Source organism: Orcinus orca, chromosome 7 (genome assembly GCF_937001465.1).
Source record: "Orcinus orca chromosome 7, mOrcOrc1.1, whole genome shotgun sequence".
NCBI classification, from domain to species: Eukaryota; Metazoa; Chordata; class Mammalia; order Artiodactyla; family Delphinidae; genus Orcinus; species Orcinus orca.
In genome coordinates, this window is record NC_064565.1 from 94,302,839 (window position 1) to 94,374,927 (window position 72,089).

At 38.9% G+C, this 72,089-nt stretch overlaps 1 protein-coding gene across 3 annotated transcripts; it reads right to left on the reverse strand.

Moving 5' to 3' along the window:
* Nucleotides 1–10,833: 10,833 nt before the first annotated feature.
* Nucleotides 10,834–55,194, reverse strand: LANCL1 (LanC like glutathione S-transferase 1). 3 transcript variants are annotated; one of them, XM_004262766.4, is made up of 10 exons: nt 55,140–55,194; nt 54,731–54,827; nt 51,206–51,323; nt 30,068–30,275; nt 21,172–21,307; nt 20,477–20,623; nt 17,763–17,945; nt 15,675–15,851; nt 14,535–14,607; nt 10,834–13,925 (listed from the first exon to the last, which is right to left on the reverse strand). In XM_004262766.4, the coding sequence occupies exons 2-10, from the start codon at nt 54,809–54,811 to the stop codon at nt 13,849–13,851; spliced, it is 1,200 nt and encodes a 399-aa protein (XP_004262814.1). In that variant the 5' UTR covers nt 54,812–54,827; nt 55,140–55,194; the 3' UTR covers nt 10,834–13,848. The 3 variants fall into 3 exon arrangements, with proteins under 3 accessions (XP_004262814.1, XP_033284164.1, XP_049568065.1); XM_033428273.2 differs by lacking the exon at nt 55,140–55,194 and adding an exon at nt 55,062–55,138; XM_049712108.1 differs by lacking the exon at nt 55,140–55,194 and having other exon boundaries at nt 54,731–55,131.
* Nucleotides 55,195–72,089: the final 16,895 nt, after the last annotated feature.

Sequence of the window (72,089 nt, forward strand, 5' to 3'; positions counted from 1 at the left end):
TGTTAGGTGACTAATCAATATCATCAACTCCATTTTACAGAAGTGGGGGTTATTTTTCTAATAATTTAATTGAAATGTTTATTGAGCACCTGTGCTAGGTACAGAAGCTTATCCAGGTTTGTTGGAACTGGATCTTCTATGATTTGGGGGACCTACTTTACAAAAAGGCAATTATAAATACAAACTTAGGTGCAAAAGTGAATATTTATTTAGAGTGAGAAAAGAAATCATAACAAGTTACTGAAGCTTAGAGATTTAAGCCCCTTTCTTCTGAGCTCTCTATAGGCAATTTACCAGAATTGCTTACATAGAAATGCTTCTGAATGAAACCTGGCTTTCCCCCTGACCTAGGTCGGACATTCAGCAGCTCCCAGCAACTCTTAGTGCTCAATGGGGCCTGTGCCAATGAGCAACTCTGAAGTTTAATCTTCATGAAGCTTCAAAGTAGGTCTGCCTCTAGTTCTTTAGGGAATCAAGAAACGAAGGGTAGAGTTCCCAGCCTCAAGATAATTGCAGTGGGTTGTAGCCATCAGACCTTCCAAGAAAAGAGCTATCTAGTGTTATTGACATAACTGGATCAGTTCCACAGGCCAGCGAGAGGATGCAAATGATGGCAGTCATTTATTTAAAAATTTGATTTTGAAATAAGTTTAGACTCATAGGAAAATTGTAAAAATAGTATGCAGAGCCCCCCATATAGTCTTCATCTGCCTCACCTTAATATTGAACCTTACAATATACAATTATTGACCCCGGAAATTAACGCTCTTACAATACTATTAACTAAAGTACAGACTTCCCATAAAATTTACCTGTTTTTCACCAGATTTTCACCACTAGTCTATTTCTGTTTTAGGATGCAGTTCAGGATCCCACACATTTAGTTGTCCTGTCCCTTTAGTCTCTTCCTATTTGTGACAGTCCTTCAGTCTCTCCTTTACTTTCATGACCTTGACACTTTTGAAGAGTACTGCTCAGGTATTTTGTAGAATGTTCTCAATGTGTGTTGTCTGATGTTTTCTCATAATAAGATTGAGGTTATATATATTTATTTTTGGCAAGAATACTACAAAAGTGATGTGCTCCTGGGTCATCCTCCAATACAGGCATACCTCATTTTATTGTGCTTTCGCTTTATTGTGATTTGCAGAGAGCGAATTTTTTACAAATTGAAGGTTTGTGGCAACCCTGCATCAAGCAAGTCTATTGGTGCCATTTTTCCAACAGCATTTGCTCACTTCTATTGGTAATCCTCACAGTATTTCACACTTTTAAGTTTTACTATTATCATTGTTATGGTGATCTGTGGTCAGTGAACTTGGATGTTACTACTATGACTTGCTGAAGGCTCAGATGGCGGTTAGCATTTTTCAGCAATACAGTGTTTTTTAATTAAGGTACGTACATTGTTTTTTTAGACCCAATGCTACTGCACTTAATAGACTCGAGTATGGTGTAAACATAACTTTTACATGTACCGGAAAACCAAAACAGTCGTGCGATTTGCTTTTTTGTGATATTCACCTTATTGCAGTGGCCTGGAACCAAACCCAGAATATCTCCGAGTTATACCTGTACTATTATTTTCTTGCTAAATTGTTTCAGCATGTGGCCCTTAGGAGCTGCGGCTCCTGTGTCATGTCAACGTTCCTCAACCTTTTTTCAAGCATTTCTTTGCTTCGTGGCACCAAAAGACGTTCCAGGCTCCTCTTGTATTTCCCCTCCCCCGACCCTGGAATCAATCACTTCCACAAGAAGCCCAGTATCAGGTTTTTTTGATTAGTATGTTCTTCTTTTTGTTCTTAAAGTCCTGGGTCTTGGATAGGCTGTTTCCTAAAGCAGCGCACATACATGCATTATCAATCACTAAGAGTGGGCCTATGTATTCCTTTTCTAAGCTGTGATAGTGAAAGAACCTGGAATGTGACTTCTGACCACACTATCTAAAGCCAGGTGCGCTAGCCTCCACAGGGACTTCCTCACAAGACTCTTAAGGCAGTTACTAAAAATAATAGTCACCCTTTACATTTTCCTTCCCTCATCTCCCATGTCCAGCTGGCTGCCACCCATCATTCTCACAAGTCCATCCCTTCTGCTCAACCTTACTGCTGCTTCTTGGGTCCTAGTCCTTCCCTGGGGCTTCCCTGGGAGCCTCCTAATGATCTTACTGCCTCCAGCCTTTCCTTTCTACCACTCATCTTCCAAGTGGAGCATAAAGCATCTTTCCATTGGCAAATCCAGCCTTTTCTTTCACTGTACTGAAGATAAAAGAGGATGGTTTTTCTGAAACTTTCACTGGTGATATGGCCCCCTAATACTGATGGCAGTGGTTTTCAAACTTTAGTATAAATCAGAATCAGCTGGAGGGCTTGTTAAACTACAGATTGATAGGTTGCACCCCCTAGATTTCGGAGTTAGTCGGCCTGTGATGGGGTCTGACAATGTGCACTTCCAGCAGATTCCCAGGTGATGCTGGTGATGCCGGTTCAGATAACCACTGGCCGACAAGGTAATATCCAAGCTGCGTAACAAGAAACCCAAGACCCTTTCACAGTTACATCCTTGGACTTACCTCCCACCTTACCCTTTCCTTAAACATGCCATTCCTTTTCACATCTTTGCATGGCCCCTGAAGATCCGAATCCCCCTGCCTGGTCTGCCCATGCTTCCTTGTCTTCCATAATTCTCCACATTTTGCAACAACTATCCTGGCTTCCCTTTCTGCAGTTGTCCTTATTCCTCCAGCCTCAGAAGGACTGTCTCTCTTCTGCAGTCTGATGGTACTTGATAATATTTACTGTGAGAATTACAACTTAGTGTTGGATTTGGTTGTTTACTCATTTTTTTTTTTTTTTTTTGTGGTACGCGGGCCTCTCACTGCTATGGCCTCTCCCGTTGCGGAGCACAGGCTCCAGACGGGCAGGCTCAGCGGCCATGGCTCATGGGCCCAGCCACTCCATGGCATGTGGGATCTTCCTGGACCGGGGCACGAACCCGTGTCCCCTGCATCGGCAGGCGGACTCTCACACTGCGCCACCAGGGAAGCCCTGTTTACTCATTTGATTCTCCCAGTAGTTTATGAGTTCTCTAAAGGCAGGACAGTGCCAAAGTCAGCTCTTACTCTCTAGCACTCAGCTCTCACAGCATTAGCATAGACTAGGCACTGAATAAATGTTGTTGAATGAAACACAACCTTTTCAAGGATGGTATTATGCTGTTTACAATAAAGAAGATGATAAAGAGTTTATAAGAACACTTCAAGATTTATTACTGCTACATTACAGGAGAAAAGGGTATTGTAAATAAGAGAGTACCCTAAGATATAGAATTAGCTAAATGACTTAGGCTCTCATCAGTTCTTTAAAACAGGTAATGAGAATCAGTCTAGGCTGGGCTACATGGCACGGAGTGAAACAGAGATTTGGCAATTCTTCTGTGATCAGGATGGGTAATTTAGCCTTCATATCTGACCAGGCTGTTAATTAGCTAAGAAATTGCCAATCCCGCTTTGCGTCCTGTTTTTGCTTAGTCCTCTTAACTGCATCATAACCCATCTACTTAACTATAGAAACAGAGTTCTTAGCCAACCCTTGGTGGTCGTTAAATAGATTTGGTGGTCTAAAAACATGGATGGAAAACAATCACGTATTAATTTTCACTAAGTTCTAGCTGAAATTAAGCATTTCCCTCAGTTGTTAATGTAGGCAACAAACACAGTTGTGCTTGCACTACCTGAGGCTTTATCATTGATAGAAATCACCCATATTTTTATATTACATGATAGCAGTTATTTCTATTCATCAGTGCTTTAATATTACATTAGTTTTTAGATGAATCACCAGATTTTGCTATTAGATGTCCTAATAAAGAAGCACATGTACTACACCCTATTTAAAATGACTTTGTTATCTATATGTCAATGTAGTTGATTTCCTTTGTAATCCTACATATCAAAATATTATTTACATATTTAAAACAAAAACCTTGTGTATTTTATTTTATATATTTAAAATGTTATTCTGAGAAGGAATCCATAGCTTTCAAGAGACTGTGCAAGGTGTCCATGACACCGGAAAGGTTAATGCCCCCGTTGTAGAAGGTAAGGTTAGGATTGAATTCTGTTGACATTTACTTTGCAGCATCAATTTGGTAGGAGAATTTTTAAAAAGCAGCAAAAAAAATTCAGGTACACTCTGGATGCTCACGTTTCCATTCAAGGACTTCATAAAAGAACGGTTAATGAGTTGTAGCGGAACGTTTTCTTCTATTAGTGTGTACAAACTGCAAGTGAAACATTCTTTGATTTCTTGGGCCACATGCTCACAGTGCAGTAACAGATTAATTTCTAATATGTCTCATCTCATTATAGACCTGTGTAATCGTCTCTTTCAATTTAAATTGAGCTTCAGGGAAGATTAAATGCTTAGGTATTTATTCCAGTTTGTATAAATTTTCTGGACCCATACAAATTAAACTTCCTCTGTCTAAATGACCCTCATCATTCTAATTTAACTAGATAGAGCTTATTTCCTTTTGACAGAGCTTGTCATGTTGAATCTTATCCATGGAGATGAACGGCATGTCAAATAGGTAATAAGTATTCCAGATGTTGCCTTGTCACTTTCCAGCAAAGTTATTAACAAGAGTCAGTTGCTTCCTGCCTTTCTTTATCCTCTAATATTGCTGAGAATATAAACTTCCTTTCTCCCCATTAAGATATGGTAATTTAAAAGTATAGTAACTGGGCTTCTGCAGAGGAAGTTGATTTTTATAAAATTACCTATCTGTTGTGCATGGTACATCAGGGACTCTTAGGGCAATTTGAGGCTTGGTGGGACTGTGGGTGGGAGAGAGTAAAGGGGGTTATGAAGAAAATCGTGACAGAGCTCTGAGTTTGACTGTGTGTGTGTGTGTGTATGCGTATTGGAGGGGACTGAGCATCAAGAAATCCATTTCATTTACTTTTGGCTGAGAATAAGCCAATAAAATAGGAATAGCTACCATAACATCCAGTGGATTAGAATGGACCTGTCCTAGTTAAAGTGAGGCAGGATGCCTGAAGGACTCTTACTCCACCTTGTACCTAATACCTCTGCCCTGTCCCTGTGGCAGCCCTGACAGACATCTAAGTAATGACCACCACAGAAGTCCTTCCGTAGGATTTCATGTATCTGCCCTCAAGGCACTGAAAGGAAGGTGTGGTTAGAGTGTGGAGAGAAGAACACTGGAGGCTGGAAGGGGATAGGAGCCTGGAGAGAGAGTCAGAGGCCAGAAGATAGAAGGCCTGATTCCCAGCCACAATGCTAGATAGAGATAGGCCTTCTAAGGCTCACTAGAAAGGTCTGACTTTCTTAGGTATAAGCAAATTAGACATTCAGAGCTAAGAAAAGCCTAGTAATACAAATTATAATTATAATAATTTTTTAGTGTCATGGCTTCATCAGTCTCTTTTGGGTTTGATGAATTTTAAGTGAATTTTCCTTCAATTAAAAAAATACAATACTTCTGGCTCCCTTTTCCCTTGCCCTCTCTCCTTTTAAGTAAAATCACGGAAGGACCTTTGTATTTCTTAAAGTATAAGAGTATGGCTTAACATTACTCTCAAGAAAGAAGAGTGATCCAGGTAACTAGTGAAGTGAAATAAAGTCTGATCTTCAGAGTCTCAACCAGCATCATAACCCACATTTATATAATCTTAAATATACAGGCTTGCACTCTCTTCATGTCTCACGATTTTGGCTCTGGTTAACAATAACTTAATATCCAATTTAAACTGCTTTGAACTTTGAAGTGCAAGAAATTTACCATTAAGGCCATGTTTGTTTTAAAGTTAATACTTGCAGCATTTCCAAGATGCCTGAAATACTGTGTAGATTTTTTGACGTAGACACCATTTCCTCAAATGTCAAGAAAAAAATTCTGGCTGCAAGTATTTTCTCCCACCCATCATCTCCATTAATTTTTTAAGTTCATTAACAGTTGAAATTATTAAACTGAGCTCTACTGACATCTGCTGGACAAAATCTTGTTTCTCATTATATTATCAACTCATTAATACTCAGGTTTTACTAACTAGACTGTTACTATTAAATCAGTCTAGCAAAGCTGTACTAAACAAAACAGAAAACGGAACTAAGTTAAACATAAGATCATTAATCAGAATGTAATAAATCTAAGAAAAGGCTTCTAAGTCCATTTCTTTCGCTGGTCGAGCCATATTCAGTTTGGTAAACACGTACTTTCTGAGTGCCCTCTATGTGTCACCCTCTTTATATGCACAGTGGGTTCAGTACTTGGACAGGGCCCTTTGCAAGGAGTGGAGGGTCTGGTGGGGGAAGACATGTATCTAAACAGGTTATTTCAGAAAGTGTTCTATCCAGAGTGCTTCCTCTTTCAGCAGCAAGACAATCATGGGGTTTGTTTGTTCCAAGAACATCTTTGTGGAGGGGATCAACCAGAGCAGTATCATTTTGCCCATTAGGTAATAACACAGTACCTTGGGCCTAGGTATTTTTCATGGGCCTACAGATAGGTGTGTGTGTTCTAAAATACAAGAAAACAGAAAACTGAAACCACTAAATTTTAAATTAAATGTCTACAGTATAATGTTAACCTCATTATTTTTAAATTTAATTTTTCTCAAACTTGACTGTGATCAGAATCACCTGGGGTTGTTAAAGCAGATTGCTTTGTATATCAGCATATCTGACTTAAGTTGGTCTTTGTTGGGTCCTAGAATTTGCATTTCTAACAAGTTCCAGGTTATGCTAATTAACATTGCTGGGCCAGAGACTGCACTTTGGAAACCAACAGTCTGAGAATGTTAATTCACACTTTTTGACTTGAGCACCCTGGTAGTTAGTAACATCATTAACTGAATTAGGAAACTCAGCAAAAGGTCAACTTGAAGAAATGACAGGTAGAAAGATGATAAATTTGGCTTTTTCAAGGAAACGGAAGAAAAGACCATCAAAGCCAGAACTACAGAGGTTCTTTTAACATATTTCAATAATGTGTGAATGAAACTAATTTTTAACTGGGCAGGTGAGAACTGGTGAAAGATAAAACATGCTGTCCATTCACTGAAATAAGTGGTAGAAAATGCATTGGTTATGTGAGTCATCTAATCTTGGATCAATTCCTGGTATAGAACATGCAGGGAATACGATTATGTGAACAAGAGTATCTGACCAGACTCACCTGTATAAGCCTTTCAGTTTAGGAGTTGAGAACTAATGGGTTTTTCCTGTTTCTAATGATGTTTCTAAGCTTCCTGGTTGAGCCCTGTTCTTATGCACGGAAGTATCCCTGTATAGATGACCTCTGTGGCACTACAGACCCACATCACTTCATGAAATTCTCATTTAGGAAACATGGCAAATGACAGATGATGGCAAGTAAGGGTAGATGACGCCTCTGGTGTACATTTACTACTCAGAACACGCTAAGAAAAAAAAATGGAGAAAGGAGTGTGATTGATCTGCTTTTCTATTCAAACACCTTTAACAGTTGGCTGGCTAATCATGGCTCCTTCTAAATTCTAAACAAGGGCAGAAGGGTCTAATTTTCCTCATACAAGCATTGATTCCAGATGACTCAAATTAATTATTTAGTCTAGATTATCTTCCACATGATTCTCATATTACCAGAAGGTTATGACTCTTTGGATTGAAAGATTCCAAATCCTTGGCAATTTTTCCATTAAAATTATAAACACATATTTGTTCCAAGTCCATTTCTTTCACTTGCTACAGTCACTATCACAGAAAACTGATCACCTCAAGACTGTACTCCTTGCCTTGACATTATTTGGAATCGTGTCACATCAGAAATCAGACTCCAATCATTCCAGCTCTTTCATGCTCTTGCTATTAGTGCATGTGCTCTTTGATCACAAACGTCAATTCTCTCAACTCGTCAGCCAACTCGTGAATTTACTTCCTTCTTCTGTACTGAGTCGGGATTCCATGGTGCATTGTCTAGTCCCGTGGTACTCAAAGGCTCTGTGGCCAGCAGCATGGGCATCGTCTGGGAGCTTGTTAAAAATGCAGACTCCTAGGTCCCATCACACTGGCATTTTAGAATCATTTTAACAAGATTCCCAATGATCTGTATGCATAGATGGTGGTGAAGCCCTGACCGCAATGTTTCTTTATACAAGTTTACGTGACTCTCACACACTATCTTCCCCCTTTGATTACTCACTAAAAGCCAGTCCTGATGAGGTTCCTAATCGCATTGCAATCACTTGTTTATATCTATCGCCTGATTTCAACAGTCTTTTGTTTGAGTCTTTGGCTGAAAGCATGCATCACCTTATCTTCCTAATCCTAGCTAAATGAGGTACCTATCATATTCTAGCAGTACAATTAACATTGTTTGGATTAAAGTTCTTCAAGTTAATTGCTACGTCATGAACCATTTACGAAGATGCGATATATCACAGATGGATGAACTATCTCTTCAAAAATATTTGCATTTTTACAGGATTCCTAAAGGAAATGGATTTAACCTAAATCATTAACTAACCTAATGCTGGGAGTTTTTGAGAAGTCGTTCAACTAAGCGCAAGCAATTTTGGGGGCAAGTGACTTTTCGTTCTCAGATTTCCCTCCGCCTTGCTCGTCACCAAGGTGGTCCACATGAAAGAACTCTTGAGAGCTTCTGCACTGCCTGAGTGGCTTTTAAGTGCCTTCTCTCTGAAGGAGTACTGAACTCCAGTATCTACAAATACAGCCAGAAAACATGGGTCACAGGAGAGACTTGGATGTACTTGAAATTTGTGGAACAAGGGAAAGACTAGCTGGAGAGTTAACTGGGGAGTTAACAGGAATATTAGAAAACATTTCCTTGTAATTGCTTGTCTCTTTACCTGTCTTCTTCACCAGACTCTGAGCTGTCAGAGTGGGGATGTATATCTTATGCACACAGAATCCCCTGCCAGGCGTCTCGCATGCAACATACACATTCATTGAATTTGGGGGATAAAATGGTTCTAAAGCATTGCTCATGGCATTATTAAATAAAATGACATGTCTGCAGCATATAAACAGTGCCAGCACTTCGGATTATAATACCAGCAAGGGGGTGATGTTAATTCCTGAATGCCATATCCTCAGAGAACAATCAATATTAACCATCAACTTTCACCATGAGCCATATCAGGGTTTTTCCGGTTACAAATACCTTTCTCAATATCCCAGCTCCATTAGAGAAGAGAAATTAGGTAACTGTGACACTACTTTATAAACTGATTTATCAAGAGTCCTGCCTTTCCCTGCACAATGACTAAGTGCCTTACAGAACGTTAGCTGCAGATGTAATGTCACCATGGTTGTAATTTGCATGTGGATGAAGAGTTAACATAATGTAGAAATGTGAAATTAAACTGGTTGGCTATCAGCAGCAGTCCTGCTACCATCCATTCATCTGTCCTCGTTATTTCACCTCTTGGCTGACTGTGTTTGCTGCTTGCTTTCATTACTCACAGAACTGTCAAGTCAGTCCCAGAGGATGCGCTAGCACACGGCTTCTAGAAAATAGTGTTTGGAAAGCTTACATAATGGGACCAATGAAGCCAACATGCTCTCCACTGTAAAAAAAAGTCCAGTGTTCTCTTGCCTTGTTAATTGACCCTCAGCTTCAGAAGTAAGAGGGCGAATTTGAATGGGAAACACAATGCGAAAGCAAATTATCAGGGGACTGACTTGTAGATTTTTCTCACTTTGAATGATGCTTATAAGAGTAGAGAATACATGAGGCTTTACAATGACACTGAATCCACAGTGGGAACTGTCTTGGGAAAGAAGAAATGACACAACAATTATTATTCTATTCAGAGAGTATGAGAAGCAGGGAGGCAAAGGCCTTTTCTAATGCAAAGTTTAGGAAAAAATAAACTACTATAGGTAAGTCGCAGGAGATGAACTACTTCTTCAAGTTTTGTTTGCTCATGAGGTTACAACTGTGGTGCAACTTAAAGTGCTTGTCATTATTTTTCTTCTGGTAGAAGATGAGCCAGGGAATGGTAAACCTGAGAACAGAGCTAGCTGTCCTTACCAATTGAAATGTCATCTTGTGGAGAGTTAGGGAGAATGCTCCAAGCATCACTTTGGAGTTTCTGGGTGGCCTCTACAAAGCACTGTCCTCTCCACACCCCCTTGCCCACATCTAAAGATGTGATGCCATCATCTATACCTTTACTCAAAGGAGCAAAATAAAATTAACTGTGCATTTATCCTTAGTGTTGTGAGTCATTCAAACCATTGACAAGGGGAATGAAAGGCATTTTAATCATATGTACCAGGGGACAAAATGTAATATGGGGATGGAAACAAGTATTTTATAATTTGGCAAATTTTGGTGTGCTAAGTGACACTGAATAGCTGTGTCATGAAAAGAAGTAGTACAGTCATGCCAGGGGATTCAGCAGAACTCCTTTCCAACATCTGCACATACACTTTATAATTATGCCCCATTTAATCTCCCCCTCTAGTCAAAGTTCCTTTCAGAACTGGTCAGCAGGGAAATCGATTTCTAGAATGAGACCTTTAGTTACTAACCTCAGAGTGGATTCTCATATGTGTGAGCTGGTTGATATACTGCTTTGCTTGAAGCCTAGTAGATTCTTCCTAATTCTATAATGATCAGATTTTTAAATATTTTCCTCTAATAAATTTTTACCTTCATGAAGTACTTCAAATCTTGTTTGACCCAACAAAGAAGAAAAAGTCAGGGACAAACCCTAGGGAATGAGCGCATAAAGAAAAAGCCATTGAAGAAATATATTTCTTAAGTTTAAACCAAAGCAAACAAGAAGCACATGACAATATATGGTCCTAATAAAATTTTATTGAGATGCAGTTACGTCAAATCCTTTACGGAACACAGAAATACATACAATTCCAGCCCTTTCCAATAAATGGCAATATAACATTGGCGTAGGATCCCTGAATATCCTACTTTGTTTTGTACCTGTAGGAGAGAAACAGTTCTTCTACAGCTTAACAATACAGAAGTGGGGTGCTCTGACCTATTTAGGGGGAGCAGCGGTGAAGTCAGAATTGAGTATGGATAACAAAGGATTATAGATGAGTTCAAGTAGCCAAAGGAGTAGATGAATTAATGTTTACTCTTCACGTTTTGTATTTCAAACTCAGTCAAGAGAAGGCAGGGCATTATAAGATTAGACACCAATTAACCTGAGGACTTATGAGCAAAGTATACCTCTCAAGTTATGCGGGGAAGTTGTAATAAGAGAGAAAACGGCCGCTTTTACCTAAAACTCTACCTACTGTGAAGGCTTTTGATGCCAAATAATTGGAAGTGACATCAAAGATGAAAGAGAGTCAAATGACTCTAAGGATTAAAGACTGACTTCTTGATGGGACCAATAGGATTGATGTAAATAACTGATCGTGACGTTCATAGAAACACACGACAGGATAAATGAATACTGCTTGACAAGGTTTTAAGGTTTCACTGCCTAGTCTTTACATGGAGATAAAAGATATTTCTGAGTTTTCTGGGAAGCAATTTTGCGCAGTTTTTCGTCTTGTTCTGTTTTCTAACAAAAAGAAAAATATCTGAGGGAAAAATGATGTAACAGAAATAGAACTGAAATGATGCCTCTTCCTTTCAAAACTAAGAAACTAGTGTAAAAATTTCAGTTTCTACCATGGTGTTAGGGTATTAGTCTGAGTTTTATAGCCTTTGCCCGAGTTTAAAATCCTATCAAACGTTCTGAGCTCTTAAACATAAATAAAACAAACAATGGCACAAATATAAAATCCTGCCAGTTTAATAACTTACAAAGCTAAAGTAAACAATGAAAACTGAATTGTGTTTGCATTGATAAATTTGTTAAGGGATGGCAGTAGCTAAACAGCGATCCAAATAGGAATAAGAATCTTATTCAAAATGTTCTTCTCCCTGCCTTGATGTCTTCCTGGGGTTAAATTAATTAAGATGTTTGCTGAAGCACTGTGATCAGTCTCCTCTGGTTAAGAGAAAGTGTTTTGTTCTTTTTCCCTTGGTTAGTAACTATAGTAGCTAAAAGTGCAGGTACAGTATAGTAAGACATTTAAACCAAACGGGGTCTACTCTTTCAAGCTGGACACCCATCCAAAGGCAGGTTAGCTTTCCTGTGGATGCTGACACTGTTCATGTGAAATGCTCACGAGAAAGGCACAGCTTGCACACAGCTTGCCAGCAACACTTCAAAATCTGAGAGGCACAAGGTTGTCCCTGACTAGCATGAGTCACAGAGGAATAAGCTAATCCTGGGAACTGAGCAGTGGGCTGTGTTTTAGATCCTACTGTCAGTAGCCTTTAAAGGGTCAGGCAATTGCCAATAATATTAGCTGTTTTGGTGCTAAATGGAAAATAATAGGGGATTGCTACCCACAGGAACCAACATATACTCAGTGGGGATTTGGTTCAAAGTTCCAATAAAAATAGCATGTTTTTGTGACCGAGAAAGCTGTGAAATAGGCACATTAAAAATTCTTAGAGCCTGTTTTCTTAAAAGCGGCAAAATGTTTCAAAATCAGTCAAAATACATAGAAAAGACAAAACAAGCCTGGGAAAGTCAGCAATGGAAGGAGGAGGAATGGGAGCTGATGAGTCAAAACACTTGTACAGAATTTGAAGCACTTCCCTCACCTACCTTATCAGTACCCGATCCTGAGGGCTCAGAAATGGATGAGTGTTAAAGCCTAGGCTATGCAAAGGGACAAAAGCCATTTGTTCTAAGAATAATCACTGGATAATACCTTCTCAGGAACCAGCATTTCTATGGAAAGCTTAGCGATTTTGCAATATAGCAGCCCTCCCCCCCTTTTTAAACAAGTAGAATGCTCTACTATTTAGTGAAAAGATCAACATCTAGATAGATAGGAAGGAAAATATCTTATGGCTTGTACCAAGCAGCCAACGCTTTATAAAGCATAGTCATTGCAAAGTAAGTAAAACACAAATCAGAATTTAGAAGGTCAGTCAGAAAGGGTGGACTCAAATCCTAGGTCATAATATAGTTACACACAGAAATCTCATTTCCCGATCTTACACTAATCCCAAAGAAGAAACAAATATACATAAGTAGTTCCAAAACATACTAGCTTATTTGGAGAAAACAAACGTTTTGTTAGCTTATCTTGAAATAACTTTCAAATCAGAATTTTCATACAATGACCATCACATTTCAGAAGTTTTCGATAAAGATGTTGGATTATAGAGCCTGGATGCTCTACTAACAAAAAGAGGCAAATTTGAAAGTATGTTTATCTCTAGTTTAAATAAGCATTGTGAATTTGAAAAAGGGTGTTTAGGTCCCTAGCCCAGTTGGCAACTCTTGCAATTTTTGCCCTGGAAGCATATAGTTATATTTTTGTCCCCTTTCATTATCAACCACTTAGAGAAAAGCAAAGTCATAAAACTGTCATAAAAAAAAATACTAAAGGGAAGAGGTGGAGGTCAATATCCAGCGATAAGCATGTATTTATCTACATTTAGTTTTTTTAAACATTTTTATAACTGTAACAGACGGTTATATTCATAAGCTTTAGTAAGAATACGACTGCCTCCAAGTTCTGAAATATATGCATATATGCCCTCAAAATACTGTACATATATCACCTGTCCTCCCTTTAGGATAAACTGAAGTTAATTTAGATTTCCCTGGATATTTTAAAATAAAAGTAAATAATAAAAAAGGAACTGAATTAAAGACATATTCTGAAAAAAAAAATCAACTAAATCAAGTACACAGTTTGACTCTATTGTTGCTTTAGCCCAGGTATGATATACAGAAAGGCTCATGCAGTGAGTTGCACTGGGGGGACTTTCCTCTTACAGTTCAAATGCAGGAAACCTGGCTTTCTTGGGCACTAGGAGGTCAGCCAAGAAATAAATTGTTCCAGCCATTCCTGAAGGAAAAGAAAGAGGCACAAGTTATTACACCAAATGATGAATGTATTATAGACTGGCTTCATTTTGCGGCATAAACGACATTATGATATTAACTTAAATGATTTAAATGAAGTGGGCACCTGTTTATATATGTTGCAGCTTGTTAGACAAGATCACGAGTGAGAGGCTCAGCCTCTTTACCCAGGTGGAAGACAGGAGGGAAAGCGGAGCCAGACAAGTTCAAGGCATGGCCCTGCCATTTACCATATGTGAGCTCCTTCACCATGGCCCCATTTACCTGTCTGAGCCTCAGGAACCTCATCTGTGACATGAGGAATAATGTATATTTTTGCTGCGATGATTTATGATAACATCTGCAAAATGCCCAGCATGTGCCTGGCTCCATAAACAGTAGTCACCATAATAACTACTACTATTGGGTCCATGGTGGTCCATAAAAAAACTGATTTTTAATACTGAGTTATTGTATTAGGAAATAAAGAAGCAGTTTAAGAAATAACTATGAAATTAATTTGTTGACAAAACTCAAATTAAGATACATTAATTACTAAGCAGAGAAGCAGATGCTGATATTATAAGGCAAGTAAGTAACGTCTGAAAAATACCTTCAAAGAGGGAGAAGGGGGTGTCTGGTGTTCTGCATCCGTGTTCTCCATAATCTAAGCACCATTCAGCGAACTGAAAATGAGACCAAGTTAAATTACTGAATTGATTTCTTCTAGAGACCCCTAAAAGTTGACAGAGATTGTCTCTAACATTGACTCTGAAAAGTCAAAAACTATCTTCAAGGCAGAGAAATGGACGGTCTAAAAGAGAGTACGAATGAAGCATGGGAGGAATTTAATGAGCTGTCTGAGCCATCTCCAAGGTTATCAGAGAAGAAAGAAAGGAACAAAACCACCTTACATCTCCCAGCACTCTTCCAACCCCACCACAAATGCTGCTGAGTAGATTTATGTCCTTTAAAAAAAAAAAAAGCTAATTCAACTGAATAGCTTTTTAAATTTTTATTTTTTGATTAAAATTTTTTTTCTTCCCCAGCAAAACATTTAATGACACATGGGTAGTCCAAAGTTCTAAATAACCAACTAAGGCAGTCCTGTTTATAGAACTGCCCCACCAATGCCCTCTTCTCTCATTTTCTTTTCTTTTCCTTTTTAAAAAATTTTTATTGGAGTATGGTTGCTTTACAATGTCGTGTTAGCCTCCACCGCACAACAAAATGAATCAGCCACACACATACAGATATCCCCTCCCTTTTGGACTTCCCTCCCATTTAGGTTACCACAGTGCATTAGGTAGAGTTCCCTGTGCTATACAGCATGTTCCCATCAGTTGTCTATTTTATACATAGTATCAATAATGTATATGTGTCAATTCCAGTCTCCCAATTCCTCCCCCCCTTCCCCCCTTGGTACCCATACATTTGTTCTCTACGTCTGTGTCTCTATTTCTGCCTTGCAAATACCATCGTCTGTACCATTTTTCTAGATGCCACATATATGCGTTATTATACGATATCTGCTTTTCTCTTTCTGACTTACTTCACTCTGTATGACACTCTCTAGGTCCATCCACATCTCTACAAATGACCAACTGAATAGCTTTTGAAGGTTTTTCTTAAACTGTGTTTGTTCTATAGACTTATGGTTTAAAAAAATAAATGAATTAAATCAGATTAACTAGAGACACTTCTACAGCCTCCTGTGCAAAGGTGCATTCTGTTCGGCGGTTCTGACTCCTACCTTACAGGCCCTGTACAGGTACTTCGCGTCCTGCGTGAGGTTGTACAGCGACAGGAAGGCGTAGGCATTCCCTGCAGCGCCGTGGCACAGCCCGTACCCCTTCTTCAGCAAGCCATACTGCCAGATCACATCAGCACACTGATAGGCATCATTGAGATACCGTTCCTCTTTGAACACCTGCAGAGTCAAGGGACATAGTTTTATTACAAGGGATAGAAAAGAAACCTCCACTGACCTTCCTTCCTGATAGGAGAGAAAGGGAGACAGGGTAAGGGAGGAGACAGGGAGGTGCCTCGGCAAGAAAGGGTAGGAATACAGAGACAGAGAGATGTGCTTTATCGGTGGGGACAAATTACAAGAATTCACTAGTTTTCTTTTTTGTTTTTAAATACATAACTGGGCATGACCTTGTCTGCATGGTGTAAGTTTTATATGTATGTATGTTTGCATATGCGGGTGTTATTGGTGAAGTAGCCCTATTTACTTGCAACTTGCTGTTATCGTTAGTCAATTTCCAAAGAATAAACACTGTCTTTTCTGTAACAATGATACCCTTCACTACTAGAAAGTTTCTTTATACACTGGAGAAGAAACTGTTTATCAAACTGATTACAAAAACTGATTTGATTATAAAACACTATACTTTTCAGAAAAATAGATACATCTTAACAATCTATTGTGGCCTCCTATATCTTGATCAAAGGTTTAAAAATATTATTATTATTATTATTATTATTACTTTTGGTCACACTGCATGGCTTGTGGCATCTTAGTTCCCTGACCAGGGATGGAACCTGTGCCCCCTAGAGTGGAAGGATGGAGTCCCAACCACTGGACCCCTTGGGAATTCCTGACATTTTTAATATCTCATTGCAGTAGAGAAGTAGAATAAGACAGTTTAAAAGTTTGTGCATTATATTTAACTTCCTGAAGGCAAAATCTGATATACTAAACGCTTACTTCGACCATGAGATGCCAGTCCCTATTTAGAGTCTATAGATTTGTAATTTGTAGAACGGGCACCAATGAACATAGATATCTTGGTTTACTTCCATTTTTTCCCCCTCAAAGAAAAACCTTTTCTTCTTCGATTATGGCTCTGTCATAGCATGCTTTTTAGAAGTGATATTTGAATTTTTAAAATTATGGTAAAATACAGATATAAAACTTACCATCTTAATCATTTAACGTGGACCATTCAGTCGTATTAATTACATTCCCAATGTTGTATAACCATCACCATTATCTATTGCCATAATTTTTTCAACATTCCAAACAGAAACTTCGTACCCATTAAGCAATAATTCTCACCCTCCCAGCCCCTAGTAACTTTTATTGTACTCTCTATGAATTTGCCTGTTCTAGATACCTTATGTTAACCATCACATCATATAAGTGGAATCCTACAGTATTTGTCCTTTTGGATATGGCTTACTTCGCTTGGCATAAATGTTTACAAGGTTCATGCATGTTGTAGCATGGATCAGAAGTTAATTCTTTTTTATGGCTAAGTAATATTCCATTGTATGTATCCACCATATTTTGTCCATCCATTCATCTGTTGATGGACACTTGGATTGTTTCTACTTTCTGGCTACTGTGAATAATGCTGCTGTGGAACACTGCTGTACAAGTATCTGTTTGAAACCTTGTTTCTACTTCTTTTGGGTATATATACCTAGGAGTGGAATTGCTGGATCATATGTTAATTGTGTTTCATTTTTTGAGGAACCGCCAAACTGCTTTCTACAGTAGCTTTACCATTTTACATCCCACCAGCAATGCCCAAGGAGATTCTTTCTATTTTTAATTGAGCTCCTGGGATATATATCTTGGCTCTGCCACTGATGCTAATCTTGGCTCCTCTACCTGTCCGTGAAGCAGTCCCCTGTTCTATGAAATAATGTGTGCTGTGGTACAGATGGATACTGTGAAAATTAATTATAATCCATACAGCAAAGTGATTTTAGGTCCAACAAATGGTTTGTCTATATATTGTTCAAAAATTATACAGAAAACTAATTTAAATTATAGAATTTTATATTATGTTTTCCAATTTATTTCTAAAAACGAGAAAATTCATGGTACCTTATAGGCCTGAATGAGCATGTAGATTACCCCAGGAGAACCGTGGCACCAATGGACTAGCAGATCCCGAGTATCGTCCACACATGGAGGGTAATTGCCGGAAGGGAATTTCAGCTGGCAGACATAGTCTACACTGGGCTTGACCAAACTATGTAACTTCCCATGGCTCACTTGAAGGCTGGGCTAAAAACAAGAAAGGGAATTATCAGTTCTGCGAAAACAAACAGACCTTCCTAAGGCTCAGGGATGAGTTTTAAATAAGAAGGGAAACATGACCAAAATGAACTGAAAGTCATTAAGAGGTTCTGGATTCCATCCAGTTTTTGTACCTATTGGTCCAAACTAAAATTAGGCTATCAGTTAATACTTGGAGCCTTATGTACGTATTATTTTTCGATATTTATTGTTATCTATATACATATGAATAATTTTCCAAAGCCAATGCTTAAGAATGTGAGTGTATGAGAAGTTTCCTAAGGTTCTGATACCTTAAATACACTTTAAAGACCACAAAGAGATGCATTAGACAAACCAGGCACAACTTGCATTTAGAGAAGTGATAGGTGATATTTCCAATAGGAGAGGATGCTAACAAGTTGGGAGACCTGGGATCTAGATCCCGCATTGGTGTGACTCTAGATTAAGCCTTTCTGCAAAAGATTTGGGACTGATACTTATGAAGGATTATTTTGATACAACAATGTATGGATTTATAGGACTCGTTGCCATATGGCATATGAGCCTTCATTTTTTTTTTTTTTTTTTGTGATTTTATTTATTTATTTATTTGCGGTACGCAGACCTCTCACTGTTGTGGTCTCTCCCGTTGCGGAGCACAGGCTCCGGACGCGCAGGCCCAGCGGCCATGGCCCACGGGCCCAGCCGCTCCGCAGCATGTGGGATCCTCCGGGACCGGGGCACGAACCCGTGTCCCCTGCATCGGCAGGCGGACTCTCAACCACTGCGCCACCAGGGAACCACCCGCCCCCCAAGCCTTCATTTTTGATACAATTTTTAGTTTCTCCTTTTGGTCCTGGTCTTAATTCAATGCACCTCACACTTCTTTAAACAACAAACTCAGTCTTGTCTTTGGCAGGCAGGGGGCGAGCACCTGGGATGAGAGGGAGGCAGTGCTGTGAAGCACAGGCAGAGGCAGCAGGGAACGAGGAGATACCGACCATAAGGCGCTCACAGATACCGAACACGCAACGAAGTTCTTTAGGGCACATTTAGATTTCACTTTACCCAAAGAATATTGTTCAAGCTCAGTTTAAAACTCTAGAATTGAATGACTGGATTCTCCTCAAACTTGCAGAAGTTATCCAAAATGGCCTAAAAATAATGTTTTATGTTGATACATAGGCACCTACCAGAATGTACTTTTAGGATTAAAAATTAAATCATTTCAAATAGATAATTATGTGCAAATGGAAAATTCAATACTTGGGTTTCCAGGTTTCTTACTACAACTAACACATGGAGGCAGAGGGTAAGACACCTGATGATCTGCTTCAAAGAAAGGTCATGAGGCCATCCAGTCATTAACATGTGTGATTCTAATTCACCTTGAAACTTCAAGGTTTTTCTTCTTTCCCGAAAACTTTCAAGAATCTATATTTACTTCTGGAAATAGAGAGCCAACAAGGGAGTGTGCCAGCAAAGTAAAGGAATTTAAGTCTGAATTGTCAAAACCCCTAATTATAAAACTCTGAATTGAGAAGTGCAGAATAAATACAAGAGCTGGTCTCCTACTGCCACTAACATTCAGTGACTCTGCATTGAAAAGCAATAATAACCCTGTTTTTCAGCTTTGTTGTCCTTGTTTAGTTATAGGGAGAGGATAGGTCTGATGTTGATTTTGCATTATTATAGCTACTCAACCAGCTATTGGTATTTATATCCAACCACTCTTGTAGAACATATCAATGAAACACTTTTCTTTATGCCACATTGTACTTTGGGAAGTTGAGGGGGGCACCTTTACCATCATTAAAAATTCAATATTCTTTTACCATGAATTCTCATTCTTACACAAAGTGCCGATTTCTCCTTAAGGAGAGTTAAACAAGCCCCTGGAAATGATGCTCTCATGAGAAGCCCTCTTCTGACCTCCCTTTCCAGGTTATGCTTGATGCAGTAAACTCTATTTGCCCTTAGTCTATGTGGCTTTGGCTGATGTCCCCCAATAGTTTTAGATCCGAAGAACCGTTGAGCATGGCATATTCAGCTATTTTTCAGGTAAGTTACACAAAATCCACCGAAAAGGCTCCTTAGTTTTGCTCTCTAACTGAGCTTTAGGCAGCATATTCTCCTTTGTTTTCTACTGATTTTGTTCTTACTCCTGAAATTTGTTTCAATGGGTTGTGCCTTATAGTGTGGATAATACTAATTCAAGGCATCTGCTGAGAGAAGAGCAGAGCAGAAGGCACTTCATCTAAAAGAATAGGTCAAAACACTTTAGTCTGCACAAGCGGCGTGAGGTGGGCAAGTGTGCTCACCTACAAATCAATCATCTCAAAGCACACTGGCTTTTATGTTTACACACTTTAAATGCACTTTCACAAGCACTGTCCCTGTTTACCTAGGCCAGGTGATTACCAGGAGAGTGATGCAGTGGTTGGCAGAATGAAAAAATAGAGCTGGAGCACCTGTCTTCTCACCCTAGATAGTACAGGCAGGAATCACATTCTAGCTCCATCATCATCCCCTCTTACCTGCATCAGGTAGTAATAAATTCCTGCCAGGCCATGAGCGGCCCCCACGTAATATTCTTGGTACCATTCATACAACAGTGGAGTCCTTCCTGTGAAGTTTCTCTTTCTAGCTAGGTCTTCTCCAGAGGTTAAGACTGTTTCACAAATCTGCAGGGAGAAATTGACCGAAATAAGGAAAGAATGAGAATGGCGCCAAGGAACTTTTTGCTAAGAGGTACTGGAGACCATGGCAAATTCGACACCACCTGATGGCCATGGACGGGCACAGTTTGCTTCTGTACTCAGAGAAGCACATGGGATTATTCTGCCTAAAAGAGGGAGAGTCTGGAAGATTTTGAACTCTTTCTACTACAGCTCACAAGAATTCACCTGTCAAAGGAAAGCAAAGCTCCTTCAGATACGAGAGGAACACCTGCACCTTGGAGGTGAAATCTGGCCCGTATTTTCCTCTGAATGGCCTCTAAACTCTCAAATGGAGCAGCTGGACTTCTTAGTCCAAGTCCCTCTCTATACAGTTTCCAACAGCACTCCAAGTGAAGCTGCTGGTTCTCTGATCATGCCTGACCTTCAGAGGTTAAGATACACCTTACCTTCCAGCTACCTGGGATGTGCCAACCAGGGAAACGAAACCAATAGTTTAGGCAGATAGTAGGTGGGATCCTAAAAAGACTCCAAAAAGCACAAAAACGCAGTACCTGCTGAATATGGCTTTGAGGAATCTTTTCCACTCCAAAGTTCTTATTCACAAAGAGAAGAGCACAGATGTAGCCCATTCGTCCATAGAGCATTTCATTTGGAGCATGGGGATCAATCTTATTTAGGTGAATTAGCCTGGGAATAAAAATACATGCTTAAGATAATGTAAAAGGGACCAGGCAGAGATATATACTTAAAAAATGATATGTTTAAAACAACACACACAAATATATATATAGTTATATATATACACACATATGGAATTATTATATTATTTTAAATATATAATAATAAAATATATAAAATATAAATATTTAAATATACTTACATATTATAACCTATATATTGTTATACTTTAAATACTAAGAGGGCTGGGCCAGACCACAAAGGGTAATAATCAGGGTTCAAAGATGAACCATCAACTACATTTCTTTTCTTCAGCCCACAATGGAACTGACAAATAAGAAGTCCAAAGAATGAAGGAATACATGAGTGTGGCTGGGACCACCTGCAGCCTCCCTAGCCCCTCAAGGAGGCATGCTCTGAGACCAGCAGTTGGGGTCAGAGAAGCCAAGACCCACTGACTATTATAACATTCAGTCTGAGGAAAGGACTAAGGCAACACTCAAAGGGCCTATTTCCATAAAATGAAATGCCTGCTGCACCCCAGTTATCTCCTTGCTTGATTTATTTCTTAAATATGTCATCTGGCCTAGCTGAAGTGTTTGTATAGCAGCCTGAGTTACCACAAACGGCAGCACATACCGACAGCACAAAGGGATCAGTTGGTCTCCCAGCTATTACTCCTTCTCTTTGGAAATAACCATGATTACCAGTATCTTGTATATTCCTAGAACTATTGTATGCACATATACGAATACATATACTTATTTATAAACATATTTCCCCAAGTGTTTTGTGGCTTTGTTATTTAACAATACATCTCGACAACCATTCCTTAGCATTACATACAGAGTGATCTCATTCTTTATCACAGTTGTACAGTATTCCACTGAATGAATGTATTATAATTTATTAGCTCCCTATTGATAGACTCAGTTAAACTTCTCAAAAAAAAAAAGTTGTTTTCGGTTCTGGTTCCAGGTCAGGTGGAGTAACTAAGCATATGCCAACCTGCCTCTGCCAGTCAGTATGTGTAGCTCCAAAACCTAGAGAGAATGTGTGAAGCTGCTACTGAGAACCCTGAAAACTAACCAGTAGCTGGCAGAATGGGGATGACCAGAATCCGAAGTACTGCCAAATCAGTGGTGAGTTTACCACATTTTCCCCTCTGGTATTTCCCTGGCCTGAACTCAGTGCCGCCTGAAACCTGGAAGTGGGCATCAAAGTGCTGACAGAGACAGTCCCGGCAAGAGCCCTTTAGGTTTTTTTTTTGCGGTACGCGGGCCTCTCACTGCTGTGGCCTCTCCTGTTGCGGAGCACAGGCTCCCGGCGCGCAGGCTCAGTGGCCATGGCTCACGGGCCCAGCCGCTCCGTGGCACGTGGGATCTTCCCGGACCGGGGCACGAACCCGTGTCCCCTGCATCGGCAGGCGGACTCTCAACCACTGCGCCACCAGGGAAGCCCCAGCCCTTTAGTTGTATCTCAAGAAAGACCAGGAAGGGGAACTCTTAATATCAGAGAGAGTGGGTAAAACACCTCATTTTTCTTTATTTGCATTTTTCTGTTCTTTCACTCCCTAGGCCACAAGCAATCTCATGGTGGCAGCAGAAGCCAAGGCAACAGGAGCCAAAACTCTGAGGGAGGGACCTGTCCTCATTGACTGGAGGGGCTGTGGTCCCAGGGGTGAGGGGGTGAGGGAAGGCCCATTGCCTCACTTCTCCTTCTAGCCTCCCCATCACTTGACTCCCAAGATGCAGGCACATTCATGGGAAGTGTGTGCCTGAGTAGGATAACCAAAGCCTCAGATTTCTATCCAGAGAACCAACAAGGGAAGTACCAGGGAACCAGAAAGTAGGTGGAGCTCACAGCGGGATAAGAGCTCAGGGACGCAACTGTACTTGCAGTCTGAACTTTGAGAATGAACCTTTTTTTTTTTTGGTCGGGGGGGGGCAGGAAATATGATAGGTAGGGAAAATGTCCTTGCTATTCTACATTTTTCATCACATTTTTCATCACATACATTTTTCATGAAATTTTGAAAGCACATCCCAATTATCCTTCAATTATTCTGTAAATTCAATGTGAGACCATTTAAATTATTAAAACAATTTAATTTTTTGTGAAACTGGACAAAATGATATTGGTATACTATAAAAGTATGGGGGGTAGAGTCAGGGAATTTCTGGAAAAGAGTAGTAATGAGAGGACATTAGCCTTACCAAAAAAATGACCTTGTCACCGGGTAGTTTATGACACTAAACATGCTATTTAATCTCTATACTTTAAATTTCTCATCTATAAAATGAATGGTCCCTTCTGATTTAAAAATGTATTTTTAAAGTAGTTACGTATAAACGATGCCTGTGTATGTATATTATTTAACTTTATATACTAAGAATGGTTAGTAAGCATTTGAAGTATCAAAAATCATATCCCTGGAGTGATTGGTTATATTTGAAGTAGTCTAGTAAGGAATCAACGTTCAGAGAGACTTGGCACTTCAAATAACTTTATCAAAATTTACACCAGAGGATTTGATAATAAGTGTAGTAAGGAATGTTAGAAAATGGATTTCATTGGTGGAATGAGTGGTGAAGATGGGTGGGACATCTGGGAGATGGTACGGGCTCTAGCACCGTTTGATGAGTAAGATCTAAGAAGGGTCAAAGGATGATGTGGCTTTCTCTGAGCCACAAGAACAGGGCAGAGGACCAATCTGTGTGTGTGTGTGTGTGTGTGTGTGTGTGTGTGTGTGTGTGTGTGTGTGTGTGTCTTCTTCCTAATGTTTGTACATTTGGTAGAGTTTGGTTAGCTGCTTGTGCCTTCATTTACTCAGTGGTAAGGTGATAGCGGAGAGTGTATATAGCCCCTACTTCTAATCTCTGGAGGCAACCAATATCTACAAACAAGAAAACAAAAACCTAACAATTGCTACCACCAGGCTATACATAGTAGGTAGAGAGTCCTAACTCTGAAAGGAAGGTACTTGTGAAAGAGAAAACAATCCTCCTCTCCCAACCCCTCCCTCCCCACTTCCACAAGCCTGTGGTGGGAGAGGAACACTTAGGCTTAAAAATGAAGAAGACATGTTTAAATAAGCAGAATGAGATGATTTTAGTGAGTAAAAAGGGCTTACAGTTATGAAACAATGACTGAGAAAAAGTTATGAAAGCATCCTTAAGGGAACTTACTCCCCAACAGGAAAGAGGGGTTTGAAAAAGCCTGGCTGGTTGCAGTTACTGACAAAGTTAAATTTGTCCATATTATATCTCAACAAATGGAGGCATCTCAATCAAATTGGTTAAATATGCAAATGTTGGCTCATGCATTTTTCTCTATTACAAACACAGGCATTTAACTCACAGTGGAACAGTGGTTATGTTAGGAATAGGGACACAGTGGTCAGAGGTTGCTTTCAATTTGCTTGTAATACCTTGATTGACTTTTTTTCCCCCCAGTGCCAACAGAGTTATCTGGGTGGTTATGGACCATTTATTTCTACTTCAATACTACACACACACACACACACACACAAACAATACCCCTAATATTTTTAAATGACTTAATAACATTTATTAAGAAAAATTCTATTTTTTTCTCACACCAGAACTGGCAGCTCAGTAATGTTAAGAACTTAATAAAATCTGTTACTAGATACAGACTTAACTGTTGTAGTAAACAGAATGAACATCTCAGAGTTTTCATAAGAATTTATTATCGAGTTTTAATATAAATGTATCAAACTGTATAGAATTTAGAGATAGAAAAGCACTCTTGATTTTTGTAAAGGGTATTGAAAGAACTATTCAAAGAGGGAAATGACTATCAATTTTTTAAACAAACTCTGCTCTATGGGAGTTAATAAAAACAATTATTGCATATTGCATTAACTCCAATGATGTTCTCACCTAAATAAAATGTGTTTGAACCACTGAATTAGAAAACACCATTCCTTTATTTGCTAATGCTATGACCTGCATTACCACTAGGTGGCGATATATAACTAGCATACCAATTATTTTGCAACCAAACACATTTGCATCCGGGAAGTTGATAGCAGGTACCTTTCAAATACTCGAAAATAAAGTATTGTTCAGTGCATCTCATTATAATAATACTTAAGAAGGAAGTATTCCATTTTTTCTGTATTTAAATTCATTAAAACTCATTAGTTGCATGTATCTAACCCAGTGTTCATAGTGCACTATTTACAATAGCCAAGACATGGAAGCAACCAAGCAACCTAAGAGTCCAGTGACAGATGAATGAATAAAGAAGATGTGGTATATATATACAATGGAATACTACTCAGCCATAAAGAAGAATGAAATAATGCCATTTGCAGCAACATGGCTGGACCTAGAGATTATTACTATAAATGAAGTAAGTCAGACAGAGAAGGACAAATATATGATATCACTTATATATGGAATTAAAAAAAATGATAAAATGAACTTATTTACAAAACAGAAACAGTCTCACAGACAGAGAAAACAAACTTATGGTTACCAAAGGGGAAAGGGTGGGGGGAGGGATTAATTAGGAGTTTGGGATCAAAATATACACCCTACTACATATAAAATAGATAATCAACAAGGACCTACTAGGTAGCACAGGGAACTGTACTCAATATCTTATAATAACCTATAATAGAAAAGATTCTAAAAAAGAATATATATATTATATATATATAACTGAATCACTTTATTGTACACCTGAAACACAATATTGTAAATCAACCATATTTCAATAAACGTTAAAAACAAAGTCAGAAAGAGAAAGACAAAGGAAAAAAACTGTTGGTACGTTCCCTAAAAAAATAAAAAATAAAACTTATTAGTTGGATCTGACAATTACTAAAAGCAGGACTTTAAATCCATGTTTTACATGCTATATTCTTAAGATAAAATGAAGAAATGACAGCATTTATCAATCAAATGGTTATTTAATATGTTTTCAGAAACTCTCAAACCCGTATCATTGCAGCTTCATTTATTTGTTTTGCTATGTTGATATTAATAGCAACTGATCTTTAGAAGAGGCAAGTCACTGAAGGAAGAAAAAAGACATATAAAAACAGGATAATTCTGTTCTACTCCTAGCAATATTTCCCCAGGGTGTTACTGGGAGAGTTTTTGCCTTTTGTCATCAAAAGTTTGTAACTTTTTAAAAAGAAGTCCTTTTCTTACTCATCACACTACAAAAGAAACAGGGTATAACATTTTCTGACCAGAAAGCCAAAGTGTTCATCACTCTAAGCGCTGGCCCCAAAGCACGCTATATGCTATAGTCACTTAACTGGGCACAAAACAGGCAATGCTCTTTATTTGTGTAGTGACACCAGCTATCTCTATATAGAAGGAAGGGAGAAAACAGACAGTATAAATCAAGCAGTAGGAAGAACTAGTGCTATTTATTATCTTCCCCAACACTTGCTTCAGACAACTGCAGGACAATTTGAACATGATCGCACACACATGCACACACACTCCTTTTGGGGAGTCACAGACGCCTCCAAGAAAAGTGTAATAAATGTTCTCTCCATGTTGAATGCAGTTTGGGGGTTTTCTATATACCTCTGGAAGCCCTAAGATTCTCAAAATTCCAAAGCGAAGAACCCCTACCTTAGGGAAACTGATTTCTTTGGATTTCAGTTTGTCTAAGGAGTAGACTTTCATTAATCCCAAAGGTCCTTTTGGTTTCTAAAACTCAAGATTATGATTCTGAAAGACCACTATATTAAGCAAATACAGGAATGGTAAGATGAAATACTATGCTGGCAGTAGAGCACAACACAGACACCACACGGAGAATATGAGTGTCTGTGATATAAAAGGGCTGTGTGATGTGAGGAAAAAGGTGAGGTAGAAAGTAAAACAAGTAAGTAGGTTTATTAAATAATTGATGACATCAAGTAATGTTGGATTTCCTGAAGTTGAACTGAAAAGACTTAGAAATTTTTCCCTTAAAAGGGAGGAGATGTGAAAGTAGTTTACAAATAATTCTTTTTTTCTTTCTGGTCTGCCATGAACTCTAGAAATCTAAAAAATTAAATCTGCATCCACAAACAGGCTATTTCCTATCATATATCCACATTTTATATTTTTAACCTTAGCAAGTCTATAAATAAAATACTGTTGAAATGTAATAAAAAAGATATAAATAAGAAAAACACCTTCAATACCAAGGTATCAAAAAAAAAAGAAATTTTAGTTTACTCTCTTAAGAGTGTTTTATAATAAACCAGTATTAATATATGGTATTATTCCCCAAAGAGTGTTAGAACCACAGGCCTGAAGATGTCCTGAGGAAAAAGGGCTGCCTACAGGACAAGCGTGGCAAATTCTGTTCCCTAGAGTCCCCTGGGTTTCCCCCAAGTATAAAAGCTACTGAAAACTCTGAGCAGTCAGTAAAGGCACATGTGTAACTTTGTTTAATTAGCGTTTCCCCACTGTGTCTGAATACACAACTCTTGTTTTCATTTAATACCTATTAACATTCTTCACATACCAAACTATTACTATTTGGCTGTACATATTTTGAGAGAGGCTGGCATTATAATAATAGACTATAAAGGCCACTACAATTTATTTTTATGAAAGTTAAGAGTGATTCATTGAATGAGACTAGCTTGTGAACCTCTAAAGCAGAGGGATCCTCAACAAATAAAATCAGAAATGATAATGCTATTCTAACAGTAATTTATAAGAATGAATAGTGGGAATCAAAAACCATGGTCAACTCAGAGATGATCACTAATTAAAATGTTGCCAGACCCACTTAAAAAATGGGCTAAACTTTAACAGACACTTCACCAAAGAAGATATACAAATGGCAAATAAGTATATGAAAAGATGCCCCGAGAGGTATGTCATCAGAGAAATGCAAATTAAGCTAACAATGAGATACGAGTACACATCTATTAAAGTGGCCAAAATCTGGAACACTGACAACACCAAATGCTGCCAAAGATGTGGAGCAACAGGAACTCTCATTCACTGCTGCTGGGAATGCAAAATAGCACAGCCACTTTTGAAGACAGTTTGTAAGTTTCTCCTAAAACTAAACATAGTCTTACCATACAATCCAGCAATCACGCTCCTTGGTATTTACCAGAAAGAGCTGGAAACTTATGTCTACACAAAAACCTGCGAATGGATGTTTTTAACAGCTTTGTTTATAATTGCCGAAACTTGGAAGAAACTAAGGTGTCCTTCAGTAGGTGAATGAATACATAAACTGTGGTACATCCAGACAATGGAATATTGTTCAGCTCTAAAAAAAAAAATGAGCTATCAAGCCATGAAAAGACATGGAGAAATCTAAATGCATATTACTAAGTGAAAGAAGCCAATCTGAAAAGCCTACATACTATACGATTCCAACTCTGTGACATTCTGCAAAAGGCAAAACTGTGGAGACAGTAAAAAGACCAATAGTTGCTAGGGGTTAGGAAGAAGAGAGAAGGGATTAATAGGCAGAGTGCAGAAGATTTTGAGGGCAGTGAAACTACTCTGTATGATACTATAATGTTGGGTACATGTCATTACACATTTATCCAAACCCATGAAATGTACAATGCCAAGAGTGAACTACAGACTTTGGGTGATTATGATGTGTCAATGCAGGTTTATCGATTGCAGCAAGTGTACTCTGGTGGAGGATGTTGATAACAGGGGAGGCTATGCATGTGTGGGTCAGAGGGTGTATGGGAAATCTCTGTACCTTCCTCTCAATTTTGCTGTGAATTGAAAACTGCTCTAAAAAGTCAAGTCTATTAAACAACAAAACAAAGAAATCTCTGCTGTAATTGCAACTATCTGCATGTTAGCATACTTATGGGGAGCCTAACAGCACGGCATGAAGAGTTGCATGGCAGCCAGATTTCTTAGTAGAATTCTGAAAGCGTGTTCAATAAACTCTACTAAAGCAAAAACTGTAGTTTATTTGTACAAAAGTTTCATAATTCTTCATGATTCACAAAATTCTAGTGGGTTGCCCTGATTTACATTAAAAATGAAAATCTGGATTTGCATGTCATTTGCCTGTAAGCAAAGCAGTTTTGACTCTGTTCCCTTTGGAGGCCTCTCTCAGCCCACTGCAGCACGTGCACCATGTTTCTTCAAATTATTGATCCTGGATAGCACCTTGGATTAGTAATCACATGATTAGGCTTTTGATCTCATTTATGCTAAGGAACTGATGTTTGATCTGGAACATTTCAGTGTCATTATATCTTTTTTTAAAAAAATTTTTTAATATTAATTTATTTTTTGGCTGCGTTGGGTATTCCTTGCTGCACGTGGGTTTTCTCTAGTTGTGGCGAGTGGGAACTACTCTTGGTTGCAGTGTGCGGGCTTCTCATTGCGGGCTTCTATTGCGGAGCATGGGCTCTAGGGCATGCGGGCTTCAGTAGTTGTGGCTTGTGGGCTCTAGAGCGCAGGCTCAGTAGTTGTGGCACATGGGCTTAGTTGCTCCTCAGCATGTGGGATCTTCCCGGACCAGGGCTCAAACCCGTGTCCCCGGCCTTGGCAGGCGAATTCTTAACCACTGCGCCACCAGGGAAGCCCAGTGTCATTATACCTTGCAATAAAACAAGGATTATAATGGTTGTTCCTTAACTACAACTCAGGAATAATGTGATTGATCAAATGACAGCAGTAGGATTTACTGCTGAGAGAAAAGTAAATTCAATAAAGTGTTCTTTTGCTAACACACACAGAATTAAGGCATAATGTTTAGATAACAATTCTCAGAAAGAAACATGATTACCGGGTGATGCAGTCTTCTGCCCGCTTCTCATTGTTCATCTTGTGATGCACCACAGCAGCCACTGCCAGGGGACCCCCATCCCCACAAAGGAAGGTGATGGAATGCTTGGTCAAACAGTTCAGACTTTGCTTTACATAGTCATGTGCCTTCTGTAGGTACGTAGGGTCCCCAAACACATCATAGAGGTGTAAGTAGAGCACAGCAATACCTGAAAAGCAAAAAGAAAATCATGTACGGATGAGGAAAGAGCAGTTGACTGTATTATTTTGGTGTACCGTCTACTCAGCAGTGTTGATTTTTGATAAGCTATAACAAATACGTACATTATCTGGAAGTTCAGATGACCTTAGTCTAGACTCAGCTTTATTACTAAGCAGCTCTAAGAACAGTAGGCAGACACTTCCTTGTTCTCAGTTTCCTCATCATTACAACTCTAAATTAAAATAGGAACCCTAAGAACTCTAAACCCAAGTTTAATATTAATCCTTGTTGCACTCTTGGCTATTGTGCTGATGTATTCTTTTTGATGGTTAAAATGATAGGTAATCAACCTTTGGTAAATAATCACCTATTTATTTTACAAATAATAATTTATGTAATTAATAATAAACAAGAAATGTCTGTTCTTATGAGCTAAAGAAATTCAAAGACTAGGGAATGAAAAACTAGATTTTTCTTTATACAGAAGATCATTTTTTGCATGAGAAGACAGGTAGGGTAACCAAATCCTCTATCCCAGTATTGTTCCAGGCAGGGGATTATAAGAAAACTATTAAGTTATTTGAGATCTAAGAAAATATATTCAGTTTCTCAGTTTTTTTTTTTTTCACTGTCAAGGACCCAGCCACTTGAGGAACTATACTAACTAGAAAAGCTGCCAATGCCTTTTGCTTTGGGCTTTACTTGATTTGCTTATCCTACTCTTGAAGCCTGCTATATGTAACTGAGGCCTTGTCTGCATGTCCTCATTCCAAATGCCTGCCACAGCAGATAGAGCCTTTCCTCTGAAGCTGACTAGTCTCAGGGCAGACTCAAGGATGTGGGGTAGGGAGCCTGCCTTCCTGCAGCATTTCCAGAAACTCATTTCTCTCCTTAAAGTACATTTTCCATCTCATTTACCAGTTTTAGAAGACACTGAACCTCTGTCTAAATCTAAATTCACAGAGCCAATCTCTTTATGGATTTCAATGCAGTAAAAATGCAGTTTGCAAAATTACTTTTCACTGTACTGAGGACAATTTTAAATTTAGATAGTTTTCTTATCTTGCATGGGTAATTTCCAAAGCTTTGTGCTATAGACAATTCAATTTCACATGTATATTAAGGCCAAATTTTCATTTTCTGCCAAAGTTAATAACCTTGTCTATTCTTTCAGAATGACTTGGTGTTAGTAATTCTATAAGCTGCTGATCAGATGTACCAGTACTTAAGCTTTGTAGACATAAGTGTACAAAACCTGTACGTGGGTAAGAAAAAAAATTCTGCTTTTCACAAATGATCAGTGTCAAGAGCTTCTTCTAGAATTAGGTCCTTAATAGGCTTCATCTCCATCCATACCAGGCATCTGCAGGCAGTCCGTTCAAATTGTTACCCTTTCATTTTGCCCTCCTGTTCCCATCACTGCCTGTACTCCCCTAATTAAGTTATGTAGGCACCGAGGCCAGATAATGACATGACTGAGATCTGAGAAAATAAAAAGTGATTAAATACAAGCCCAGTGAAGGTTTTCCTTTTCAGACCTTTGTCTCTTATTATCAACAATTCCTCTTGGCCTAAACATTTAACAAACAAAACCCATTAAGGTGTGCAATTTTAAGGTTTGATGCATTTCTCATGAAAAGCAGGTAATCATTTCTCAAGTCTCACAATATTTCATTTAGATGAAATTTTTTTTTTTCTTTTTGATCAGCAGAGAATTAGCTTTCCATCACCTCAGGTTCTATTTCTCTCTGTCTTTTCATTCTGGGCCTCTGTGTCTGCATATTTTGATGAAGCAATCTTCTGTAGGTGGTAGTTTACAGTGCCTACCTTCTTCCCTGCTACAAGACACTAAAGGATGAAAAGGGTTTCAAGTGAGGAGTGCTGCTGCCAATCAGAAAAATCCTCCTGGACAACCTATTACAAATCAGCCTAGGTCAGGAAAATAAGACAAAATGCCTAAGTCAAAGACATGTAATGCCTCATCAATATTTTATACCCCAGGTGGCCTAATTTAGTAATAGAAAAAATGGGGGAATTGCCTGTGACCAAATATCTTGAACTTGATTCTTATGATCTTCTAACCTTTGACAATATTCACGCATATAACAACACCTTTGCATAAATACTGAAGGCTGAGCGATAATTGGCAAGGTGGGAAATAAAAACACAACTTCAAGGGCTCTGCAGGGTAAACTCATCCAGTCCTTATGTGTACTCACAACCGTGGCCACAGTCCATGCTTTTAAAAACTCTTCAAAATGTAATTTTTCTCAAAATAAATTTGTTCTTCATGGAAGAAGTCAAACAGTACTATAAGGCTTAATATGCATTTGCAGTCTCCTGCCCCAGTCTATTCCTGTCTCCCAGAAGCAACCACTTTCAGTCATTTTATCTATTTCCTCTAATATCTGCCTCTGTATTTCTAATAATATGCTATGTACTTTCTCTTGATTTTTCTTTATCAGTTATTTTTGATTCACATCCCACTCTGGAAGATAAGGATTTAGCTCTTATAATAGACACTGCTAAGTGGTCCCCCTAAATCTATCTCCCTCTTCTCTAAACAATACTGCCCTGGCTTTTAGCTAGGCACATGGCGGCCCAGAACAGTCTCCTTTGCAGATGGGTATGGCCATGTGCATGGGTAAGTTCTGACCAATAAGACACAGTGGGAATAATGGGGGTAAATTCAGAAAATGTTCTTGAAGGGAGGGGACCTGCCATTTCTTCCTTCCTGGCTGGAATGCAGATGTGATGGTGTAGCTGGGGCAGCCATTTTAGACCATGACGTGGCAGCTCTGTAATGAGGATGGTAAAGCATCAAGATCAAAGAAGCTTAGAACCCGAAGGACTGTGAAGCTGCCACACACCGATTGCCTTACGCAAGACAGAAATTCTGTTGTGTTAAAGCCACTGTTATTTTAGGTGCATTCCCCTTATGCTAGTAAGCCTACTCCTAAAGAATACAGCTCTCTTCAAAGCTGGGGAGGTAGGCTGAAGGTAGACCACATAGGGTCTTGTAAACCAGCTCAGGATTATGGGTTTTATTTGAAAAGCACCATTCAAGAGCATAATTAAATTTGTGTTTTTAAAAGTTCACCGTAATTGAACTGTAGGGTTTGGAAAAGAGTATATGGCACAGTGGATGCAGGAGGAGCAATTTCAGGAGGATAGTTCAGGAGCACAAGCGAGAGACAAGAGTAGCTGCAGCAGAGATGATGTGAGACTGAACTGGAAAGATACTTGTCTTGGAAGGTAAAAGTCAACAGAACCTGGTGGGGAACGACTGAGAGGGAAATATCAAGATGACTCTCAGATGCCTAACTTCAACAGCTAGATGGGCAATGGTGCCGTCCTCTGAGATGGCAAACACCTCTAGGGGAGGGCCAGGTTTGGGAGGGAAGATTACAGTTGTATCCATTCACAAACTCATCTCCAAATACGATTCCAGTCCCTAAAGGACATTTAATATAATGAGAAAGAATGTTTCTTACTGGCTTCTAGGATAACAACCATCAAAACTGGTCACGAGGCTCAATACAGGATGATGAACGGAGTTTAAACTTTTTAATGTTTTTTTTTCTTTAATCACAGAATATGTTACTTAATCAAGAATATTCTTGGGCTTAAATCTGAGCAGCAGATAAAATGTCCTTCTATACTGTTTGCTAAGCAAAAGGTAGACTAATCAAGATTTGCTTCCTTCTTCTACCCCTTTCACCTCTTCTTCTAGACCAGAAAAGATTGAAATGAGATTTAAAATTGATTGAATTTAATTGTAAAAATATGCTCCAAATTGTTTTAGACTTCAGAATTATTTTGTTAAAAAAATGGAAGACCACCCTACCTTTTATGAATCTGGATGAAGTTTGACATTTTCATTGATATAAAATTTAAGTTAAATATTCTTCTATTTTTCAGCTGGTCCACTCCATGATAATGACTGTCACAAAGCCATGAAAACTCATGCTTTTGGTCTTAATTTTACTATCTTGTTAGATTTGCTCATATAAATGACTTAAACATTCTGATATATTTAAAAAATAATCCACCTGAAGAGATATGCTGAGAAATCAATAAAGCAAAATCGAATCCATTATTTTCCCATTAATTCTCAAGTCATTAAAGGTGACTTTACAATAAATATTTGGATAATATCCTAATTCTGTTAAGTAATGAGTACCTTCCTTCAGGAACAAGAGATTATTCCTACTCTGGATGATGTCTTACTTTATTTCCCAGAGGGTATAGGAAAGTTGTTAGAGGGATATCATCTCTATTTTACATGCAAAACCAGACAAATTTAAGTAATATCAGTAAAGTACCATTTAGAATTAAGCATGAGAAGTCAGTAATTGTTTTAGAAATGGTATGTTAACTCCGTAGTTATTCACAGCCTTGGAAGCTGACTTGGTGGAGAAGGAACAGACAGGTGGGCAGAGTATCCGCTCTATCCCAGGGGAAAAAAAACACCATCAGGAAGTAGTTACGGGTGGGGTGTGGACTGAAAGCGGAGCTTCATTTGTGGGAAGCCCGAAATGGAGCAAATGCAGAGAGTACTCCCAGCACGTGGAATTATCTGAGCAAATCCTCGTGGACAAGAAGACTAGAGGATGACCTGGTTAGGCTGGACTCCTTGGGGGTTCAAATTATTAAAAACTAGACATAGAAATTTAGATCTGATGTTAATTGACTGTCAGTTTATGTAGAGGAGGAGTATTCAAAAACAGCAACTTTCAAAGATAAATTTGGCTACATGTGTTAGTCCAGGTCCTCTAGGATGGGACTGAATATATAGGACTTTATTAGGGACATATATAACATGAAGAGTACTGCAGGGCACCATACCAGCAATTGCATGCTTTGGCTTGGAAGTGACCTCTTCTGGTCCAGGGGTTCCACCTAGAGCCCCTGGACCAGAAGAGGTGGCGTCATCTAACTACAATGAAGTTGAGAGGTCTTGTCCTCCCGGGACCCCAGAAGGAGAGGGATAACCCGATGTGGACGAGCACTAGAAGTGTCTAACACGGGGCCTGGCAGGGAGGTGGCAGAAAGAGGGAGCCAAACCTTCGACAGGTCAGGTTTGAGATGTTCATTAGACATCCAAGTGAAGATGTCAAGTAGGCAGCTGGATATATGAGTCTGAGTTCGGGGAAGAGAGGCTGGACAAATGTCCTCCAAAAAAAATGAGAAAAGAACCTACTTATCTCCTGTGATCTCAGAGGCCGGTAGAAACCCAGATATCTATTACTTTGACCTTATAACTCCTGGAGCCTGTTTGGTTGCTCAGAACTGCAGTGTCCAATGTGACAGATTCTAACCATAAGTATCTATAGAAACTTAAGTTAGTTAAAGGTAAACAGATTTAAAATTCAGTTTCTCAGTCATACTAGCCACATTTCAAATGCTTGATAGCCACATGTGGCTAGTGGCTGCTGTATGGACAGCAAAGAAACTATCCATCACAGCAGAATGGTCTAAGGACAGCACTGTTTTGAACACCAGGGACAGATGTCATTCTGTATAAGAAGTTCAGGATGTCTGGCACTGCCTCACAGCTCATCCCACGAATCTCTTGGTTTTGAAATGTTGAAAACTAATTTACTTGAAAGACAAAAACAAATAAAACTTTGCTGTAACAGGAATATGTCCTGGCTTTCAGTATGGAAGCTCTGAACCACATTTTTTCTATTCTGTTTCCTTCTGTAGCTACAAATCTGGGAAGGGAGGGTAAATTGTTTAGGGACACTTCTAAATCTGCAGTTTCCTTACTCAGCTACTTATCCCCAGTAGTACTATAAATATAGCCAGCTGTTGAGAAGTAATTAATACGAAGCCTTTGGATTTCTGAGGGATCATTAGTCCTATTCATCTTGACCAATCAAGACCTCGATGCATCTCAAATGTCTATGGAGATGATACAAATCTCCACAGATGTAAGAAGCTCTCAAAGCACTTCTCTGTAATTCTGCATTTTAGAGATTATTCCTTAACATTATTCACTTATTTTACCACCAGCCTACACCGATGTAAAAACCGTTGGTACTTCAGATCTGCAAGTTATTTCCTTGTAGGTTAGGTGCTTTTGAAGACTCTCTTCATGTCCTCTGGTGGGAAAAATCATGTTCAGATTACGGGTACTGCTGGAGCCACTAGAGATGTTCAGCTAATGCCCAAGAATGGGTCTTAATAGTTTTGAGTGATACGGAGACAAGAACTTCCTAAAGGCGGGGGCATGGGTTGTTCCAACCTAAGTTTCAAATAAACTGTTCCCTAGTTGAAACTTTAAAGGCTCATTAATTAATTTTTTTTCCTTTCAGAATAATGGAAATATAAAAAATGGAAGTTTTCTCTGATTAACCCCATACAGCATGATCACCTGCTTTTTAAGCAGGTTGGTACTTTCTAATGTGCTGTTCTGTAACTGTCTAAATTTTGTTTGTGTTTTGAGTGTGTGTGTTGAGTGTGTGTTTCCATTTCTTTAACTAAATGTCAGGGTCTTCAGGGCAGGATTCCCGTTCCTAGTCACTGTAGTTACTCTCCACAAAGCCTGGATGTAAACACTACACCGACTAGTGCATCCAGTCAGTCTTCAGATTAAAGCCGGGCACAGTGCTGGCTTTCCAAATACTCCAGTACTTTTAATACAGGTAACGTGGGGAGGAAACTAGTTGTGACTCCACACCCTTAATTTAATAATATTGGCCCAAAGAAGTGGAAATGTAAATTAAGAAAGGCAATGAGCACTCTGAAGATGTGTCTTCTTTTCTCTGTTATCTATTTCCAGAGCTAAATAGGAAAAGAGATGAAAATTTAAAAAAAGGAGATATATACTTTCCTCCTTTCTTCCCTCAGTGCCCTACAGTGTACTGCTTTGTAACTGTCAAGTAGGAAGAGCTCCTAGTCTTTTATTCAGACTACCATAATAGGTGATAACTCCTTCGGCATAGTAGTCATTAAGAAGCACGGGTTCAGGAATCACTGCCTGGGATTGAAGCCTAGCTCTGCCACTTCCCAGCTGTGAGATCTTACCCCACTTACTAAACCTTTCTGTGCCTGAGCATCTTTATCTATAGAATGAAAATAGCAGTAGCTACTCCACAGTTACTGTAAATCATTCTGATCAGTACAATAGTCCCTAGCACATAGTAACTACTCAATAAATGTCCAAACCCCATTAGACTGTGAATCTCCATGAGTGTTGAATGAGTCACTTTGTCTCATCACTGATGCCTGATCTAAAGGGACAGAAAGTACAGAGGGAACCATATTCTTCCTCTTCCCATTTCCTGCCTCTCTCCTCCCTCACTGGCTCCTCAGACTGAGGAGAATTAGCAAAGTGTTCCCTATATATGTACCATGTTGAGCTTTCTGGGAGTCTTCCCACATCACGCGCTCTCTCTTCTCAATCATGTTTCTCATGTCATAATCCATTCTTTGGCTGTCCAGATGTTCTTTGAGTCTAGGGAGGTAAATTCAAATCGGGTGCAAGAAGAAGGAAGCCCACTTTATGTCCAGGTCTGAACAGTATGCTCTTTATTCAGCTTTACCAGGTGTAAAGTGACTAATACGAGCCCTGTCTCATTTCTGAGTTCATGCTCGATTGCATCAGAGGTTGAAGGGAAAGAGATGTGACTGACTCTTTTACATCCTAAAAGACATGAAATGAGTTGGATTCCCACCCTTTCCCCATTCCACCTAGTTATGTTTGTTATTGTTTTTAGTTTGCTTAGATGGTAGCTAGAGTAGTAACAGGAGGCTACTCTTCATTCATTCATTCATTTGTTCATTCAACAAATATTTATTAAGCACCAACTGTGGACCTGGCATTGTATTAACTGCTGAAGTTAATGGAATGAAAATGACAAGACAGGCCTCAGCCTCCTGGTGCTGTCCGTAAAAATCAAATGCTTAGATGTCTTCTTTCTTTACCTCTTCCTACTTCTTCTGATCTGTCTACAAACATTCTCATCCTGCTCTGTGCTTCACCCAAGCACACTGGGGATATCGAAACCCTCCAGCTGTTTCAAGCTTGTGTCTCAGCCATTTAAGATTACTGACAGCACAGTGATATCAGCACCATATAAAGTGCAGGCACAAAGAAAGCAGGCGACATTCTTGGTGCACTCATCTGTCTAGCAGTCACTGTGAAGAGCTCTAATAGACCACCGGGTCTATTAGATCCACGCCATCAGTAGATCCACGCCACTGATGCCTTCTGTTGGTCCTAACAGTTTAGTGCTTCTCATAAAGGTGAAGGACACTTGGTCAGGGCTCAAATTAGACAATGAAATGCTGGCTCTGATGAAGAGCTACTTATAACAATATCAAATTGCAAAGAAAAGACACCTGGCCAGTGCAATTCCTGGTATCTGGTCTGGTATCTGCAGAAACTAAGACCCACATGCTAAAGCTGTAGCTCAGAGGCTATACATTTGGCAGATCAGAGGAACAGCATGTTGAAACACTTTAATAACTTGCATTTAGAGCGTGAGTTAATATTACTCTAGGGATTATGCTGCATATCCTCTTACTTAAAATGTTATCTAATACTTGAAAAGAGGAAATGTATGCCAATCTTAGCCTCATTAACTTTGTGAGTTGGTTATAGAAGATTGGGTCATGTCTTCTAGAACTAAAGCCCCTAGAGTCCTGTGTATATTTTTTAAGTGTGAGCTGATCATCATTTCTCTTGGGAATTATCATAGTTAAGAGTGGGAAAAAGTGCAATTAAATGAGGGCTAGCACTTTCCCTCATTCTCTCTTAAAGATACTAGTGAGATCAGCCATCCCTTGGGTTTACTTAACTTTCCTACTTTGTTATCTGTGAGGGAAGCGATCTTTCCTACTAAATGCTTACTTCAAACACGAGAATACTTCATCTGCTCGTTTAATCCTTTATAACAGCAATTCCTCTACAGTGTTTCATGTTTTCCATTTTATAAAGCACTTTAAAATCTTCTCCACCCTAGAACAGATATACTTCAAACAAAACCCAGGTGGCAGGGGGCGTCATGCTCTCTGGTGAGTCCCCAGAGATCCCTGGACACCACCTACCATCACTTCATAGCTGGCCTTTAGATTTGATCTTAAGGGGCTTCCATGCCTGCTATTTTTCTACACTGTCTGCTATATGCACAGGCATAAAGAACCAAATGGCTTCCCTTAGCCCCCAAACTGGGATCACGCAGCAAAGAATTCTTGAAAATCTACCAGGATAGGATTAAGGCTAAAAAAGAACAACTCAATGCTTACTGCTGGTGTATGTCATACATCAATATCATGATGCACTGCACTTCAGTGTATTAAATTTTATAAAGGAGGACTTCGGTGAAAAGAACTGAGGCTGTTTATTTCAAATATCGCTTATAAACAGTTGCAAGAGCTACTGATTGCTTTCAGACTAGGGGTAATATTTTACTCAAGAGGATCCGCAACATGCCTTTTCAAATACAAGCAATTATGAGGAAAAGCTTCTGTTTTGGCCGAGTTAATTTTCTATCCTGAAACCACACTGAATATATTAAATCAGGATTAGGAAGGGGAAAAACACGTTCTATGGAACAATGCTGGAGATTACACTTTTCTAGCTGCCAATGCCCATAAATCTTTCTAGGGTTTCCTCTATGTCCAGTTCCAAACAACTTTTTCCTGTAGACATTTTAATAGTAATTACTGTTGCCTGTCTAACAAGCTATGTTTCCCTCTAGCTTTCCAAATCCCTGTCATGTTTGAGCAGGGCTTATTCTAATTTTTTTTCCTAAAACACTTAAAATTGACTAGTCATTAGCCATTTCTAAAAAGTTTGTATATCATGAGCATCATCATGTAGGTATCACTCAAATTACTCCATCTTACAGCTTATGTGTAGGTCTTCTTCACTTACAAAATGCATGGAGTAAACCAGAATGTAGGAGTGGAAAGTAACACACATACACACACACACTCACACTCTCATGGGGTAAAGAGCAGGGTTCTAAAGCCAGGCTTGCTGCCTTCAATCTTATCTTTGGCACTTACTAGCTGTGTAACCTTGAGCAAGGTACTCAGCTTCACTTTGCTTCAGACATCTCATCTGTGAAATCAGGATGTGAACAGTATCCACACCACAGAGTTGTTTTGAGATTTAGATGTGTTATTTAATGCAAAGCACTTACATCAGTGCCTGGCATTAACATTAATTACTGGCATACATGCACACACCCCCTGGCTCCCGTCATTCAAATGTCAATCCTATTAACATTTTATTAACAAGAATCATGTTTTAATCTTTACTCCTGTCTTTCCACAGTCAAATGATGACAACACTGCATACTGATGATCCCCATTCCTTTAGGAACCAAAATTCATTCAATCAATGTATTTTATTACTAAAGTATTGAATTCTTGTTTTTGAACATTAATGTATAGTAATAATTTGTTAACTCTCAGTTACTAACTGAAAAATTGATTATTCATGACACTTCATTCCTGAATAAGTAACAGAGAGGATTTACGGTAATAACTGCTTCATTTGCCAATACGAGACAGCTGTGGGGTTTTAAAAATTCTTCCCTCCTTTCCTTGCTAAGGGTCTCAAGGCATTTTACCTCTCTGCTGTGAATAAAAATAAAGGTAAAAGCCAAGAATACAGCTTATAAAACTGCACTATGACAACCCACATATATAAATAAATATGTAGGCTTTGGAGAAGATGATGTCTGAATCCTATTAAAAGCTTATGTGAACCACTCTCATCACTCTATTATATCCTCTGGTTCATTTAAAAATAAAAGCCAACATTATTTCAGCTGTAAAATAGTTTGTGGAATGAATGTTAATTTTCTAAAGCAATGATTTGCTTCTTTTAAATTTCAACTTAAACTTGTATGTATCACCCTTACCAATAAAGCATTATAATGTTTTCTAAAGCACATACAACACACAAAGGTGCTCTAGCACACATTCCAATAAGGACCCTGTCACTAATTATCTCAATTTTTTATGGAAAACAAACAAACAAACAGAAAATGGGAAAAAATGACATGAGTCCAGTTTTTCAGCTTGAAGTACATATGTAACATTAAAAACATCTGGGTGCTTCCTCTCTTCAGTAAAACTCTCTCAAGATCAAGTGAGTAACTGAGACAAATCTAGGCATAGCATGAATGAGGTATGATGAAGTTGGGCAGCCTAGCTGTGTAGTTTTCTTTAGAATCATAAACCGGAAACACAGATGCATTATTATGGGGGGTACTATGGATTGATAAATGTTTCAAACACATTAAGGACTTTGAACTACAATCCTGCAACCTGTGGAACAAAAAACACATTCACAGAAACACAGACAAGATGACAAGGCAGAGGGCTATGTACCAGATGAAGGAACAAGATAAAACCCCAGAAAAACAACTAAATGAAGTGGAGATAGGCAACCTTCCAGAAAAAGAATTCAGGATAATGATAGTGAAAATGATCTAGGACCTCAGAAAAAAAGTGGAGGCAAAGATTGAGAAGATGCAAGAAATGTGTAACAGAGACCGAGAAGATTAAAGAACAAACAAAGAGAGATGAACAATACAATAACTGAAATGAAAACTACACTAGAAGGGGGCTTCCCTGGTGGCTCAGTGGTTGAGAGTCCGCCTGCCGATGCAGGGGACATGGGTTCGTGCCCCGGTCCGGGAAGATCCCACATGCCGCGGAGCAGCTGGGCCCGTGAGCCATGGCTGCTGAGCCTGCGCGTCCGGAGCCTGTGCTCCGCAACGGGAGAGGCCACAACAGTGAGAGGCCCGCGTACTGAAAAAAAAAAAATACACAAGAAGGAATCAATAGCAGAATAACTGAGGCAGAAGAACGGAAAACTGACCTGGAAGACAAAATAGTGGAATTCACTGCTGCAGAAGAGAATAAAGAAAAAAGAATGAAAAGAAATGAAGAGAGCCTAAGAGACCTCTGGGACAACATTAAACACAACAACATTCACATTATAGGGGTCCCAGAAGGAGAAGAGAGAGAGAAAGGACCAGAGAAAACATGTGAAGAGATTATAGTCGAAAATTTCCCCAACATGGGAAAGGAAATAGCCACCCAAGTCCAGGAAGCACAGCGAGTACCATACAGGATAAACCCAAGGAGAAAAATGCCGAGACACATAGTAACCAAATTGGCAAAAATTAAAGACAAAGAAAGATTATTGAAAGCAGCAAGGGAAAAATCAAAAATAACATACAAGGGAACTCCCATTAGGTTAACAGCTGCTTTCTCAGCAGAAGCTCTACAAGCCAGAAGGGAGTGGCATGATATACTTAAAGTGATGAAAGGGAAGACCTTACAACCAAGATTACTCTACCTGGCAAGGATCTCATTCAGATTATATGGAGAAATCAAAAGTTTTACAGACAAGCAAAAGCTAAGAGAATTCAGCACCACCAAACCAGCTCTACAACAAATGCTAAAGGAACTTCTCTAAGTGGGAAACACAAGAGAAGAAAAGGATCTACAAAAACAAACCCAAAACAATTAAGAAAATGGCCACAGGAACATAAATATCATTACCTTAAACGTGAACGGATTAAATGCTCCAACCAAAAGACACAGGCTTGCTGAATAGATACAAAAACAAGACCCATATATATGCTGTCTCCAAGAGACCCACTTCAGACCTAGCGACACATACAGACTGAAAGTGAGGGGATGGAAAAACATATTCCATGCAAATGGAAATCAGGAGAAAGCTGGAGTAGCTATACTCATATCAGAAAAAATAGACTTTAAAATAAAGAATGTTACAAGAGACAAGGAAGGACACTACATAATGATCAAGGGATCAATCCAAGAAGACAATATAACAATTATAAATATATATGCACAGAACACAGGAGCACCTCAACATATAAGGCAACTGCTAACAGCTCTAAAAGAGGAAATCAACAGTAACACAATAATAGTGGGGGACTTTAACACCTCACTTACACCAATGGACAGATCATCCAAAATGACAGTAAATAAGGAAACAGAAACTTTAAATGACACAACAGACCAGATAGATTTAATTGATATTTATAGGATATTCCATCCACAAACAGCAGATTACACTTCCTTCTCAAGTGCGCAAGGGAACGTTCTCCAGGATAGATCACATCTTGGGTCACAAATCAAGCCTCAGTAATTTTAAGAAAATTGAAATCATATTAAGCATCTTTTCTGACCACAATGCTTTGAGACTAGAAATGAATTACAAGGAAAAAAATGAAAAAATACAAACACATGGAGGCTAAACAATACGTTACTAAACAACCAAGAGATCACTGAAGAAATCAAAGAGGAAATCAAAAAATACCTAGAGACGAATGACAATGAAAACACGATGATCCAATACCTATGGGATGCAGCAAAAGCAGTTCTAAGAGGGTAGTTTATAGCTATAAAAGCCTACGTCAAGAAACAAGAAAAATTTCAAGTAAACAATCTAACCTTACACCTAAAGGAACTAGAGAAAGAAGAGCAAACAAAACACAAAGTTAGCAGTCATAAAGATCAGAGCAGAAATAAATGAAATAGAAACAAAGAAAACAATAGCAAAGATCAATAAAACTAAAAGCTGGTTCTTTGAGAAGATAAAGTCGATAAACCATCAGCCAGACTCATCAAGAAAAAGAGGGAGAGGACTCAAATCAATAAAATTAGAAATGAAAAAGGAGAAGTAACAACTGACCCTGCAGAAATACAAAGGATCATGAGAGACTACTACAAGCAACTCTCTATGCCAATAAAATGGACAACTTGTAAGAAATGAACAAATTTTTAGAAAGGTATAACCTTCCAAGACTGAACCAGGAAGAAACAGAAAATATGAACAGACCAATCACAAGTAATGAAATTGAAACTGTGATTAAACCTCCAACAAACAAAAGCCCAGGACCAGATGGCTTCACAGGTAAATTATATCAAACATTTAGAGAAGAGCTAACACCCATCCTTCTCAAACTCTTCCAAAAAATTGCACAGGAAGGAACACTCCCAAACTCATTCTATGAGGCCAACATCACCCTGATACAAACACCAGACAAAGATACTACACAAAAAGAAAATTACAGACCAATATCACTGATGAATATAGATGCAAAAATACTAGCAAACAGAATCCAACAACACATTAAAAGGATCATACAGGGCTTCCCTGGTGGCGCAGTGGTTGAGAGTCTGCCTGCTGATGCAGAGGATACGGGTTCGTGCCCCGGTCCGGGGAGATCCCACATGCCGCGGAGCGGCTAGGCATGTGAGCCATGGCCACTGAGCCTACGTGTCGGCAGCCTGTGCTCCTCAACAGGAAGGGCCACAACAGTGAGAGACCCGCGTACCCACCCCCCCCCCCCCCAAAAAAAAAGGATCATACACCATGATCAAGTGGGATTTGTTCCAGGGACGCAAGGATTCTTCAAAATACACAAATCAATCAATGTGATACACCATATTAAGAAACTGAAGAATAAAAACCATATGATCATCTCAAAAGATGCAGAAAAAGCTTCAGACAAAATTCAACACCCATTTATGATAAAAACTCTCCAGAAAGTGGGCATAGAGGGAACCTACCTCAACATAATAAAGGCCATATACAACAAACCCACAGCAAACATCATTCTCAATGGTGAAAAACTGAAAGCATTTCCTGTAAGATCAGGAACTAGACAAGGATGTCCACTCTCACCACTATTATTCAACATAGTTTTGGAAGTCCTAGCCACAGCAATCAGAGAAGAAAAAGAAATAAAAGGAATGCAAAATGGAAAAGAAGAAGTAAAGCTGTCACTGTTTGCAGATGACATGATACTGTACATACAGAATCCTAAAAGTGCCACCAGAAAACTACTAGAGCTAATCAATGAATCTGGTAAAGTTGCAGGATACAAAAGTAATGCACAGAAATCTCTTGCATTCCTATACACTAATGATGAAAATTCTGAAAGAGAAATTAAGGAAACACTCCCATTTACCACTGCAACAAAAAGAATAAAATACCTAGGAAAAACCTACCTGGGGAGACAAAAGACCTGTATGCAGAAAACTATAAGACACTGATGAAAGAAATTAAAGATGATACCAACAGATGGAGAGATATACCATGTTCTTGGATTGGAAAGATCAATATTGTGAAAATGACTATACTACCCAAAGCAATCTACAGATTCAATGCAATCCCTATCAAATTACCAATGGCATATTTTACGGAACTAGAACAAATCATCTTAAAATTTGTATGGAGACACAAAAGACCCTGAATAGCCAAAGTGGCCTTGAGGGAAAAAAACGGAGCTGTAGGAATCAGACTCCCTGACTTCAGACTATACTACAAAGCTACAGTAATCAAGACAATATGGTACTGGCACAAAAACAGAAACATAGATCAATGGAACAAGATAGAAAGCCCAGAGATAAACCCACGCATCTATGGTCAACTAATCTATGACAAAGGAGGCAAAGATATACACTGGAGAAAAGACAGTCTCTTTCATAAGTGGTGCTGGGAAAACTGGACAGCTACATGTAAAAGAATGAAATTAGAACACTCCCTAACACCATACACAAAAATAAACTCAAAATGGATTCAAGACCTAAATGTAAGGCCAGACACTGTAAACTCTTAGAGGAAAACATAGGAAGAACACTCTTTGACATAAATCACAGCAAGATCTTTTTTGATCCATCTCCTAGAGTAATGGAAATAAAAACAAAAATAAACAAATGGGACCTAATGAAACTTCAAAGCTTTTGCACAGCAAAGGAAACCATAAACAAGATGAAAAGACAACACTCAGAATGGGAGCAAGTATTTGCAAATCAATCAACAGACAAAGGATTAATCTCCAAAATATATAAACAGCTCATGCAGCTCAATATTAAAGTAACAAATAACCCAATCCAAAAATGGGCAGATGATCTAAATAGACATTTCTCCAAAGAAGACATACAGATGGCCAAGAAGCACATGAAAAGCTGCTCAACATCACTAATTATTAGAGAAATGCAAATCAAAACTACATTGAGGTATCACTTCACTCAAGTTAGAATGGGCATCATCAGAAAATCTAAAAACAACAAATGCTGGAGTGGGTGTGGAGAAAAGGGAACCTTCTTGCCCTGTTGGTGGGAATGTAAATTGATACAGCCACTATGGAGAACAGTATGGAGGTTCCTTAAAGAACTAAAAATAGAGCTAGCATATGACCCAGCAATCCCACTACGGGGCATATACCCAGAGAAAACTATAATTCAAAAAGACACATGCACCCCAATGTTTATTGCAGCACTATTTACAATAGCCATGGAAGCAACCTAAATGCCCATCGACATACGAATGGATAAAGAAGTTGTCGTACATATATACAATGGAATATTACTCAGCCATAAAAAGGAACAAAAGTGAGTCATTTTTTGAGTCGTGGATGGACCTAGAGACTGTCATACAGAGTGAAGTAAGTCAGAAAGGGAAAAACAAATATCGTATATTAACGCATGTATGTGGAACATAGATAAGTGGTACAGATGAGCCCCTTTGCAGGGCAGAAGTTGAGACACAGATGTAGAGAACAAACGTATGGACACCAAGGGGGAAAACCACGGTGGGGTAGGGATGGGTGTGCTGAATTGGGCGATTGGGATTGACATGTATACACTGATGTGTATAAAATTGATGACTAATAAGAACCTGCAGTATAAAAAAGCAAACAAAAAAAAATAACTAAACTTTCTTTGGGTTATTTGTATGGAAATATGTTAATATAAATGTTTCAGATATTATATGAAATTTCTAAAAGTCTTATATGTTCTGGTATAATTTTATAAGTCATAATTCTAGTTATTACTTAAAATGTATATCTCAGAAAAAACTAAAAACAAAAAAACAAATTAAGGACTTTATACCCTGAAAGAAGCAAACAAGACTTGAGAGCAAGCAGAAAGGGGAGGCAGAGAGCTGTTTAATCAAGCTGAGAAAACAATAATGTTTCCCAGTATCAAATTTAGAACCTGTTGTAGCCCCTTTCTAAATTGAAATTACACTTGGCTCTTCAAAAATTATTTATGATTTGTCATTTCTATAACACTTCCTTTCTATGGCAGGCTTTATGAAAAGACTATTACTTACTGCAATAAGCAAATGAACTTAAAAATGAATAAGAAAATATCAGTCAAAATCAAATATCAATTTCCCTAGAAATATAGAGCAGGCATAATATTGCTTAGCAAATTTCAAATATTTATAGACATTGGTAAATTTATCCTTATAAAAATTTCCCCGAAGTGGGCAGAAGCTAGAGATCCTTTGGCAGATGAAAAAATTGTGTGTTGCTGACTAAATACTCTGTGCAAACAGAGGAACAAAAAAGGGTCATTTTTTTTGTTATACAGGACTTATAGCAGAGATTGCTAGGTCTTACCCCCAAATCCATGTTCCTCTTTCCTTTAGTAACAGAACCTCAGGTAACAGACTACATTCACCATCCTTTCTTGCTAAAGGGTATGAATATGTGACTATGCTCCAGCCAATGCAAAGAAAGTAAAATTGAAATGCTGAGTGGGACTTCCAGGAAGTCTTTTTAAAGGGAAGAAATGCATTCATCTTTGCCTCTTTTTACTCCCTGCAGCCTTGAAAGGCCAATGTAATGGCTGTATATAGTCGCTATTTGGCCGAGGGTTAGAAGCTAGTGGCTGAGGGATGATGTAGCAGAAAGAAAGGAGCCTGGGTTCCTTTTGACATCCTGAGGCCATCATAGCAGCCCTGGACCCCCTCCCTCTGGCTTTCTTTTACATTAGAGAAAAAAAAAAAAAACTTCTATCTTATTTAAGTCACTGCAATTTTGATTATTTTGGGTATATGCAGCTGAACCCAATCCTATTCCAAAACCAAGCCTATCTGAATCAGCACAAATATCAGACCGTACTTCCATTGGGGAATGAAACTTAACAAAATAAGATGGTAATTTAAGGTTCTAGTTTTAACAATCATGTAGTTTCTCAAATAAACTATGTGTTGTATGCAAAAGCTTTCATTGCATACTGACAACAAATGCTTAATAAACATGAATGCTGAAGAAGAAAATAAAGTTTTAAAGGATTTCTACAATTAGTATTTCCCAAAGTAATATTATTTTGGACAAGTTAATAACAAGAGCAAATAATAAGTTAATATTTATAGAAATATGACCCTAAATTTGGTGAACAAAGTTAAAAATATATAATCCCCTTTTCCTCAAAACTATTACTTTTTGAAAGATAATGAAGGGACTTCCCTGGTGGCGCAGAGGTTAAGGATCCGCCTGCCAATGCAGGGGACACGGGTTCGAGCCCTAGTCCGGGAAGATCCCACATGCCATGGAGAAACTAAGCCCGTGTGCCACAACTACTGAGACTGTGTGCCACAACTGCTGAAGCCTGTGGGCCTGAAGCCCGTGCTCCACAACAAGAGAAGCCACTGCAATGAGAAGCCTACACACTACAACAAAGAGTAACCCCTGCTCACCGCAACCAGAGAAAGCCCAGGCGCAGCAATGAAGACCCAATGCAGCCAAAAATAAATAATTAATTAAAAAAAAAAAAAGAAAGATAATGAGGCACAAAAAGTAACATACAAAGCCACACATAATTATGTAAACACTGCTTTGAGACATAACACCAAGTATTTTTATTGTGTTAAGATGTTTGTGAATGTATATTTGGTAATAGCAGTTATGAATAGATGATTCTTGATAAGATATAATATAATGGGAGGAAAAGGTATTATGATTTTCTGCGGTTGAATCAGCTTTAGTTTCTCATGCAACTCAGAGTTTTATGCTATTCAGATGGAACACTGAACAGGAAAGCATTTTACTTATCAAAACACTGGAGGAGACTCCATTTTACATGGGAACAATGCTTTTTAACAGTGCTTGATGGGGAGACATTAGGAACCTTGCCTTGAAAGCCATTAGCAAATTTATCTAGAAAATTTTATGCTACGTCATGAACTAACCAGCAACTGAAGACATCCTAAACTGCTTAGTGTGCCAATTGCCCCTATGAGCTGCTTTCAGGAGACAGCAATGAGTATCATAGATACTGAAGCATAAAAAGTTGAAGGACATGGGCAATTCAAAGAAAATGATGCCAAAAACTCCATAGTGCCAAAAAAATTTAAACAAACTTGCATTTTACTTTGGAGTAACATTTTTTCTTACTATTTCCAAGTAAATTCTAACTTTGTTTCTCAACTAGCCCTGCCAATAGAGGAGCTTTTCCTTACACTGCCAAACTATCAATTCAAACTTGAAATCGATCACCACTTCTTTTTCTCCTAAAGCAAGGTACCTTATAATATATAATAAATAATATAAGCTCACCTGAAGCAGGTGAGTTAGAGATTTAAGTCATTCTTTTTTTTTTTTTTTGCGGTACGCGGGCCTCTCACTGTTGTGGCCTCTCCCGTTGCGGAGCACAGGCTCTGGACTTGCAGGCTCAGCAGCCATGGCTCACGGGCCCAGCCACTCCGCGGCATGTGGGATCTTCCCAGACCAGGGCACGAACCAGTGTCCCCTGCATCAGCAGGCGGACTCTCAACCACTGCGCCACCAGGGAAGCTCAAGTCATTCTTTTAACAATCAGTTATGGAATTAAATCTAGCCATCTGTCTCAGTTGTCCTGTTTTGTTCAAATCCTCATAGTTTAAAATAAAGAACAGTAATGCTCATTAATGAGATTCATCTACCAATTACTGAGCAATTGGAAACAGCAGCTACTCAATAAATGACAGCTGTTGCTATAATGTCTCTTGAAGCAAAATACTTTCATTTTATTCTCACCTTAACATTTCTTGTGTTAAGCTTCTAAAATCTACAAAAATCATAAAACTAAACTATAAAAGGGAGGGTCCAACACTATTCCTTTTATTTTATAAAATACTGACCGTAAACATCCCTGGGAGATTATCATTTTACTGATTTTATCTGCCTTACCCATCCTCGTAAGAAATCACTTGCCATAACTGAGAGGATTGCTAAGAGACTGCTATTAGTAAATTCCTCTCAGAAAAGCTCTCAAAGTATGCTCTAAAGATGACCATCTACATCAAGACCACTGAGGCTTGCAAACTGCAGGTTCCTGGCCTGTTCAAGACTACCAAAGCAGAATCTTGCTGTGAAGCCCAGGAACCTGCATGTTTATGATAAGCATCATTGCCTTAAAATCAAATCCAAACTCCTTAAGCTGAAAACCTATTCCTCCTTGTCTGCTTTTCAGAGTAACTGGGAAACACTAAGTCTCTAAACTGTGCTTTCTTCAAGATTAGAAAGCTGTCTATCTCTCTGTATTAGTAAGCTAGCTGCAGTTATTCAACTTTCCTTCTTTGGTTTCTCTCGCTCTCACTTTTTTGGCATTTATGTACTATTTCCTCCCAAACTTTCTCAACCTCTCAATGACCAGTAAAACAGTGAATGTACACCAGCCAGCAACAACTATACTGGAGGATTAGTTCACGGAATCTATCCTCTACCCTGAGTTCCTGTATGGATCCCTGTTATGTGGTAACGTTAAAAAAAAAAAAAGACAATTCTGGACATGTTTTATTTTCCATGGGCAAATTCCTCTGTTTCATGCACTGCATTTTGGGAATCTTCCCAACTCTTCCCACTGAAATTCCATCTCTGAATTAACTATGTAATGCTGAACATCAATTTTTCTCCCAAGTATGGCAGCCATCCAAATTTGTGTCAGGCATGAATTACAGGAATATGCTTACCCTGCCCTAAATTCTGAGCACTGTTAAAGATCCAGAAGATGCCCAGGTTAGGCTGAGAGCACAGCATTCTCCCCAGAAGCAATTACTCCTATGCAGATGCAGGAAGCATTTAAGGGTGCAGCATTCAGCCAGACAGCTCTCCTCTACCACGCTTATGCCAGTTCACAGTCAGCACTTCATACCTGCCCAGCCAGTGTAAACAGTGCTATCCCGAGGGTCTGCTGACTTTAGGCCTCTCTCCATTTGCTGAAGAAGCTCTCGAATCTTATTGTTCAGGCGTTGTGAGAACTCAGTAGTCAGCTGTAGGTATTAAAGGGAAAACAAATATCAAAAAATATGGGGCACTGGGTGTCCTGGACTATACGCTATTAAAAATAGGAGGGTACTTCATTTCCACTTAAGCTACATTTTTTTTGCCTAAGAGAACTGGACAATTACTTTATTCTTAAACAAGAACAAATTAACAAAACTTAAAAGTACTACTGTGTTTTCTTACTCAAGTTGGGAAATATTTTTGATGTAACTTAAATGTTTTACATAAAATTTTTAGTGAAATACTAAAAAAGGCTGCCAATGATAAACTGGATCATAGTAATCTCCACCTACTAAGAATCATCTATTATTTAAACCAATATTTTTTATTATAATAAAAGTCATTTTATTAAACTAAGCACAAATCAGAAAATGTTTGCTGTTTTCAAGCCACTGGAGTTTTAGTATTCAAGCAGCAGCAATGTTAATCCCCTAAAGAAACATTCTAATTGCTTCTGTTATTTGAAAAATGAAGATACACATTTATAAAAAATCCATTTATTAAAAATGTATAAACATTTTTAAAAAATTGTAGAAGTAGCATAAGAAAAGCAAAAAAACCTCACAGATATCAGGAGCCTTCAGCAGAGTAGAAAGAACATCAGACTAAGTATCAAAAACCCATGCCCAGCACAGTGCCCAGAAGGCTTGGGGCCTCATAAATACTGCTCAGTGAATGAGCCCAGCTACATCCTTATCCACTATTAGCTGAGTGACCATGCTCAACCCATAACTCCTTTATGCTTCAGTTGCCTCTGTAAAGTCAGGATAATAATACCTGTCCCACCAACTTCAAAAGGTGCATTGAGGATCAAATGAGATTGTGTCTCTCATGTCGTTTGCATTCAGGGATGTAAATGTTGATAGTTTTACTATTTTAAGCAGTCCAATGGTCTATAAAGTGCAATAATTTGGATATAGGTTGAAAGCACACTGAGGCTGGGGTGTGGGGTTAGTGACATCCATATAAAGGCCCACAGATGTGGCACAAACGGTGAGGCATACCGAATAATTATGTTATTTGTTCTAAAAGTAACTGAAAAGTATTTTGAAAGTTCTGTAGACACTGAATCATGAAGTGTCTTAAAAGAACATTTTAATGTATCCTTCAATATTTTTAGGAATCTGCTGTGATTCCCAGACTTGGATTTCACAAAGCAGTAAAACTGTGAAACAATGTTGGGGAACATTACAAGGATACAAGAGATTTCATCACACAAGGACTGTAAAAACAAACCTAACTTACTCCCTGTTAGCATCATAACCTCATTTTTTTAAAAAGGGCATTTAAAAACTGAAAAAAGTAGAAAAAGTGGTATCAGAATTATTAATAATAATAAAAGATATTAAGGTTTACTGATACTCTGAAGAGTATCTCTGATAAGGCAAATCAGACGATTAACCATATCTGGGTTATTTATTCTAAGCACCACTATGACCCATTATTTCACTATCTGAAGAAGAAACCAGTGTTTGATGGACACACTCCCTTTATTTAACAATGCCTGCCAAGGGGTTAAGATTTCAACAAGCCTTAAAAATACATTTTGTAAGGTAAAATATACTTCAGTATTGATATAAAAGGTCTATAAATCTCAACTAGATAGAAGAGTGCATCTACATAAGAACATGTCATATTCTGTTCATAGATCATGGATAATTCATCATCTTGCCTGGCCTTACTGTAAGCAACCAAGAATGATGAGAATGCCTCAGTCTCAAGAAGGGAAGTCACTTTCTATTTGGCACATAATTGCATTTAAGAGAAGTGAGCTGCCTAAGAATACTGATTGCTTGTAGCAGACCACAAAATTATTCAAACCTAGGAATAATTTGAAGAGTGTATAAAAACGCTTTTTTCTGATAGATGCCAGGAAATAGAGCAGTTCCTTATTGAAATCTTTGCATTAACAAATTAAGGAGGACAGATCTTCAGGGTCCAATCCTTGATGTTCAACATTAAACAATTTTAAAACTGGTAGGTTAATTTCTTTCTGGGATGGGTCCAAAAACCATGTGTTGGGCAATAAATTACACTATTATTTTGGGGCCAGAATTCAAATTTATGAACATTTTTTTTCTCCCTTAGAAACAGAGTTAAATTTATAAAAAGCATTTACTTTATAAACAGCCTAAATAGTGAGATACATTTTATTGAAGGCTGCTTTCATTAGGATCCATCCTCAAGTGTTCTCTTTGCCAAGTAAGCATGAAGCAGCAGGTCTTCCTCCAACAAGACAAGACAAATGCTTCAGCTTCAGGATCTGCAGAGCTGGGCAGAATGCAAGTCCAAATAGCCAAAAGGAAGCCATCTGACTTCAAGGTAATGATTACAGGCTTTGTTTAGGGAGTTCAATTCTGGTCTTAAAAGAATCAGATTGATTCTAGCTCCATATACACTTCGGCAGCCTTCTATCTTACAGCTCTTCGCCATCTCTTTCATTCCTCCTACCTGCATTACTCACCCAAGTTAATTTATAAATGACAAGTGTTTTAAGGAAAGAACCAACAGAATCACTGAAAGTTCACTTGGCAGATATGAAATCTCTAAGGCCCTTACATCACATGCAAAATGCTTTTCATATGGCTGATAAGCTTAGAAGAAATAAACTGGTAAAATTTTAAAAAAATGTGTGCACATTTAAAGATATCACTCTTCCAACCTAACTCACTCTTAGGATTTCTCAACTAGGTATTCTTAAAAAGAACTGTATTCCCTCTTAACAACTATATGCAGAGGCATGAGAAAACACAGGCTTCTGGTATCTCACATCCAGGTTCTCTTTCTTACACTGACTTGTGAGGTGCTCACCAGTTAAACTGACCAGTTTTATGTATTTATTTATTTTCCAGTTGTGGGGATGTCCTGGGAAGAGTGGAAATGATACAAAGATTTCAGGGACTATGTCCCAAATCTCTCTTAGCACTTTCAGTTTAAAGATGTCTTCACCCCATTCTGGTTTACTCTCGTCCTTACCCTGTCCATACGCCTGTTCAATCATAAAACAGTAACACGGCACCCGTGAAATGCCATCAGGATTTCTCACCTCTCTTTAAAAAACAAACCAAAAGTGATCAAAAAATTCAAGATTACACAGAAAATTGCAGAGCCGCGAATTTTTATAATTTAGATATCAATGTTTGAGACTGTTTCAATTATTAATTATTGTTGATAATATTAACAGTGCCTCCTTACAGAAGTTCAACATTTTAGAGCGCAAATTGTATATTTTCACATATACTTTATATATTTAAAATATATTTTGTATGTTTATAGTGAAACTCTATTATATTTTTTAAAAAAGGATGCTCATCCCTTTCTTTCAGGCAAAACTGAACTTTCCAAACACTCGGGGCTGGAGGTAGGGGTGCAGGCAGATATTTCCCAAACTCACCCTCCCAGCAGAATCAAAGTAGCCTTCAGCCAGGGATTTGTTATAATCGGCATAAGGATTCGGGAAGGCCCTTTGCGCCATGATGCCAGAAACGAGCCTGCAGAACAGGGGAAAAAGAAAATCTACGTTGAGATACGGGCCTCGGCCGAGTTGCAAAGGCGGCGGCCAGCGCCCCGGGAACACCTTCCTTCCAGTTCCCGGACCACTGCTTGGTCCTGGCGGTCCGAGCGGACCCCGGGCCCACCGCGGCCCAGCCGCTAGGGCGTGGCACCTCCGCAAGAAGGCTGCCAGGGCCCCGAACCCACAGCAAAGAATGCGACCCGTTTCGCACCCCACGTTTGCACTCTCGCGATTCAAAGTAACTACCAGCCCAGGGTCCCTAAGCCCTGCACGGTCTCGGGCCACTCACCCCGCAGCCTCCGGACAAAAACAGAAGGGACGCTTTCACGGCCCACTTCCTGCCAGCTGGACCAATCAGAGCCTTCGCCACTCCGGAGGCCCGCCCCCTTCTCATTTTCACTTGTTAAAGAGACAGAAGTGTGGTTTCCAAAGGATGATACAGGGTGATGTAATTCTTGGAGGGCTGGAGTGGGGACATATCTTAGAATAATGTGCAGCTGTACCCAATATTTCCTACCTTTCTTCTCTTTAAAATTTTTTTTAAAACAGTTAAGTAAACTAATATTAGTCCAGATGATTCATAAGAATTCAATTCAATTTTTTTTTTTAATCTGGAGGAGAAAAAATGACTGCTTTGAGATCTGAATATATTCATAGTCCTACCGCTAGAACTGAATAAAATTGGGGAGGATTATGTTTCTCCAGAGACTTGTCAAACTTTTTCTTTCATTTCTTAAAAAACAAACGAAACAAAACACCACCACTACCATCAGCAACAACAGTGACAAAAATCTTTGAAAATAATTCATGATAATTTAACCTCAAAGGCTCTCGGTGGATGTGAGTGGCCAAGGGCAAGGTATCAAATAGCAATTGCCAAAACATGGCAAGGTATCAAATAGCAATTGCCAAAACATGAAAACACAAATCACAGCTCTTAAGAACTTTAAGCTCCTCCTTAGTCTAAATTAGGCGGTAATACTGTATACCCAAGCCCTTTAAAAAGATAAGAATGTCCAATAGAGCAGGATAACCAGAGCAATCAATTTCAATGTTTAACAGTCTCTAGTATTTGAAAAATTTTGCTTTCATTTAAATTTAAATCCCACCTGGTACACATTAGGCCCATTCTGTTGCTCAGAGAATTTTGAAGTTCTGTTAAATGGTCAGAGTCACGTTCTCATTTCTTTCCTTCTCTCTTGTTTCAAGGAAGGACTCTAGCCCCAAACCTCTTGTTGAAGCTCAATCCCTACCCCACCCCCACCTTGGCCCAAGCTTGTCCCTCTGTGGCTGCCATCCCAAAGTCTACTTCTGACCCTGCTCTGGCTCAGTTTGTTCTTTTGAACTGCTGCCCTCTTAGGATACTTTATAGCTCCTTCACCAAATTTATGAAGGTTTAGTAGAAGCCCTCAGTGCATCTTAAGTTGGACACCCTTCCTATTTTAATAGATGGGTATGTGGAGGAGAAACTCATAAGAGAGAAAAGAATAAGGAGTGAGAGGCATTTTTAATTATTTTTCTTTAATTATTAAAGGCTTACTATCAGTTTATCCTATACACAATCTTTGAGCAATTAAAATCAGAGTGATACTGGAAGGGATGCTTTTTTGTTGTGGAAGCTGTCCTGTGTGTGTTTAGCAGCATCCGTGGCTCCTGCCCACTAGATGCCAGTAGCACCTTGCCCCCCTAAGTGGTGACAACTAAAAATGTTTCCATACATTGCCAAATACCAAATATCCCTGGGAGGACATAGGGACAAAATTGACTCTGGTTGTGAACCACTGAGATATGTGGAAGACCATATTCTATCTCAATTTTTCCCTTAATTCCCATTTCCCACCCATTCCTCTCCTCCAGGAGGCAAACACCACAGTATGTATGATTTACATAATCTTTGGAAAATCTGTCATGGGTTGTGTAGGTATGCTTTTTTTTTTTGCGGTACGTGGGCCTCTCACTGCTGTGGCCTCTCCGGCCGCAGAGCACAGGCTCCGGACGCGCAGGCCCAGCGGCCACGGCTCACGGGCCCAGCCGCTCGGCGGCATGCGGGATCCTCCCGGACCGGGGCATGAACCCATGTCCCCTGCATCGGCAGGCAGACTCTCAACCACTGTGCCACCAGGGAAGCCCAGGTATGCATTTTTAATAAGTGGAGTAGTGCTATAAATAACTTGTGTTTTATATCTATTTGTGTTGCTCTATGTACACTTGGTTGTTTTAGATAATTGCATACTTAATATTTTCGTAGTATGTCTCCACCTCATTTTACTTATCCTTTCCCCCAAGGATGGGCATTGTTTCTAACTTCCACATCACAGATAATACAGTCAGGAATATCCAAGTACATGTTCTAAGAGGATCTGGATGTGACTGTATCTGAGATATATACCAGAAGTAGATTGCTGGATCACAGAACATCCTCATACTTAATTTCCCCAGTACTGTTAGATTGCTTTCCAGAACTACTAGACAAGTTTATATTCTCTCCAATAGTACCTAATAGTTTCTGTCATTCCCATGTCCTCTCCAATACTTGATATTATCTAGTGTTCTATTTTTTGCAATTCTAATGGACAACATGGAATCTCATTGATTGTTAAACTTTAAGTATTTTTGTAGCTAATAGTGTTGAGTTTTTCTTCATATACTCATTAGACATCTGACCTTTCCCTAAGATTTACCTACTATTATCTTTTACCCATTTTTCTTTTGGGATTGTATTATTTTCTTGTTGATATGTAGCAGTTCTTTGTTTTGTTTTTGTTTTTTTGGAGGGAGAGGATATTCTAGCTATCAATCTCCTTTGGCTTTAGATGTTGTACATATCTTCTCATCTGTTAACTTTTTCTAAGGTAACCCTCGTTGAACCACAATTCTTCATTTTGATGAAGGAAAACCCATCCAATTTTAACATTGTAATTTATGGATTTAGCTTCATGTTCAAAAAGTCTTTATCCATTCCTAGGCTGGAAAGATGACTTACATTTTGTTTTATTAGCTTTTTACTTTTTATGTTTAGGTCTTTGTCTGGAGTTTGCTTATGAATATAGTGTAAGGCGTGGATCCACACTTATTTTGGAAGGGTATAGAGTTGTTTTGAAAGTTCAGATACAGTCAAAGCATGACAAGTCCTCTGTTTGTTAATCAGAAAAACCCAAAGATTTGAAAGACTGGAAATCATATAAAATTCATTTCTGTCGTTCATTTTGTTTTGTTTTGTTTTAGAAGCAACCCAAAGAATTTCTCCTTGGTTCTGACTCAGAAGAAAAGTGATTGACACTGACATACTTGTATTAGCCTTCTAGGGCAGCCATAACAAAGTACCACCAGATTGGGTGGCTTAAACAACAGAAATTATTGTCTCACAATTCTGAGGTTGGAAATCCAAGATAAGGTGCCGGCAGTCTTGATCTCTTCTGAAGCCTCTCTCCTTTGCTTGCACGTGGTTGTCTTCTTCTGTATCCTAACACGGTCTTCTCTTTGTATGTGTCTGCTACCTAATCTCTTCTTACGAGGACACCAGTCATATTGGATTCGGGCCTACCCTACTGACCTCATTTCACTGTAATTAGCTCCTTGAAAAACCTACATCTTCAAATTTAGCCATGTGCTGAGGTACTGGGAGTTGGGTTTCAACAAATGAATTTTCGGGGACACAGTGCAGCCCATAATAGTGCTTATGTTTTCACGTATGGCTGTGGTGTCTGCACACATTTGTGGCTAACATAGGTTTGATTGTTGATTATTTTTCAAGGACCATTCCACTTTTGATAAATTTAGAATTTTTTTGAAAAGCATTCTAATGTTCTTTCTCTTAATTTGTGAATCTGTTTTGTGTGAATTCTTAGGAAACAGTCATTGTATTATTGCCTTTAAAAAAGAATACCTCTAGAAATCTGGGAAGGTTTATATTAAACTGAGAAAACATGTACCATCTGTGAGCTCCTTAGTTCTCTTCTAAGACCTTAATTTCAAAATGCTATAATGTGTATTAGGATGAAGGCTAAGTTACAGTTATAAAGAGGCTCAAAAACACAATCACTGACATAAATAGAAATTTATTTTTCTCTTACTCAAACATAGCTTTGCTCCATGCAGCCATTTATGATCGCAGGTTACTTCCATCTTGTTGTTTTTCCCTCCAGAGTGCACTATCCTCGTCTGCAAGATCCATGCTGGTCCTAGGCATGTTTCTTCCAGCTTGTGGGAAGGTCAGGAAAATACAGAGAAGTACACATCTGATGCCTTCAACCTCAGAGCAGGAAGTGGAATCCATCGCTTCCCACATTATTCCATTGGTAAGAATCCAGCACGTGGCCACCTCCAGCTGCCTGGGAGGCTGTGGAATGAAGTACCCAGCTATAATGAAAGAAAGGGAAGACTCACTGTGGTGGACAGTTACTGGTCTCTAATGCAGAGTGGAAGCTCTAGTAACTGATATTGTGTCTCCCATCAAAGGGGCAACATGCTTAAATTTCTGTGGTGTTCCCTTTTCCTCTGACCTCCTAGCAACCACATCATCTCTGTTTCCTCCTGCATATTCCCTTGAACTTTCTGGGTCATTGACTTATGGTAGAAGATAGATTGTAAGACTCCATATTCTTTCTTTTTTCTAGAAAATTCTCCTCTCTCAAAACAAAAGAAAATGAAATGCATGTGCAAAATCAGGCATATGGCTATGACTTTTTTTCACTTTTCTCTTAAGTATTACATCTTTGTGGAGAGTACCCTATTTCCGTTTCAGCTCGAAGTATAAAGCAAGCATTATCTAAGTTTGAGTTTAATATCGCCACGCTATTGTTTTAACATCCATCTGGGGCAGTGTAATATTGAAGCAATTTTCTATTTCATTTACAGTACAGAATTCATGGATTGACAGGAGCTATTGCCAGTGGAGGAAACAAGAACCTAAACAGATGTACACCGCATGCACTATGGTACTGTTTTAATTTCCCAGAGAGAGTATTTCCTAAGGTACTGATAACATTTCCTCCCTCCTTTGTCAGGACTGTTATTAGTATGCTGACAGATTCCTTTCTCTAAATGTACTTGCTGGGTGAGAGCCTCTATTATGTGAGACAGGTGCACTGGGGTTTTCTTGGGATATTAAGGACTGTGAGTACAGAAAGTTGGTAAAAAGTGTACAAACATTTAAACTGTCTTTTCCTCTCTACACTTAACATTTGAGAAGGGATCTTGATCAACAGTGTTAGTCTATGTCTTTACCAGCAAAATAAAACAGAGGCTTCGCCCTTTATTGCTGAACATATGTACCTGTACTAGTTGTTAAAATTATGCAGCTCCCCATTTCTCTATATGCTTTAGATGTATAATGAAGGTTGCAATGGAAAGTGTCCCTAAGCAGAGCAACCTTCTCACGACAATGAATCATTAATCAGGCGGATTGCATTTGCTTCCTTCACCACTCAACCATACAGAACCCACCCATGGAACGAGATGATTTATTATCAAAGCCTTGTAAAATGTTTTCCCATTTCAAGGTGTTCTTTTGGCATATCTGGCAGTCCTATTTCCTGGTAGGGGGAAGTAACCAACAGAGAGACATTCTGGCCCATATAGTCCTTCTTTTAAGCTTCAGAATTGCCTCACAGCAGGTATTTTTCAATCATTTAAAAGAGAAACTTTAAAATTTCCTGACTTGCCTGGTAGCCACGTTATTTGTACCTCGTTTTTCCTTTCTATTTGCCATAAGAGGAGAGAGTTCAAATGGATCGGGGAGTAACTACGTGAGTAGATTCGTTTATAACCTAGAGTCTGTCATACAGAGTGAAGTAAGTCAGAAAGAGAAAGATATCGTATATTAACGCATATATGTAGAATCTAGAAAAATGGTACAGATGCACCTATTTGCAGGGCAGGAATAGCAACACAGACATAGAGAACGGACCGTGTGGACACAGGCAGGGGAAGGGGAGGGCGGGATGAATTGGGAGATTAGGTTTGACATAAATACACTACCATGTGTAAAATGGATAGCTAGTGGGAACCTGCTGGATAGCACAGGGAGCTCAGTCGGTGCTCTGTGATGACCTAGATGGGGGTGGGGAGGATGGGAGGAGGAGGGAGGTCCAAGAGGGAGGGGATATTTGTATACATGTAGCTGATTCACTTCACTGTACAGCAGAAACTAACACACCATTGTAAAGCAATTATACTCTAATAAAGATGTTTAAAAAAAAAGAAAAAAACAAACAAAATGTGGGAGGAACTGCTACTTCAGGGCAATATGAACTTTGCCATGCAACTTACAGACTTAGAAGGAAACTTCAAGAATTCAGCTGGTTCACTCTGCTACTGCCACATGAGATTATCTGGAACTGACCACATTACTGGTCAGCCAGTGGCTTTGGTACAGAGGAGAGGGCCTGCAGACCCAGGGAGGAGCTGGCTCCTTTGCCATCGTCATCCTCTGGGTTGAACCTCGAAGCCTGGATCCAGAGCTGCTCTTGGAGGCGGCTGAGAGAGCCAGGAGCAAATTCTCAGGCTGATTTCCTTAACCCTGAGAGACAGGACTTGGAGTCTAAGGAGTTATACAGAACTTTCCCCCCAGGTAATTGCAAGTTCTAGAGCAATCAATGTATTGTGTCACCTTGGAACTTATTAAAAATACAGATTTTCTAACTTCACTGCCAGAGATCTTGATTCAGGAGTTTGGGGTTGAATCTGCGTTTTTTAAAAAAGTTCTCCGTAGGATTCTCTTGCAGACTAAAATTTGAAAAATGCTGGAGAGAGAGAGAGAGAGGGAGAGACTATAAAAACTATGGTGCTAAATGGTAACAAGTAGACTGAACTTTTGTGAATTATCATACTCTCCAATGTATATTTGATGCACCATAGCCCTTAAATATTTCCTGGGACTACTGTTAAAAACCAGAAAACAACCCCCACCCCCCAGAAAAAAAGAAGAGAAGGGAAAAAGAAATGTCTGTTCGCTCTAAGCTAATACAGCCTGCACTTACAGGCAGCTGTTTCACCCTAGATCCTTCCAGAAAAGGAGCATTCGTAACTTCTTTTGACAGCCAATTAGGGTTTTTAACATCCTTATATTTCCAGGAGTTCTGTCTTAGATCTAACCTACATGTCTCTCAAACAGAAGTTTAAACATCTTTTGAGCAAGGTGGAGAACAACTGGTCAGGACAAGTCTTTTTGAAACTGGAGCTTGAGTTTCTTCAGGCAGGATAATTGCATTTTACACCTTTTCATCATGGGGCTATCCTAGAGCTCTTTTTTTTTTAATTGTTTTAAATTTTTTATCAAACCCATCTATTTAATAATTGTGTTTTATGTCTTCCATAATCACATCAAAACATTAGATCATAAGTTACATGTGTGGATTTTTACTGAATTGTTATGTATTATTGTTTACCCCTCAGGGCAAAAGCTTCAAGATTAGATATGATGGCTAGTAGGTGTGGGGCAACACTGGCTCCACTCTTGATGACCCTAGTGGTATATCTACCCACCTTGCCCTGGATCATCTATGGAGATTTTCCCATCGTTGCCGGTCCTGTTCTCCTTTTGCTACCCGAAACCAGAAATCTGCCTTTGCCTGACACGATCCACGATGTGGAAAATAAGTGAGTAAACCTTCTAACCATCCCCTGGGAGGGACTGTGTGCTTTGGATCTTTGGGTAAGAAAGACAAAACCCCTAGTGCGTCCCTCAGATCACTGGGAAGGCTGAGCCTTGCCTGGGATACTTCCATCTTGGGCCGTTGCCTCCATGAGTGGCAAGGTCATTTCTATCCATTGTGAGTTCCAGTCTAGACTGCAGAAATCCCCTCTGCCCTGTTCTCATTGATAGTTTAGTGATGAAGAGATGATAATTAGCTCTGTTGTGACAGCACATCCTACCTGCCCTCATGGTGGTATTTCATGATCCTCAAATCCATAGGAGCCTGGGATATAAAAGGGAAACAAATGAAATGGCCAGTGAAGGAATAATGTTAGGAAGATCCCATAGAATTAAAGATTCTCTTTGAAAATATAATAAAGAAATAAATCTTATATATGTGCCTGTAAGATTCAGGCAATTTTGCTGCCATAAGTAATGGAAAGGTTGAGGATAGGGGAAATAAGAAACTGATATTTTAAAATAAGAAAAATGGAATATTCGTGATCTAGGGATCCCATAATAAAGTTCCACAAACTGAATGACTTAAACAACAGAAATGTATTGTCTCACAGTTATATAGGCTGGCAGTCCGAGCTTAAGTTGTTTGCAGGACCGTGCTCCCTCTGAAGGCTCTAGGGAAGGGTCTGTTCCAGGTTTCTCCTGACTTCTGGTAGTTCCTTGGCTTGTGGAAGCATAATTCCAGTCTTCACATGGCATCTCCCTGGCATGCCTCTGTGTCCAAATTTTCCCTTTGTTAAATGACACCAGTCATATTGGATTAGGGCCCCCCCCATTCCAGTATGACCTGATTGTAATTAATTATATCCACAACAACAAATGTTTCCAAATACAACAATCTCATATTCTGAGGTACTGAGAGTTAAGACTTCTGCATATGAGTTTTGTGAACGACACCAGTCAACGTGTAACAAGTGGAGAGTTCCCTTAAGATTTTCAGTCCACCTCTTAACTTTCCAAAGGTGTCATTCGCAAGAGGTCTAAAGAGATCAACTGACAATTGGCAACTTCCAAACTGCTTTCTGGGGTCTGCAGAGTCAGCAGAGCCTTTTCCAGCCTAAGTGTCAATCCCGTGGATTTTATTGGATTGTAAGAAGCTGATGGTTAGAGGATCAGTTTGTACCTGTGCATGGAGGGCACCCAAATTTATTTTTATTTTTTCTGTTTTTTAACGTTTGTTTTTATTTGCTAATTGGCTGGTTGAATAGTTGTTTCTGTTTTGTTTTTCCAGCAAAAATTCTCAAGAAAAGTAAGTGAAAAAGATTCCTACATAAAAGTGACAAAATTTTAATGAGATTTTATGATCTGACTGGTGAGGAAAAGAAAAATATGAAGAAAAAAATGGGAGTTTTCCTTTATATCTACAAACTAGCAAGGAAATATACAAACTATACAAACTAGCAAGAAAATATACTGGAAAATGGAATCTCATTTATAATTAGTGATTATTTATAGTCATTTGTAATTAGTGATGTTGAGAATCTTTTCATGCATCGGTTGTCCATCTTGATGACTTCTTTGAAAAAATGTCTGTTTTGCACCTCTGCCCATTTTTTTTTACCTTTAGTTTCCTTTTATTTATTTATTTTACTGTTTTTCTTTAATAAAGCCCCAAACCATCAAGCTGGGAACCAGGCAGATAGTGCTGAGGGGACCAGGAGGTTGCTGTCACTCATAAACCTGCCAGAGCATTCGGTGTTTTTGACGGGGCTACAAAAAGGCCAAGAAGGACAGATTGGTCCACAGCCCCTTCCTAATAACAACATCTACTGTATACAGGGCCTTTAGCGTGTGCTGGGAAGTTTACTTGAGATATTTGCTTTGATACTCGGAACAGTCTTGCAGGTAGTCACTACTATTAACATCCTGCTTTTGCAGGTAAGGAAACCAAAACTTCCAAAGTTAAGACACTTTTCCAAGGTGGCCCTAGACCTTCCAGCTGGAGAGCCAGCATGCTCGCACATTATCCTTCTCCTTCAACCCAGCTCCAGCCCTCAGTGCTTCCGTCCCTGCCCCCTGCTGACATTAGGGCCCCAGTGCTGCCTATCAGTTACTCAGACCCTCTCATAACTCCCACCATTCCTTGTAAATTCCTATTTATTCTTCGGCTCCAAATCTGTGTTTCTCTCACTCTGAATATTTAGAGTTCAAATAACCTGATGCAGATGTATGTGGTGGGAGGTAAAATTTTACACTTGCCTGCAAAAATCACCTATTATCTGTTTCCATATATTTGGTTTATACACAAGTTTGGCCCTGCCTGGATGTATAAGGGCTGGCCTCTAACATACCTCCAGATTATACTCTCTGATTCATTTGTTGGTTTTTTTGTTCATTATTCATCCTTTTACTTTTCAAATAGGTATTTCAAGTAGATGTTTGTGGAACGTCTATTGTGTTCTAGGTTTTGGGAATACAAAGCTAAAAGCTGTGGTCTTTGATCTAAAGAATCTCAGTCTAGTAAGAAGAGGAACAAGTAAATAGATGAGTACAACCTACATAAAAGTTATGCTATAAGATGTGCAGGAAACTGGGAAATCATAGCAGGAGCACCTAACCCAACCTGGGGGAGCCTGGAAGGTTTCCTCGCAGGTGACACCTGAGACGAGTCTAGAAGGAAGTGTAGCAGTGAGCTAAATAAAAGTGAGCAGGGGTGATCATTCTGTACTAGAATGATTTCATTTTCTAGATTATATATATATGAAATTATATGGTATGTACTCTGCCTCCTTTTCACCTGGCATAATTATTTTGAGATTTATCCATATTGAATATATCAATATCCTTTTTATTGTTCAGTTTTATTCTATTCTGTGGATATACCACAATTTGCTTCTTCATTCACCTCTTCATGAACATTTGGGTTATCTCCAATTATTGTCTATTTACGAATAAAAGTGCTAGAAGCATGTACAAGCCTTTGTAAGGGTATACGCTTTTGCTTCTCTTGGGTAAAAACCTAAGAATGGAATGGCTGGGTAGTACGTAGAGTGTATGTGTGACGTTAAGAAATGAATGAACTGTTCACCGAAGTGGCTGTACCATTTCTCATTCCCACCATCAGTGTATGAGAGTTCCAGTTCCTCCATATATTCGTTGACACACGGTGTGTTCAGTCCTTTAATTTTAGCCGTCCTAGTGGATTTGCAGTAGTATGTCATTATACTTTTAGTTTTCATTCTTCCAGTTACTAACACTGTTAAACATCATTTCATATGCTTACTTGCAAACCATATGTCTATTTTGGTGATGTGTCTGTTCAGTTCCTTTGCCCCTCTTTTTATTAGGGTGTTTATTTTCTTAGTAGTTTTGAGAGTTCTTTATATATTCTGTACACAAGTCCTTTATCAGATGTGTGATTTGCAAATGTTTCATCTCAGGCTGTGTCTTGTCTTCTCATTTTCTTAACACTGTCTTTGAAGAGCATCTAATGACTGGTTATTTGGGGGAGTATAAGTGCCCAGAACCCTTGCTTCAATCTGGGATGACTCTGAAGGGACATCTTAGATCCAGAGCTCCCCATGGGATGGGCGAGGGCTTCTATTCTGACTACATTATGGGTCAGCTTCTCCGTCTGCAATCTGCCTTCTCTCTTCTTCACAGCTCTTATTCCAAAGGATACTCTACAATAACCTCTTAACATGCAAGTTTCTCTCTGAGTCAGTTTCCAGGAACCACGCCTAAAGCAGGGCCTGTGACTGTTTTTGCTTGCTTTAAATCCTTACTCTCTAACTGAATCCTACCCTATACACACACAAAAATGTACACTGAAGCACATCTTTGTTTGTCCCTAGTTAAAATTTCTGGAAATCAAGTCTAACTCAAGAATATACATATCCTTCTTCTACCCTCTTTTTTCCTTAAAGAAGCTGTATGTTACTTTCTCAGAAGGATCTACTGAACCACATGCCACTCCGCTTGTCTTTCATGTGGCTCTAGGTGTAGTGCCTCCGCCTCCAAACCTCCTTCCTGCTAGCCTGTTGTCACCTTTCTGACCTTAGCCATTTAGATATTCAGCAGAGGGATATGCATTCTTGTGTCTTAAAACTAGCTGTACAAATCATGCATGGACCCTAATATACAACAGATTCAATCTGAGTCATTGGAATTTTGTGGCAGCTCCATAATTTGTACGTGGGAGTGGCTCAGGTAGCTGTCTCATGGGGTGGAACACAGAATGGGGTTGTCTGAACCTGCATTTGCAAAAAACTTTACCAAGAAAGAAAAAGCGTCTATTGTGTGTATGAAGGAATGAACGATGAGGAAGTTGATGGAAATTATATTAATGTTCCTCCAAGCCACCTCTTGGCACTGGCATTCTTTGAATGACTTGCTGTCTTTATATTTATCTTAGGTGTTCTTTAGGACATTGAGATGCACCACCCCACCTTCCCACCCCCTTTTGAAAAGCAAAGTCTGATTTCTCTTTTTTTGTTTTCTTTTCCCCACAGTTTGTATTTCCTCATTCAAGTGTTTGGTGAGTAAATTTACCTTTACACATGTCTGTGTTCCCAGCCATACATATCAATTTGTAAAAAGCCAAATAGAGAACAGTTTAGCACCAGTGAAATGTCAGGAAAATGCCCAGAAGGCACCAATGCAATACTGGAGTTTCAAATTTTGAGAATGGAATTAGGCCATTAAATCAGTTTTCGTGCCTGTGTCAGGGACCATAGGGATATGTCCTAGTTCTTTAAAAAAAAAAGAGGAGCAACTGAAACTCACTCAGTATAACTCATGGGTCCATACAGGGGACCTGTGGGAAACCTTTGGACTCGAAACTAAGTGAATCTACATTGAAATGGCCTTTTTCTTTCTTTATTAAATATCTGATTTGCTCGACAACCTTTTACTTTGGCTTGCTTGCATTATTCTTTTTTGGCTGCACAAGTTGGCTATTCTCCAAGGTTGAAAGAGAAGAAAGAAAAAGAAAAGAAAAAATTGGGGCTAAATCATACTGTTTGTTAGATCACAGGTAGAACCTTTCCTTTCGTGTTGGAGGAAAAGACACACCTCCTCTGGTCTAGATGGGAGACGAACTAGTTTTCAATACAAAGAGTTATTATAATGTCTCCAGTGCCATAGTGGAAGCAAAAACATTCTTTCTATTTGAAAAGTGAGGAAGGATGACAACATATATCTGGGCCCATCATCCTCATTCAGAAAAACCCTGCCTCTGATTGCAGGCTGAATTGCTCATGACCACATTTCTTTTCCAGGGCTTGACAAACTGTGCTTTTTCTAAGTCTCATTATTAGCATGCTGCCTGTTCCTTCTGTCCACTCTTGCTGCCCTGCTGTGGTAGTGATTGTTTTGTGTGTATGGGTACTATTGCCCTCAGAGATTAAGGGTGCATTGTGAGTAGAAATAAACCAACGGATCTATTAGTGACTGTACAAATTCTACCCACCTTTTGGACAATAGCTGAAAGATCTCTTCTTGGGAAAGTAAAGTTTCTTTTGGGAATTGGGAGTTAAAACTTGTGTTTACAACTGTGCCTACATCCCCTTTCCCACTCCCTCATCCCTTTTACTTTTTATTTATAATTGCAATTAATAGCCAGAAAAATCATGGAACGTTTAATTTTTTTTTTTATGTTCTATAGAAAAAAAAAGGTGAAAAAATTTGCCCAAGTACGTTTACTGAGATTTTCTTAGCAAATCTAGAAGAAATCTTAGTGGACTGCAGGTTCACACTTTTCACATATATCCCTCTAATCCTTACTTTCATACAAATCTAGGAGATTAAAGATGCAGCAGATTATTAAGAAATATTGCTATTTGTTCATTAGAGAGCTTGGTAAGAAACTTATTATTTTAACATTTGACAAATTGTGTGGTCTAGACTGCAAATTTATAGAATGATGGGGAAGTTTGGAGGAGGCCTGGATCCGTGCAAGCAGCCCTAGAAGAAAATCTTTAGTTTGATTTACCTTTTAGGACTGAAGAATATTTATTCCAGGATTTAAAGGGAAAGGGGTCCTCCTTTCCCTCTTTGCACCCAGGGTTGGTTTGACTTGAGGGGTGAGGTATTCAACTGCTGTTGACTTTGCTTTGAATTTCTGGCTACAGAACTTTCAGAAGACAGAGTACATCTCTTGTTGGGTGCAGTATAGGTGGGTGTGTGTTGGCACTGGTTCACTCCTGGCATATCTCAGGAATGAACACTTTCCTCCCTGCACATGGACTCCACACCAGTGGAGCGACCCAGAAAGAAGGCTGCTCCACTTCACATGTGAGCAGGAGAGAAACTTCCCTTCCCTGGCATACTTATCTGCTAGCACTTTGATATTTCCAATGTGGAGGTCATAGGAGCAAGTAAATAAATATTAGATAAGGAACAATCAAAGATATGGAAATCTAGCTTAAGTCAAACATCATAAAATGGTGAGACAGAGCCATAAACCAATCACAGAACCTTGGTCGTACTTTCTTTTCCTTATACTATCCTAAGAGTGAAAGAGAGGAAGGAAGGAAAGAGGGAAGGGAGGAAGGAAGATAGCAAGAAAGGAAGAAGAAAGAGAAAGAGAGAAAGAAAGTTTAACTTTATATATAGCCTTGCTTCAGTTAGTGGTTCAGCTGTTATCAGCATTCTCTGGGTTGTGTTATCAGCACATAACTGTGTTATCAGCACATAACAGTGTTATCAGCATTGTTCTGCTCCTCTGAATAGCATTTAGGAAATCTCTTAGAACTGGAGCCTTGTTGTTAGCAGTAGTATTCTCAGAGATATATATAGACTTACCTCTGACCCACAAACTGTCCCCAGTATAGATTATAATTGTGCATAAACCCTTCTTTCCTTTCCTGCGCAGCCATGATGGGTTTCTCTATATGGGTTTATGTGACTTTGGTAGATCCGTCTTAGCATTGGTTGTAAAAAATAATCTTGCACCTAATATATGCATGCGACTTTAATAAGTAAATGGAGAATTATGTCCTAAGTGATTGTACAATAGCATTTTTATTGCAGAATTGAAAAATTTTAAATGATGCATGTTAACATCTGAATTTGCCACTGCAGCTTGAACTCCTCTTCTGCTTGTGGAGTTAGGCTCACTGTGTCTGCAGAGATAGGATTTCAGAGTACTTGTGGAAGGTAGTGGGGATTAGGGCATTTATTGGCTTAATTAATGGTGACAGGGTATATCAAAAGTGAGAAGAAAGGCTCTCTTCTTTCAGTGGTGCGCCATGGCTATAATCAACAAAAGCTGGATTTCTTGGAAAATTAAAAGTGGGTTAGTCCAATTCTTGTACCATCAAACTGTCGTCTAAAATGCGGGCCACACAATACATGTGTACACAGTGAACTTCTTGGCCTGTTAATGTAATTCTTAAAAAACTCAGTTTATATTTTTTCCTGTGTGTCTGAAATAGCAATATAATCCACAGAGCCCAACTTGAGATTCCAGTTATGTTTCTACCTCAAGAGTCTGTGGTCTCAGAGGAGTCCCTTAAAACTCCTTGGTTGCTGGATTGCTCATCTATAAGATGCAGAATATTGTGGGGCAAAGTTGGAAACTCCTCTTGAGGGCTGTGATGCTCTGGACTGGTACATCTTACAGTGCTTCCAGAGAGCTATTTCTAGAGGCGATTAGTTGGTTTATAAACAAATTCTTTTGATGTGAAGGTTTAAACTGTGTATTGGCAGCAATTGTTTGAATAGTTGACTTGAATGAGTTTAATTGGTTATAAGAGAGTGTTTTGTTTCTTCGGATGATGTAATTACTGCCTGTGTTGAGTTCCTGCAGGAATGATTTAAATGTTGGATGTATTTGAATTGCATCGGTTGTACAAGTGTGCATTTGTTATCTGTGGGTTTATTTAGTTCCCCTTGGTGTTCTGAGTGTCCTGTGACAGTAGGCAGTTACCATCTCGCCACCACCATTAAGGCACCAGGTATCTACCAATTCCCTCATAAAAAGAGATGTGGGATCACCTCTAGCAGATCTAACAGCCCTGGGGAGTTGTGGATGGCTCCCTGCTAAGAGGAATCTTCTGCAGGGGGGGCCTTTTCCTCTTGGAGGACCAGGCCTTCCCTCAAGCCTATTAACCTGAGGAATAGTCATGTCATTCCACTCAGTTCTTCCTCCTTAACTTAGCAGGGGCTTCAGTGGAGATTTAGCGGTGGTAGTAGCAGAGCTGGTGACAGTGCAACGGAGCCATTGGCAGCAACCAACGCTGTGGTATTAGGAGTTGTTGGTAATGAAGAACCTTGTGGTAGGACTGAAGCCAACAAAGTTGACTGCTACAAATTTAGGTTGAAGCCAACCCAACATGCCAATTGACGAGAGTTAGGCTTCACTGTCCTTCCAGAATTCTTTTTCTGTGCTATAGCGTGTTATGATTGTACAACATTCATCATCTGGAATTCTCAAAATATGTTATAAGCGATAGCAGCATTTGATGGCTAGAGAATGATTTAGACATAGTTATATAGTTTAATGACCTACAGCTTTTTGCTTTTTACACATAGAGAAGTAGAAGTTCCAGAAGGTTAAATTAATTGATGTAGTCCTCTAGCAAGTCACTACAGAATTCAGAAATAGGATAACTACCATGAATGGGTAGTGGACAATTTCTTTTCTTTTATAAGAAATGCAAGGAAGAACACTTCCTATCGTCGAAGTTTGGTCATCTGCAAAAGATAACTTTAATGTGATATTTGGAATGGAGCATAGAGGTTATCTGCCTTTCTTACCCCTCCATGAAGCCAAGAGGGCTAGCCCAGAGGGTAGCAAAGAATCTAGTAGAGAATATTTTGTTTCTTGTCTGCCTTGCTGATAGGAATTTTAGGCTTACACACTTGGGATACATGGTAAGAGTACATAAAAGTCTAATTACAATGAAAGGAGAGGTTTATTTCAGGGGTTCTTAAATTTTTTTGTGTTGTGACTGCTTTGGCAGTCTGGTGAAGCTCGTCACTCCTCCTCAGAATAATTTTGAAATGCACAATATAAAGTACAAAGGCTTCAAGGAAAACACATCACACTGAAATAGTTATCAAAATAATTTTTAAATTGTCATAGAGTAATATGTGTGCTTCTTATGCATTAAGTAACAGAATTTAATGGCTGGCCTAGTAATCATTATAAATCCAAGGTGGTGACATATACAGGATTTCAGTATGTCTGTAAAGACTGTAACAAGAAATAGAAATATCAGTATATTCTATCTACAACAAAGTGACATGTACTGCTGATACTACGGGGGTTTGGTACCTGCATTTATATTTGAATGAAACAGTAAATTTCAGTTAGATGTTAATGAAAATAAGTGATGTCATTTAATTTAAGAAATTCAAGTTCACGGATCCTTTGAATTCCATCCCTGGGCCCTTCTCTGGGGGTCAAAATGAAGAACCTCTGGGTTTCTAAGTTATCTTTTTCCACCTGCTTCTCTGGGATGGTGTTCAAATAGGGATTCCCAATAAGTTTTCAAATAGGGGGCATACTGGTAGCTTCACTGGAGGAGAACTGAGTGGAGTTAGCAGAGGATTGCAGTAAGAGCACAGGCTAGATGAATCCTAGATCGAATTATAAAGTAATAAGGTTTTTTTTTCTGCCCATTCACTGTTCTTTCTACA

What these genes read in the sequence shown, in the direction of transcription:
- LANCL1 (XM_004262766.4), bottom strand. Translation starts at nt 54,811, where the DNA reads ATGGCGCAAAGGGCCTTCCCGAATCCTTATGCCGATTATAACAAATCC. An exon ending in GCAGAAGACTGCATCACCCG is followed by an intron (nt 21,308 to 30,067) that starts GTAATCATGTTT and finishes TTTTATTCCCAG; the next exon opens with GCTAATTCACCTAAATAAGA. An exon ending in TGCTCATTCAGGCCTATAAG is followed by an intron (nt 15,852 to 17,762) that starts GTACCATGAATT and finishes TTGACTCTGCAG; the next exon opens with GTGTTCAAAGAGGAACGGTA.